The sequence below is a fragment of the Lycorma delicatula genome, chromosome 10 (assembly GCF_047948215.1).
Source record: "Lycorma delicatula isolate Av1 chromosome 10, ASM4794821v1, whole genome shotgun sequence".
Taxonomy (NCBI): domain Eukaryota; kingdom Metazoa; phylum Arthropoda; class Insecta; order Hemiptera; family Fulgoridae; genus Lycorma; species Lycorma delicatula.
Genome location: NC_134464.1, coordinates 52,448,589 through 52,520,677, shown reverse-complemented (window position 1 = coordinate 52,520,677; position 72,089 = coordinate 52,448,589). Strand labels below are relative to the sequence as shown.

The 72,089-nt window shown below is 28.4% G+C and overlaps 1 protein-coding gene across 4 annotated transcripts; it reads left to right on the top strand.

The window, feature by feature from the left end:
• Window positions 1-16,194: 16,194 nt before the first annotated feature.
• Window positions 16,195-71,057, top strand: LOC142331619 (ubiquitin-conjugating enzyme E2 H-like). 4 transcript variants are annotated; one of them, XM_075377648.1, is made up of 5 exons: window positions 16,195-16,325; window positions 51,680-51,748; window positions 55,828-56,495; window positions 61,334-61,471; window positions 65,410-71,057. In XM_075377648.1, the coding sequence occupies exons 3-4, from the start codon at window positions 55,958-55,960 to the stop codon at window positions 61,453-61,455; spliced, it is 660 nt and encodes a 219-aa protein (XP_075233763.1). In that variant the 5' UTR covers window positions 16,195-16,325; window positions 51,680-51,748; window positions 55,828-55,957; the 3' UTR covers window positions 61,456-61,471; window positions 65,410-71,057. The 4 variants fall into 4 exon arrangements, with proteins under 4 accessions (XP_075233763.1, XP_075233764.1, XP_075233765.1 ...); XM_075377649.1 differs by lacking the exon at window positions 61,334-61,471; XM_075377650.1 differs by lacking the exons at window positions 61,334-61,471; window positions 65,410-71,057 and adding an exon at window positions 60,516-60,935.
• Window positions 71,058-72,089: the final 1,032 nt, after the last annotated feature.

The following is a 72,089-nucleotide window of genomic DNA, read 5'->3' as shown; positions in this document are numbered from 1 at the left end:
TTATTTAAAATTTACATTTTAAAATAAATAATAATGAACAATATTTTTTTTTTATAAAAAAAGAATTTACAAATGTCCGAGTCATGTATGGCATTTTTCCAGCTGCTACAAAATTCATTATCATGCATCAGCCTGTTGTTCCTGTATATAGTACATAAATAAAAATGTTATGAATGAAATGTTTTACATAATGCTGATAAAGATCTTAATATTTAATTTAAATAAACAAATCTTTATTTCTTATTTTGTACAATGGTATGTATCTTACAGATACATTAGTAGGATTGAGACAAGATCTCATATTAATCTTATATTAATGGATTTTTTTTGTAAAATCATCATTATATCTCAAACCAAACATTTTTTTTAACTTAAAAAAATTATATTTGTTCAACATTATGTTATAAGATGAAAAGCAAAACAGTCATTCTCTTGTGATTACTACAATAGATCAGTTAACACATAAATGATATTATTTTGACTTGGTGCATAGACTTTTGACAGAAATTACAATTTTCAAAGCATAGTCAACAAACATATTTGTATTTTTTTCAGTTGAAAGTGATAATGCATTAATTGAATATGAGTGTTACTAACAAACCCACCATTTGCGTGTGCAAGTGTATGTGCACTCGCTCGCTCACTCATCTCTCTCCTCTCTCTCTCTCTCTCTCTCTCTCTCTCTCTCTCTCGCTCTCTCTCTGTTTGTTTGTTTGTTTGTTATAAAGCAAGCACAAACAACATTTACTTACTCTTGCTTTTTTTTTTAAATGATGTTAAAAAATGTATTTTATTAATTTATTTTTTTGGTTACTTTATATAGCCATATCTGTCTTCTTTTATTTTTCATAATACAAATGGTATACATTTCTATTTTCTACATCAGATTCCTTAAAACTTTGTCTATTTCTTGCTTTGCAAACTTCAATTTATCATGATTTAAGTTGTCTTCCTTGCATCTATTTTCCATAAGGTATCCAGTTCCATAATTTAATGAATCTGCAATTCTCACTAATCTACCTCATAAGGAAAATAAGACACTTTATCTAACTAATTAACAGTTAACTTTATATACTTAACAGTTTTTTCTCATTTTCATCCATAATATATTTCCTTCTCCATTCTTTCTCTGACAACCTCATCTTTAGTAGAATCACAGTGTGATATCACCCAGGAATTTCATCTCAAGTAATTAGTTTCAGCAACTAACAGACATTTCTTTTAAATTTTTTTTTCATTTCGCGCCCATATTTCATAGCAATATGACCTTCACAATTTGACCCTTAGTGCTCTTTCTCACTTCTTTAAACCATAACAATGAGTTAAAAAATTGTTAACCTTTCTATATAAAGCATCTTCATAATTTCATCATCTATACTTTTTCATTTCCCATTTGATCAAAAAATACCCCTAAATATTAAAAACTTTATATCCTCTTATCCCACACACAGATCACATCTTTCTGTAGTGACTGACATACATCTGTTTGCTTTCAAACCTCATTTTTGATATGTGTCAATCAATTTTTCAAAAATTCATATTATTACATTTTCCCTTTTTGGAGCTTTAATTACTTCATCACCTTTATATAGCAAATGAAAATTTGTGAACAATTAGAAAATATTATCTATAACACTATTTTTTAATAATCTAAAAATAAATATTAAAATAATGTGATTACTAAGAATACAAATGCTTTTTAAACACAATTTAGGTACTGTAACATTTACTTCATATAATTCAAGAAATAATATTTCTATATTTAAAATAATTACAATTAAAAAATATAGTTATTTAGAATGTTATTTATACACAAAATTCTAAATTAAGTATTACTGTAGCTTAATTTTTAATTAATATACAAATTTATTGCTTTATGCCTATTATGAAACAAAAAATAGTTATAAAATTACAAATCAATCCATTTTTAAGACAAATTGATAAAAAAGAATTCTTGAAGTAATTATATATATTTTTAAATCATCTTTTGGATAGAAAATATTGCATGGAAAATTTGTTTGCTACTATCTGGGAATCTGGAAAAATTAGATTTTACTTTCCTTAATAAACTTAATATGGGAAAACTTAATACTTATTGGGAAAGGTAACACCATTTTCAAGAGTGTATTGTTATATGGAAGGTCCTTCATTACATTTTATGGCACCTAATATAACTATTATAGACAGTTATATGTGTACCCATTATTATTCTAGATCATAATATATATAGGCTTGTATGCATCAATAGTAATCTATTATAGATCACTCATAAATAATTATTTATTTAAAAAATTTATTTAAAAGTGCATTTATTTGAGTTGAAACTTTAAAATTTATATACTTTCCCATCTAGCACTATAGCATAGCTACAGTTTTAGAAGGGAAAGTATTGTAATTGGTCCAAGTTGGGCATATGTAGTTTTCACTGAATCCTGATGTTTTGACAGCTAAGGAATCCAAAAACTGGATGGAAATTTTCTGGATATTTGTATGTATGTGTGTATGTTAAGTGTCATCTTCTAAATCAACTTATATCTCCAGAACTAGTGAACCGATTTTGACCAAACTTGATGAGATTACTCTATGGGACATTGATGCCATTCAATTTTTTAATTTAAAAGGTCAAGGAGGTGAGGTTGTAGAGCAAGGTCATCCTCAGTATCTCAAGATTTCAACTAATTAAGGTCTTATTTTTTTTAGGCATATTTGTTTAAAATTAAAAAATAATAGTATCTGCAAAAAAAGTTTTTACAAAATCGTACGCCCACCCCAAAAAAGGCTCTACATAAACTAGTGGCTAAGTGAGTATACTGCGTCAAAAGTACGCCCTCTCACCACAAGGAATGCTAGTGTAGAGCTGATATACAGATTCTATAGTCCTCTACTATGTTGTGATGTCACAGGTGAGTAATAGAATTAAATAAATGAATAGTATTTAAAGTGTAAAAAAGTATTTAAAGTGGCTGCTAGTACTGTCATACCCACACGAATTAAATATGGTATGCGCATGTGCTTAGTTAGAATCATTGAATTAACCAAAAAATATTATATTTAATTAAAATGATAATATTTTACATTAAGTTGTGTTTGTATGAATGTGTAGGCCATGCATCAGAAAAAAGCCATATACAGGAAAGTCCTACAACTATGTTGTCGGCTTTTACATTTATTATTACCATTATTTTTTATTACATGTAACTTTACTAAATTTAGTTATTTAGTGTTTGCTTTCAATTTATTATTTATTCTAATTGCATTACAAGCAATTCTAGTTGCATTGCTAACAAGTAAGCATATTCAATAAATCTGATATAAGTAATAAATATAATCTGTAAATCTATCAATCTATGAAGTGCAAAGTGAATCTCTAAAAGATGGTAATTTAACATTAATGTCTTTGATATTGTCTCTCAGTGACTATTCTATTATTAAGATCTAATTATTACTGACCTCGTCATTCAGAGATAGAATCAGCTAAAGTAAGGTATACTCACTAAATTAGTATATTGGTCAATAGTTATTAGTGAGGCTTTCTCACTCTGTATGATCAATCCCAGCTATATTGTTACACAGATGAACTTGGGTTTAACATCTTCATAAAATGATAAGGAATACTAACAGAATTTTGTCACTAAACCCAGACTCGGCCATAAAAAAAATAAATAGTTTAAAGATTTTTTTATTTATTCACTAAAATGTATCATTCCTGATAGCCTTTTAAACAGAAATTTTTAGGTATAGATTTTTAGTTGAACTAATTTCACCAAACATAACCTGTTCAGTAAACATAATAGAATAAATTTTCTGCAGAAATACTTCTGCTTGGTATTTTATTGAGAGAAGACTTTTAATTACCAATGATAATTATATCTGGGCATTAACATTAATATTTCATCATTAAACCAGATCTTTTTGACAAAATACATCTTATTAAATATATAGATATAATTACTAATATTGCAAACCTAAATCATCTCTATAAATAATTTTACCTTTGATAAATAAATTTAATTGCATAATTATCTAATGTAACAATTCTATAGTTAAATAAATACAGTCATTTTAGACTGTACTTCCTCTTCTTTCTCTTTTTGGTACTGGAAGTATTTTCCAATTGTTGGTTTCCACCAATGATAATCTCCTCTAATTATTCATCTCAAACATAAGTGTGGAACATTTATGGTGTTGGAGAACATAAGTGCTTTCTTTTGATCAAAGCTTATGATCGCATAAGCTTTGGATAAGGTCCAAGAGATTGCTCTTGATCCAGTTTTTCTAGTGCCATGGTCCATTATTTCAACCCACCAATATATGGTCTACTTCTCTCACATTTCCAACTAATACCTACTTTGAGGGCTGCATACTGTCAAGGTGGATAACTTGGCTATTCCACCTTAGATCTCAGTTTTGCGTCAGTCATGACATCTGTGGAACAATATATGTCATAGTCCTTTAATGTATATTTTATACCATCTGTCATCTTTTTCCCATCAAAGGTACATATCAACACATTTCTTTCAAAGTCAAAGTCAGTGAACAGATTTTTTTTTGTCATTGCCCATATTTCATATCCATCCATTTATGTGGTTGCAGCTAATTTTCTTTGTAGTGTTAAGCTTTGTCTTTGGCTTATTCTTATGAGGCTTTTTAACAGGTTAGATCTTCCTAAATAATATTTGTTTTTTTTTTTTTTAATGTTCATTTAAAATAAACTTATTCAGTTTGCCATTAAAAGTTCATAGTGTTGAATGTATCAATAAAAATTGTTAAGTACATTTAACTATTTATAGTATTTTCAATTTTAAAGTTAAAAAACTATTTTTAAAGAACAGAAAGTAAAACATGCTTTCTTGGTACGACTAATTAACTGAGGATTAGTTATATACTGATTCTATAAATATATTTTACTTCTTTTTTGAATGTTTGGAAAAATGAAGAATTATAGGTAATGCAAAATAACAAAGAAATTAGATGTACTGAAGTTATGAAATGTCATTGTAGTAGCTAAATAAGAAAGTAGAATATTTTAGTCACAGAAAGAAGATATTAATCAAAATTGTATTACTGGACTTCATTCACATTTAGTTAGCAAAAACTGGATATGTAACATTGTTAAAGACCTGAGAGATGAAATGCATATAAGGAAATAATAAATGACAGAGGCAAAATGAATTATCAAAGTATAAGTGATGTATTGATATGGTTTACTTTACTTCTCACTTTTTTCTAGGTAAGTTTGGCTTGGGTAAGTTTTGCTTGTCATCTTAAGAATGACTATATCTTTTTCAGAAGTGACAGCAAAATGATTATCAAGCCAACTACAAAATGGTTTACAACACCTAATTTACACACATACTACACATATATAAACCAATTAATTCAAGTACATTAAATTATTAATTACCAGTCAGTACTTTAAGTAATTAATATAAAATCTCAATATAATTTGAATAGGGAATTAGGTTAGGCGAGAAAAAAATCACAGTAATCTTGGTAACATCTAAATGTTCCTGTCAGAACAGTTTTTTTTACAGATTAGGTGTTCCCATCTGTTCCTGTCCTAATTTTGTGGATATGGTCATTTACCCATAATAATCTAATTATCCCAAACAGAGCAATCATGCAGCTTCCATATATATCACCTGATACACACACCCTGGTCAACCAAAATACTACTCTGAAGATCTTAATACAATAAAACATCTGACACTGGTTAGTGGTTTCTTATTCAGATTTATAGATGAAAAATGACATAAAACACAGAACACAATCATAAAAACACTAATGAAAGAAAATGCATACATCAACTAGTATTCAAGATTAACAGAATTTTCAGAAAAAAGTAACTGTAATTTTCAAAATTATAAACAATATAACAAATATTCTAATAAATTATAATACAAATTATTTTGAAGAATAAATGTTATTCTTCATAAGCAAATTAATAAAATTCAGTTACTCAGGAAAATACAGAGTTAATTGCAGTTATTGTGCTATGTACCAACAGACTTGACAAATCTATCTATAAATACAAGCAAAAAATTGAGGTACTACCATGTATTACATATAAAATTTTTCAAATTGTGTTATTGAAATGTGATACAAAATATAAAATTTATAAAAACCAAGGCTCACCTTGCTTGAAAAAATATATTAAATTACAAATGCCTATATTTCATAAAAACAAAATTTTAAATAAATAAACATGAGATAAATTAAATAAATATATTATTCAATTATAAAATTAATGGCCTTCCTAATTTAAGAAAGATATTATTAACCAGTCATGCCACCCATTACTTCATTAAAGAAGGAGCTGCATAATTAATTCTGCAAATACTTTTGGAAGAATAGTATTTATATAACTTGAAAATTAATCACTTATAGTTTGTGATATTTGTAGAAACTTTTCTCACATTTTGCCATGATAGTAAGTAAACTATCACTCAGATGCATTAATTTACAAAACTTTATTTATTTTTTAATAACTAGCAAGCAGGCTGCTTGTTGCTGTACATGCTAATGTAATAACATTTACTATCAGTATAATTACTTCTTCTTATTATTTACATCATAAAGTAATTCTTTTTAAAATTAAAATTATTAATTATGTTGTTAAAATTAAAATTAAAATAATAAACATTTTAACATATACAAAATTACAAAATATTAAGATGCATATAAAAATTATGTTGATATGAAAATATATAAATTTAGTATATTTAACCTTTTTCTTATTTAACAGCTGTTTGGCTTTTCTATTTTCGATAATTAAAGTAATTTACATTTAAAATTTATAATGTAAGAAATATAATCAGTGACAAATGAAAGAATTTTTTATACATCCACCATGAAGATATTAATATGAGGTATGATAGATTCTAAGTAATAGTTTGATTGTAGATGTAATATTAATGCATGGAAGAAATATTTCTTTCTTTTAACTCTTTTGTAATCCTTCATAATAATTTTTATAACTGCTTTTTATCATTCACTTGGCAAAACAAGATATGGTTAGTCTGTAAAAAGAAACAGCTCTTTTAAAATATTTTTTTAATTTTTTTGTAAAAATGTGTTTTATATATTTAGATATCAAAACATTTTCAATATTTTGTCTGTTTTAAAACTTATAAATTTAAACCCATACAAAGTATTCTATAAAAGAAAAATTTAAAAAGAAAATAGAAAGAAGGATGAATGATATATTTTGTTCATTTACTTCTTTTTAAAACAAAACTAATTTTGATAATGAATATTTTGCTTATATAATTACAGGAAAGAAATTAAATATGTACTTGTAATGAAATTATATGAATAGTAAACATATTATAACTTCCATTACTTTGTTTATGAATGTCTCCCAACTAAAAAGCACCAAAATAACTAAATTTCCAAAAATCTAAACAATATAAATTTAATTTAGGCATATTTTAGTTGACATATTTTAAAGCTTTTAATGGCCCAAACATAAAAAGGAAGAATACTCACTTTTAAATAAATAGAGAGAAAAACTCTTTTAAATAATAAAAACAAAAACCAATTAAACAATTAATAGAAGCAATTTTTTTTTTTTTTTTTTTTTTATACAAGCATCTCAAGTATATTATACTTGATTTATTTCATTTTCTTAACCTTTAAATTATTTTCATGAAATGAAAATAATTTAAAGCTTTTGTTGTGAGAATGACTTCTGTAATACCCTGACCTATCAAACTTTTTATCTATAGGTGCATTACAAGTATTTTTGGTTATTTAAGATCAAATAATGTACTGTCTATGCATAAAAGTAAATTTTCATGTAAAAAGGAAAGACTCTGAAAGAACTTTTTCCTCTTTTAAAAATACTTTTGTTGAAATTTGTTGTTTGCTATTCGAAGACTAGCTTGCTTTCAATTGTTATCAACAACTCAACAGAATGAGTGTATGCTTGAATTGTATATTTCATTGTTTGTGTTACTGTAATATTAATATAAAGTTAGTTATAATTAATGGTATGCTGTCAACCTGTAGAAAAGAAGAAATTGTGCGATAATAAAATTTTTCATTCAAAACAAGTGAAACGTAAAGGAATTTTTTGTAGAAAAGGAATATAGCGGCAAATGGGATCCTGTTCAATGCAAATAACTATCACCAAAGTTTTCCATGCGTGTCACAAGTTTCTTAATGGCTACTATAAATAGACTGCAATACTTTCCTCCAGTAGTTAAGAAAGTTAGTTGGAGTTATCCTGCAGGCAGTTGTATACAGTTGCTTCCAATGTTTTGCATAATCTATGATAATCTGATTTGAAAGCATTGTTATTGTCTTACTTTTTCATTTAATAAAATTGAATATTGCTAGTGTTGACATATCTATCTTAAAAGGGATTTTTTTTTCTTATACACATTACATACTTTGTTTGAATTAATTTAGTTTAGTTGACATAAATATAAATCAACATGGATAAGTGGATTATTAGATCAAAAAACAAAACATTATCAATGAAAACCCATTTTTTTCCTGCTAAAATACGAAAAGTTGTAAGAAAACATGATCCTGAGTATATTATTGGATTTATCACAAATATAAACAGTGAGTCACAACCTGCTTTGAAAATTTTTTCAAACTAATATTAAACCCTCATTATTGAAATAGCACCTTAGTACTAAATTCAATGTTGGAAAACAAACCTAGATAAAACACATAAAGAAAATTGTACTATCTTTTGCAGGCAGTATTTAGCAAATTGTGGAAAAGCTCATACAATCTGTGAAGAAAGGTTATCTTCTAGAATTGTTACCTCCTCCTTTTTTTTTTTTTAAAGTCTGTTAAAAACTTTTATTTATTTTAAGTAAAAACAAGGATCTGTTAAAATTTACTGATTCAGCATCTTAAAGAACTAATACAAAAATGTTTCATTAATTAGATTAGCAACATCGAATTCATATGAATCATATTACAGTATTTGATGTGTAAACAGCATGTTATAATAAATGAAATATAAACAGTCAAAACATGAGTTACCAGAAACTAACAGTAATTTTATTATTAATAAACAAGATTAAAGTCTCACTGGTACAACTACATATTTTCTTTTACTAACGTAGATTATTTTTACTAATGTAAAAGTAATCTAGCTTAAAAGTGTAATGGCATATATATATATATATATAAAATTATATTTTCATTTTTATTATATTTTTTATGATTTATATATTAAAGAGTTTAATATTTTTACATTTTAATGATGAATATTTATTTCTCTTTTAGTAAGAACAAAGGACTAGAGAAGGAATGAAAACCAGTGTCCACAATCCCTTATTTTAACCCAACTATTTTTAATGGTGGTTAATGTAATGGGATTTAGCAGCATGTTATCATCTGTTAACTATAATGTCCAGTATTGTAAGTTGATAAATACATTTTTTTTTGTAGATATAAATAATTTTAATGTACTCAATTTTTTCATCTACTAATCCATAGAACTATTACATAACTTACCATTTTCTCTGTTCTATTAGTTAAAATTTGAAATAAGTAAGGAAGATATGATCCACACCAAAAGAAATCAATATGTTTTCATTTTATCAATAAAATTCATTCATGTCTGCAAGTTCATTACACATACTAGACTCATTTTAAAGCAACTTCTTCAAGAATTGCACAGAGTCAAGAATTCAAAAGTCATTGAGCCATTAGTACATTGATGCATTTTTTTTTAATGCAGTTAATTTTCATGGTTACCAGAACCCACTGTCCAGTATTCACATCTCCACTGATACATTATAGACAAACATATCTTGTAAGCTTTCACCTCTTCTAACAATATCAGTTAATCTATTAATCATGAAGTCTCTTATAGACACATACTCATAAGTTTCATCTCTTCCAGCAGTATTTGTTAATCAGTCAGTATCTGTTAGAACTACTTTGTTTTGCTGAGCAGTATTATGAGCTATATAAATAATGTTTAGCTTGTTTAGGCTTCAAATGTACCAATCTTTACCAACCTTTTTTTTATGTAACTTTAACCTTTTTATGTACATTTTTTATGTTGCTTTTTTTACCAACTATCTAGTATCAATACTACACAGAAGGGAAATCAAGGGTAGAAAAGAAAGCCACATTGTAAGTGCTCATACAAGACATATATAACCTTTCTTTCTTTTTCCTGTTTTTCTGGTAACTACCGTTACCGAAGGATAATTCTTCAGAGGATGAATGAGGATGATATGTATGAGTGTAAATGAAGTGTAGTCTTGTACATTCTCAGTTCACTAGTTCAACTAGTAAACAGGTAAATACCACTCATAATTAATATGTAAATTGGCTGTTAGGTCAGGTTATACAGAATGGTGAATAGTTTTCCAGGAATGTTATACATTTATAGGCAAAAAAATGACAAGAAAACATTTTGTTACATTAAGTTTTTATTAGCAAATAGAAATTCCAAGACAGTTTATAATTCTGCAGCATTTTTCTCAATTTTTCAATCTTCCTCAGAGTTTGTAATAGATTATAGTTAATAAAACAGAAATGAATGGAATCTGTAAAAATTTTGTTGATAATGTCTAACTTCTGCAACTTTTAAGTAAGGCTGTTAGTTTTCACTTTTAGGTTTTTCACAATCTGTTCAGTAGTACAGTTTATATTTCTAGAGCTATAATTTTTTTAATTTTTCTTTGTCAGACTTAATATACATAAATGAACAAGGTTGATAGTAGCAGGCTGATATTCAACTTTATATATAAACTAGCAGACCCATCACAGCTTTGCGTGTTTTATATGGTTACTCACATTTCCGATTGTAGTCAGGGGACGTTTAGCCACTCTTCAGTCACTCTTCCCTTCCAGCCAGGGGGCTGTGTCCCCTGCACCTCCTGCTCATTAAACTCATGCATATAAGAACAATTTAATGCCAAAAATACAAATAAGAATATGTATTTTTATAAATTTTATGTATTTTTTTAAAGAATAGTACATGATCTTTTGTATTTGTGAAGGGCCTTGAATTCTGTAGATTCATGCAACTTGAGAAAGAGAGAGCTGAGCTAGAGACAGGGAATGAAAACAGTATGGTAAGAGTGAGATAAAAATTTGTCCATCTGAATTGGTAGATTACTCCATTGCCCATCCACTTGATTCCTCTATGAATTAATGGCAGATTTAAAAAAAAAAATCATCTATATGAATGTAAAATCATAATAGTACAAAAATAAATCTGAATTAATGTATTTTATTCCTTTCCTTACATAGTTCAATAATGATTTTAAGCTGGCATATATTGCAACATCCTTGATTATTGACTTTATTTAATCGCTTATTAAACCTTGTAATTTGTGCTGTAGTTGTAGAACAGGTAATGCAAAACTAAATAACACTGATGGTTTTAATGCATAGCTTTTTTTTTCACCTTTGTTATAAGAATTTGTTACCAATTGTTATTACCTCCAGTTCATCTAAAAATCACTGTTTGCAACTTTCTAATCACCTAATTTTCCTTATTTTACTGTAATACTGTATATTAGTTACTTAAGTATATAATTTAATTTAATTTTTGTTATTTAGCACTTGAAATTTTATTAAGAATATAAAATTAATTGAACATTATTTTATAAAATTTTAAGTTTACAAAATAATGGTATGTTTTAATGAGAACATGATTCAAAGAAATCAGTAATACTTTGTAAAGGAATGATCTGTGTTGTATTTGAACTTTTTATGAAGTTCAAATATAACAGTCTTCTTTTATCTATAAAGATTATATTGAAAAACTTTGTAAGTAATTACAGATTGATAAGCAAAGAGCTTTAGTTTACAATATTAAAAAATTAATCAAAGTATGTATGTTATAAAATTTATTATAATTTAAGATTGTAAACCTCTGTTAAGTATTTTTGGTTCAGCTTTTCTATTAGTTTGACTATATACTTTATTTTTATGAAGTTGAGTTTGAAATTCAAATGTTAAGTGTTAAATGTTGTTAATGTTAAATGTTAAGCCAGATTGCACTGGTAACTGCAATGTTTCATCATACATACCATTAGTGATTAGGTAATTAGAATCTAGTCAATCTTGTGAAGGAACTTACTGATACTAGATTTTCAATTCTTTTCATTTAGCCATTAACACAATTAAAATGAAACTCAAACCTGATTATCGAAAAACTCAACAAAAAAAAATTATCCTCATACTCAAATTATGATGATCAGCAATATTAGAGACAACACAGAAAATGAATTCCTTATTATCAAAGGAAATATGAAATAATTATTGAGCAAGGTATAATTATGTGGTTGTATAATGCAGTTTAACCAACATAAAAAGATTTTACTTGAGTTACATTCTAACCATTTTGGAATTGTAATAATGGAATCAGTTCCAAGATTATTTATTTGATGGATAGTAATAAATTCGGATGTTGAAAACCTTGCAAATAATTGTTTACCTTTTGTTATGGAGAAACAACATCATTCTGAACATAGTGGTACATGTCTGGAAATATTGGGTACCACATACCTAATACCATAGTTACAAATAAAAACTTTTATGATGTGTGGAGTGACTTTATTAAACCAAATCTAATCCATTGTTTAACAGGTTTGCTGAAAATTTGGTTAAGTTCACAAAAACAAACGAGGATTTAGAAAAAAACTTTGTATTAAAATTAAGTAATTTTTTATTTATTTGCAGAAACCCTGTTAATTTAATAACTAATGGAATGCCTATAAAAGATTAATTTTTAATAGCTCGTTAAGGAACAGATTTGATTTGCTAAGATGTACAGTAATGTACAAATTAGTCCAAACACAGGGAATTTTTTGTTTATTATGGCAACACTGTTTGATCTTTAAGACCATTCTTTAAGTTGTCTGTGTAATGTGAGGTATTGTTTTCTGATATATTTCTCTTTCTGAGCATGCCAGTATGACACAATGACAAATAGCTTCTAAGTGTGGCATTGGACTGGGGACGGAGAATGCTATTTTAAAACAAATTAAAGAAATTATTCCTTTTCACCTTAAAGAAAAGGTAAATGAGTCCATAAAATAAATCCTCAACACAGGATCAGTTAAACTTGGTCCAATATAATCTACTGTCGACTTAAATTGAGAATTAGCAGCTAGTGGAACAGATTTACATGTGACGATTGTTAGACGTTGACTTCTTGCAGCTAGATGGAAAGTTCATTGGCCAGCTAAAAAGCAGCTTTGTTCATTACTTCCAGTTGATGGTATTTGAAAACCGATGGATACATTAAGATTTTGAAGTAAAGGAATGTGACACAATTCAAAACAAATTACCACCAGGCAACTGAGTGTTCCAACAAGATTTGGTGCCATGCTATACTACCAAAAAACTGGAAAAATCTTTTGAAGTAAAGTGCTCTTATGGCTAGATAACTCCCCAGATTTAAACCAAATTGACAGTGTTTGGACAATAGTTAAAAAAGACTCTCAAAAATACAACAACAATTGACCTCATTAAAGTAAACATCAGTATGGTGATGAACAAAAAAAAAGTATTATGCCAAATCATGTACGTGAAATGATTAAAGGAAGATATATTAATTACTATATATCACAAATTGTACAGGTATGATCTTTTTTTCTAAATAAAGTTACTTTTTAACATCTGTGTGTGGATTATTTTGCACGCTACAGTAATTTATTGCAAACATTTCAGTTAAAAATAAGAAAAATGGATTATGCTTGAGATATTAAATTATGAATTTACTATAAAAACATGCTATTCAGTTAATTTTAGTAGCTAATTATAAAATTAAAAATAAATGATTGAACAAACAAATTAGCAGTATATTTAATTTTATTAAATTTAAGTTCTGATATGATATGGAAAAGTTGTTAAAATCAAATTTTAGGGATAAATTTTTTAGGATAAACAGTAGATCAGATTGCTGCTGATTGCATAATTTACAAATCAACAGCTGATTAGTGATCCTGAAAGCAAGAAAGAAGGTAACAGATAAATATTCAGCTCTCACCGAACTGGTGTAGAAGTGATTGACAGATTCCTAGAAAACTGAGAAAAGGTAAATTTTGCTGTCCAAAATTTGGTAATCATCCATAATAAATTAAAATATTTTCAAAACACAATTTTGACAAATTAACAAATCATAAATATTATATTTTTATAATAATTATAAAATTTAATAACTGAAGATGTGGATCCTGTGAAAATTGATTCTTGAAATTAATGTAAGTTTAACTTACCTATTGTTTAACTTATCTTTGTTTTGGTGGTTTATATTTCATTTAATATTTAATTTTTTTTTAGCATAGTGGTCAATATGTTAAATGGATTATTTGAATTTTCAAAAAGGAAAAAATACATTTTCATTGTATTTTTGCCTTTGGTGCACCCTAATCATTATAGATTCTTCACAATAGTGATTTTGTACATTATTTCTAGATAACTGTATTTTATTTGATAGGATGTTCTAGGTCAGATGTTATGTTTTTTAAGCTACTAACTGCTTCTTTTTAAATGTATGAGCTGTTTTCACTGAATCTTTTTTCAATGTAACTAAGAACAGAGAAATAGAGGAAATTGTTATAATATTTCCCTTTGTTCTTGACTATAGCTAAGGAAAAAAACTGTTTTTTTACTATGTATTAAGAAGAAAAGTTGAGGTTTGTAATTATTGTGCCTCTCAATAGTTTATAGCATATAAATCTTGCACTCAAGCCAACCAGTTTTGTCTACTAATTGAACTGTGACAATGAAATTGAAGAATTAAATTTAGTTAAGGCTGTCTGACAGTCAGTTAAGGGTCAGTCAGGTATATATTGTTATAAGCTTTAAAAGAGATGACATTTTTATGGATTTGACACTAGTTGAGTATTAGTTTGTCAATAGTTACACAATTTCATTTAACTTCCCCATTTTTTTAAATTAAAATCTACAGAATATGTAGACATTATAGAATTGTGAAACTGGTATGGTAACTTCTTACATTCTCTCTTGGTGCTTTTAAATACAGACCTACATATTAAGTCATTGAATTGATGTTAAATATTTTGCATTGAATGTTAGGGTATATTTTTCAATGGATGTAAATTATTCATTGAATTGATAAATATTTTGCATTGAATGTTAGGGTATATTTTTCAATGGATGTAAATTATTCATCTGCATATCCCCAGTTCCTCTTATCACTTTTCAGTGATTATATATCAGTTTTCTTAAAAAAAAATATTTTGTTAATAATATTTCATACTTTCAGTTAGTCAATCCTGATATAATCACCAAACTAACTTTTCTAAAATCATTATAGCTTTTCTTTCTTTTTCCTGTTTAGCCTCCAGAAATTACCATTCAGGTATTACTTCAGGGGATGATATGCATGAGTGTAAATGAAGTGCAGTATTGCACAGTCTCAGTTCAACCATTCCTGAGATGTGTGGTTAATTGAAACCCAACCACCAAAGAACACTGGTATCCACGATCTGGTATTCAAATCTGTATAAAATTAACACTACAACTTTCGACTTCCAAATCAGCTGATTTGGGAAGACATGTTCACCACTAGACCAACCCAGTGGGTTAAATCATAATTACCTTTCTTTTTCCTGTTTAGCCTCTGGTAATTACTGTTCAGATAATACTTCAGAGGATGAATGAGGATGATTTGAAACCCAACCACCAAATAACACCGATATTCATGATCTAGAATTCAAATCTGTGTAAAAATAACTGACTTTACTAGGACTTTAACGCTGGAACTCTCGACATCCAAATCGGCTGATTTGGAAGAAATCATTATCGCCTAACACACGCTAACTTTACTCCTGGTACTCAGTTACGGTAATTTGAACTGATCATGATTACCGCCCAAACCATAGAGAATACTTTTCCTACTATATATGCAGGTTAAAAAATAAAAAAATATTATAGAAAGAACCATAACTTTCTAATAGCCATAGAAACGAGAAATATTTTTATTTTTCAGTCATAAACACTTGTACGGTTTTACATATTTTTTATATTTTTTTATAATAAATGTCAACGTGCAGTTTGCTTTTACATATATATTATTTACTAGTAAAAATTATATGAAATAATTCTTTATTTGTAAGTAAATATATTCATTTCATGATTTTGTAAATATTATTTTACTTCTTTTTTTTATAAAGTTCTGTTGCCTAGATTTATTTACCAATCATGTAATCATTGAACTCATATGATAGATGATAACCATCGATGTACTACTTTGTTGAATTTGGAATGTCTGTCGTGTTATAATTTGTAGAATCTCAATTGTTATTGATAAGTTGTATTTTATTTATGTTGGTAGATTATTTATCATCCTAAATGAATATCAGGTAACAAGGATTATTGAACAGTAATATTTTAATAAGAACTCTTGACGTTATTCCGAACAAAGAAAATATACTACGTTCAATAGTAGTCGTATGTTTTCTTTATTCAGTTTCGAAATCATAATAATTTGTGTTTGCTCTAGCTTTACTTCGGAGCGTATTGCAGATTTTTTATTTTCATTCCGTGCATGCTGATTAATTAATTTTTTGTTTGGATGCTATATTGATTACATTTTATTACACTTAACAAAAAGATGTGTTTATACAAGTGGAAGTTGAAATGAAAGTATGTTACTGTTATGGAATTTCGTAATTATATTTTAGATATGCTGCTAATTTCTTATTATGTAGACTGAATGATATGTTTTTAAGTATAGAATTGTGTTGTTCGTTTTTAAGTTATTAAAGTTTTGATTGTTTATCAAGAGTACTTTGTGTGAAATAACATTCTAAAATGTTAATGATAATCGTTTTTTGATATTAAAAAAAATTGATTGTAATGTTGTTGGGTTGGTTTTTGGCTATTAAAATAAGAGTATAAATTATGAAACGCATATTGTTTTATTTGTAGTGTAATTATATGAATGGGTTTCACTACATTAAATGACAGTATTCAGTTTTAAAAAACTTGCTTGTAATTAGCATTAAATTTTTTTTTAATGTAAATTAGTAATGACATTTCTATATGATTTCACAAAATGAAATATGATCAGGGATTCAGTTAAAATTGAATTCAGTGTTTACTAAATTTAATATGACATACTTTTAATGCGATTGTTAATTTAATTTCTTAGTGGAAAAATAGTGTGATATTCTTCATGTAATATTTTGGTGAACTTTTGAAAACAATTAGGTTAGGTTGAACAATTACAGTGAAAGAGTATGAATTGCTTGCTAAATTAATCTTTTATTAATTACATGCATGATAAATAAATTGGACCTTTTTTTAACTCTGTTAAGCTTTTACTGTATAACCCTTCAATGGACACTTGTGCTGATTTTGTACTAATATAGATAACTTATTTTGCAGAATTTTAGTGATTATTTTTTAGGACATTAATATATTATCGAATCTTTTGTAAAAACTTAATCATTTTTTTATAAATTAATAGATGTGCATGAAACAAACTGTTAACTGATTTAATAAATGATTTTTAGTAAAAAAAAATTTATGAAGACAATCACATGAAACATGCCCCTTATCATGAGATTAAGCTCATAAATATTAGACTCCTTAACAGTTAAATTTGTTTTCAATTTTCTAACCTTAATTTATAAATTACTATTTGTATATTTTGCCATTTGGTAGGAATAGGGTTTTCCTGTTTGTTATAGTAATAATATGACTATCCTTTGTCACATTGTAGTTTTGAAAATAGGTTAGATTATTCGATTAAATTTATGGATTTAAACTAGTAATTGTCAACTTCTATACAGGCTGGTCTGTTGAATTTGTAGACTGTATTTTGTATTTTATCATTTATTTTGATTATAATTTTCAAGTTAGCAGTATTATATTATTGATCAGTTTTAAAACCAATTTATTGAGTGTTTTTTTCTTTTTTTAATATATTTAAATGCTGTTAGAATTGAGCAGGTTAAGAAAGTTTGAAAATATGCTGAAGAAACATTATTTTTTTAAAAACTAAATTGTTGTAACAACACTCATGATTAGGCAGTAAAAAAAGTAAGATAATAGAGCATTATTTTACTTAAAATATAAATAAAATATTTTTTAGATTAAATTTTTTTACTCTCTTGAGTAAAAAATAAAGATTAGGAGGAAAGGATAGGTGTGTGACATATTATGGATCCCATATTCTAAAATGTATTGATTTCCATGTTCCAAATGCAGGTTTATAGGGCACAAAAACTAATCAGTATATAAATTATTTTTGTTGTGTTAAATTTATCCAAAAATAAATCATAACCAGATATAAATTTTAGTGTTCACTTGTGTCCAGAAAATCTGAATCATCATTTTTACATTACTAAGTTCTTCAAAAATAGTTGTAGTGTTACTTTCCTTTTAAGGATTCAATAAAAAAAAAAAAATTGTTAAATTTGACTAATCTTTTTTTAATAATTATACTCCAATTGAAAACTGGCATAAGGTATTAATTGTAATTGCTTAGTACTTGTATCAAATGTTAGTTTGATTTGTTAAGTAGAATATATTTATTGTAGTAAGAGTTATTGAACTACTAATGATATTAATGACATAAAACTTATAATTGCCTAAATTTTTAAGCTGTGTAAAAAAGTAATTAATTTTTTAAGAATTTTTTTCACACAGCATATGCCATAGTAGATATGCTTAAGATCAGGAAAAAAAATCTAAATTTCATAAAAGTGGTTAGGGGGGTTCTGTTTAGAGCAGTGTTTTCAAACTGGTGTTCTGTGACATCTTAGTTTGCCAGAGTATTGGCAAGGGTGCTGCTAGATATTATGGACAAGCAAAAAATATTAGTCCTTAAAATAAATGAATAATTAATTATTCTCTTGCACAACAGATTGTGACATTGATCAGTTTGTTTTGATGAATTATACTTTAGTTTGGCAGATGACATTACAGCCAGTCTGTCATGAAAATTCCTCATTAGACTTGATCTAGTTCCTCACAAACATTCCTGAGAATTGACAAAAAGGGAACAAGTTCTCCCACTGCTTTGTTTTGTTTTCATAGCATTGATTCATAAGTGTTTTGCTATGGATAAGTTTATTCTTAAACATAAACTTCAGTATAGTGAAAGTGAACAGACAGCCCCTACTGCTTGACGTTTCTTCTGAACGTCAACTGCAAAATATAGTGATGGTAACAAAGACAAAAGAATATATCCACACAGTTATATGAATTTTCGTAGAATAAGAATGATAAACCCTCTACTGTGTGTCTAGTTTGTGGGGAAATACTTAGCAACCAGGCCATGGTACCTAGCAAAGGTGAAAGGCTATCTTCCAACAAAGTATCATTGTCGCAGAAAAGATTTCACATTTCTCACATGTACTAGAAGGGAAGAAGGAAGCAGTTCTGTGATGAATGGTTAAGCGAATCACCGCAGCTGATTCTGCTCTTCTAACAAGTTTAAAGGAGCAGAATTGATAGCCAAAAAAAAAAGAAGAAAACTCATAATCTTTAACAAGAAATAATTGGCCCTGCATGTAAACTGACAGCTGAAACAATACATGGCGAAGAAGCAGCTGATCGAGTTTTTGAAAGTTCCACCCTCTAACAATACAATCAGCCACAGGATATCTGAATTGTCATCCAGTATAAACAAACAATTCATGGAGAAAATAAAATCTCAGAAAATTTTCTTTTCAAGTAGATGAGATTATTGATTTTGGTGACAAACTGCAGCTCTTCAGGTTTATCAGATATATATTGATAAAGATATCAATGAGCAGTTTCTGTTCTGTAGATTGCTGGAGACTACAATCACAGGCTGTGATCATTCATGGAAAGATTAGTAAAGCGTATGTATGGATGATGCATCATCTATGTCTGGGAAATTTAAATGTTTTACTACCCAAGCTCTCAATAAAAATCCATTCATTATTATTACTGGCTGTTTTTGCACAGGGACATTATCTTGGAAGTGTGTGATGAAGTGTTTACTGCAGTTTTTAACAAAGTTGTGGAAATGGTAAACTACATCAAGTCTCAACCTTTTTGACATACAAGATTTTTTAAGTTATGTTGCAAAATGGATGCAGCTCATACCTCTTTATTTAACACAGAAAGTGAGGTGGTTATCACATGGTCATGTATTGAACCAGCTTCTCAAACTCGTTTTTAAGAATGAAAATCAAGACACATTTTATGAACTGTTACGATCTTAATATTCATAAATGTGTCATATATGGCAGTTGCCTTTCAAAAGTTGAATGAACTGACTTTTTCAATGCAAGATTGACAGGAAACAATAGATTTGGCTGTTGGAAGTCTGAAGAAGTTCGGAATGAAATCTGCTAATTTTCCATATCTTCTTAATCTGGCAGGAGATAGACAGGGAGTCAATCCATTTGAAGCGACCCAATGGTGGTTGCTTGACCAATTAAAAAAAAAAATTGAAACTTATCCACTTGATTCCTACATGTCTCAGGAGCTTAAATGTTTTTAATTAAGCAGTTTTCCTGTGGCGTCCATTTTATGGTGGCATACCTATTTTTGTGATTGTAAGGTTTATGGAAAAAACAAAAAACAATTAATTCATATTTTCTCAAGGTAAAATATTGATCCAGTGGTTTATTTACCTACATCTTTTTTTTTCTATGAGAAAATTACCAATAAATTGAACATGAAAAACTGAAAATTTCACTGACTGTAATTTTTTTCAAGAGGCAGGGATGGGCATACAGTTTGAATTATTTTTTTATATGTAGGTATATGTTAGTAGTTTTAACATAAATAACATTAATGGTGATGTATTTACCCCTAAATTTTTATGAATTTTTGAAAACTAATTTTTTTCTAATTAGAATTTTAGCTTCAAATAATGATAGGGCTGATGGTAAACATCTCAAATTTGCACAACTTAGTGCTTTTGCAGATGTTTATGGCAAATAAAAACATTTCTTGTGTATGGCACTAATCTTTCAACACTTTTGCCCTTTTCAACATCGTATCTACGCAAGCAAGCATGTCGAAAATAAAATCCAAATCAAGAAATAGACTGCAAGACCTTGAGAACGACAGCATGTTTTGTTATCAGTTGTAAGACCTTGATATTAAGTAATCTGTGCTGCAAGAATCAATAACAAGTTTCACGTTAAAGAACTGAACAAAACTCTATAGATGTTTGTAATAGATTCATTATATTAAACTGTATTAATGTTATGCCATGTATTAATGTATTAAGGATGCCATGAATTTCAAAACTATGGATTAGAATTTTGTGGTGAGAGGAATAAACCATATACCAACCTTAATAGTCATCGAAGTCTGACTTGGATGAAGCTATTCATAGACTGGTGGTGCTCTTCATAAGATATCAGTCTTACACATGACTAATAGCACGGAACGTATAGTGTAGCCTCTGCCTCTATGTCTCTGTAGTGACTATATTTCTGTTTCAACATAAATTTGGCCAAGTGTTCTGTGAGATGGTGTTAATTATTGTATTAAGTATTGCATACATTAGTAATTTATCCCTAAGCTCTCTCTACAAAAGTCTAACTTTAACACTAACCTTTCTCCACAGAATGGATTAGGATTTGATAGCTCACAAAACTGAGACTTTGAGATTTGACCTTGCACAGATCACCCCCTGACTAAATCTGCTTCCAGCATGATCTTATATGGTTTCCTGATTCTAAGCATAACTACTATGGTGTATTAAAGTATGCAAAATTGAAGTTGATAATTGTTCGGAATTGCCAATCTTATTCACATTTCATAGTTTAGAGCAGATTCATGTTCAATAAATATTGTGTAATTTAGGTTTGTTTTGAAGAGTTTAGCATTACCTTTTAAACAAGCCTTAGATTTATAACGTAACTTTCAAACTAAAACTGATGCAAACTATGCAGAAGGTTTTATGCAAACTATCTGAGGTTTTAGGTATTAATTTTTACTTAACGAAGCAATTGCTGAAATTTTCTTAAGCCCTAACCTTATATAAATTTTATTCAGCTGTGTTGTCTATATAAAAATGATTTAAAGATAGAACCATTTGCTTGAGATTTTTTCATTTTGAATGAATAAGTATCATTTTTATTAAAGTATTAGTATAGATGAAAGTGTGACCAAGTCAAAATAGTATGGGTTTTTGTGAAAGAAATTTTGAAATTGCTGCTATGTAATAGTTGGTAATGTGTATATCATTTGATAACTGAACTTTATGATAATTTGATACATTATAGTGTTTTAATCGCACCATATTCAATAGTTAGTTATATAAATTCTAATTGTATATAATTTTTAAAAATTGTCAGTAAAAAACTCTGCTATACCATTTATCCATTAAATTTCTTATTTGAATCTTAGTTGATATAAGTTTTTCTGTAGCTTGTTCCTTTTGTTCCTGGTGATGTAACAATATAAGGGTTAAATAGAATTTCTTGAGTATACCTGGTGATCATTTGAAAACCTCTTCTCTTTAACTTTTAGACATCACAACAAAACGATTATAATGCCTAATTCATTCTATTTGTAAAATTTGTAAGCATGAATCCTAGATGGATGCAATTGTGTTTTCTTGTGGTGACACATCCAATATTGTCATAAGATCCTTTTCAAACTTTTTTTTTTATTTTTAGGAGTTGCATTTAAAAAGATATATCACAGTTTAGTGTTTTAAATTTATGCAGTAAAATATTTTTCATCATGCTTAATCAGTTTAAGGTGAAAAAGAAATGGTATTTTAAATAACTGTATTTTCTAGTTTAATGAAATTGAAAAGCCAAATTATAATTAACAATAAGTACTAATGTTATGCTTAGTGGTTCATGTACTAAACAACTTTTTTGAATTTTTTAATAAAAATTGTTGCCAAAAAAAAACAGTCATGTGATGATATTAACATTAAAAGTAAGGAAGGTGAATAATTCACCTGAAGTATTGTAAGTAAAATTCATCAGGTATATTCAAATGAGTTATTGGTGAATCATCATCTTATGCAATCATACCACCTTGCAATCCTTGAGCATACCATTTAAAAAGCTAAATGTTTTGTGTTTAAATCCCTTACTCATCCCTTAGCTATGATGTTGGCTCATTGGATCCAAGTGAATTTTGTTTTTAATAATTCATTCATCTTCATTGCTGCTAACAAAATTAACAATTTATAACCTGTAATTTAAGTGTTTAGATAGAATTTCTATACCCTTAATATTTTCTTCTTTAAAATTTGTGGTACAATTTATAATAGAAATGTTGTGATAGCACAGAAAAGAATGGTGCATGGTACAAATGCCTCTCCAAAAAAAATGTAATGAGCATAGGGTGTTTGTGGATATGACGTAATGTTTTTGAGCAAGTGACATTTTTTTGTTTGTTTTTATTACAGTGTTTTATCTCATTAATACATGATTTTCCATGCAATTATGTTTCTGCTGATGGAAATAAGTGATCGGTTAAGTAAGCCAATACCTCACTGCTTACTACTCATTAAATTACTGTACATTGTGTTTACTTATCGTAATTACATAAAATTATTAAAGTAAAAATAATGGTATAGAATTGTTTCTGTTAGTTGTCATTTCTATTTATATCCAAAGAGTTTGACAAGTGCTGTTTTTGACAATTTTAGTGGTATATGATGCAGAAAGTTAAAAGGACTAAGAGAAATTGTGGAGTTGTTTTTTAATGCATTTATGCTTAAGAGTGAAGTGTTAAAAATTTTTTATCTTAAAATTAGACTATGGTATTAATGATTAAATTTAGGAAAAAATTTCATTTATTTTATACATGAGAAGTAATACGTAAACCATCCAGATCCATGAATATTAAACTTTCTGAATGTTAGATTAACTTGAAATCATTTAAAGTTAAAAATTGTTGAAACAAATTTTTTATTTTACAACTGAAAACAAATTAAAGGCAAAAAATACATTTTTTAATACTAAATTCAAAAAGAAACCTCACTTTATGCTTAAAAATAATATAAATATGAGAATGTTATAATTGATAAATCATCACAATGTGGCAACACATGTCTTTGTAGGATTATTGTTAACTGAAAACTAGTTATGTAAAGCAACAAAAGAAGAAAAATGTTTGTGGCCTTCACTGCAGTTGTATAAGCTCTGAAAAGGGGAATTCTGCCAATTCAACTAAAGTTGAATAAAAGAGTGAAAAGGTTTACAGAATTATAATCAATAAGAATGTTAAAATAGGACCTCTTGTCAAGAGACATTGTACTATGCTAAACAACATTATTAAACATTACCTTTGTCAGAAAGGTTTTTATAAATTCCTATAGTAAAGTGCCTGTAGTAGTCAAGTGCATTCTCTCATTTGCCAGACTATAGTCACTTAAGTTAGAACATAATAATTTTTGAATAAACCTTTCTAAAAAACATGCAGTACATATAAAATTAAATAATTATAGTTCCTTTCTACATTGGTGTATGAAAACAGTAAACATGACATTATATTCATGGAAAACAAACATAGTATTTGCTGCCTTTATATACTATTTACAGCCTTAAGAAATAAAATGTTTTAGAATTTTCATATTAATAAACCATTTTACTACAAAAACTCAATTGTATAAGGCTATTTTTAAAGGAAGATTCATATTACAAATCTAGTTCAGTTACAGCCTGGTTAATCAGTTCTTGGGACACTTCAAGTATGTTTTGTTTCCACTGGTCTGACAATTTCAGAACAAATTTAAACGCACATTCAACACATGCTCAAAATTCAGTTAGAATTGACCGAGCCGCATAGAAACCTAAATTCAGTTCATCAGTCATCTTCAATTGTAAGTCTACAGTCAGCACACACTAAATTATGACCTTTCACAATGTTTTTATTGGTTTTTGAAGTGAAAGGCTGGCTGGCTGGACTGGACCATCTTCATATGATGTACAGCCATCTTTGAATCTGTTGAACCAGATAAAACATTTGAATGGCTCAGGTATTTATCCCCGGATATGTCATTAAGTGTTAACTCTTCGTTTTAATCTCTGAGAACTGAAAACATGTTTTTACTCACCAGGATGCCATTCTTGTAAATCTTCAAGGACAAAATAAACTTCTTGGTGATCTTTTAAGGACAAAATAAACTTTTTCAACCATGAGAGCAAACTCTAACCCTTTCTAATGAGGAGAGGCAGCACTTGTCTTTAAAACATCCCAATCACACTCTGTATTATTGATTTTCAACATTTACATATACATGTATATAAGTTATACATACATACATTACTGATGAATTTTCACCAAAAAAATTGAAATGCATTGTTGAAAAATCAAAATGTAATTAACATATTGTAAAAGTGTATTAACAAATATTGTGCCAAAAAGGTTGTGTATTCATAGAAAACAGCTGCACCTGAATGAATGAACTATTTTTCATTGAGGTTTGACTGAGATTTAAATAACTCTGTTACTTTATAAATAATAAAGATTAAATTATAAATGTGGTGTATATTGCAGCATCCTTTTCTGTGCAGTGACATTTGAGTATCCCAACTAAATTTTTATGGACAGCTGCAGGTTCTCATGATTTAAATTTCTAAAAGAGGAAATTTTATTTACTTATTTATGATAAATTGTGAGTTAACTCAGAATTTTTTAGTTATCTTATCCAGTAGAAACTTTTTTTGTACTGTGATTTCTTTTAGATATGCTAAGTAATCTTTTAGATATCGTTTTATAGTAAGCACTGTATATGTACTCAACGTATAAAGTTGTCAATAAAGAAGTACATTTTGTTGTGATCTGTTATATATCTGACCATCACCTTGATTTGTGTATTTTAATATTTGTATATGATTATGAAAAACATAACTTAATGTAACTTTTAGAGAATAAAGTATCATAAACAGCAGTTGAATACTTAAGAACATCTGCTAATTTCTTCACTTGAAATATTCACCAGACAGACTGATCATTAAAAAATCATATTTTTAATGGTAATTTCAAGGTACTTTTGTTGAGAACAAAGATTTGTAAATAAATCTAAATTAATAGACCCAAAAATTTTAATTACTTTTAAATGATCAATTGAACTTTAATAGTTCACTATCATTAAACTTACTAGCTGCAGGGTGTGCCTACAACATGCTCAGACAGCTAGGCCCTCCGGGTGGGTTGCCCTGGCAGGCAGCATCCTGGAATGGGGTTATTTATTAGGTGTCCAAAATCTTGTATTAAATTTTTTTTTAAATGATGAAAATTGATAAGTTAAATTAGAAATTGATACTAATGAATCTGGATTTTCCACTACTGAGTGGGGTTACACTTCGGTGCCTACTTTTTGGTTATAGTTCATTATTTTATGAAGAAAAACAATCATACAAATAAATACAAAATATGTAAAAAAAGATTTTAAAACACCTCTTAAACACACTAAAAGACAAAAAATAACTGTAGGATGGTATCTGAGAATGGATTTGACAAGCTTTGATGGTGAGGTAAGATTATGTGAAAGTCATAACTTCAAATTAAAAGTTTGATGTTTTTGCCGATTTTCACTTAATCATGTTTGCATTCCATTCATTAGGCCATTCATCATGCATAAGAAAAATTGGCAAAAACATCAAATTTTTAATTTGAAACTATGACTTTCACATAATCTTTCATATCACCATCAAAGCTTGTTGTCAAATCAATTCTGAAATATCGTCCTAAAATTTTTTTACATTTTAGTCTGTTTAATTTAAGAATGATCTTCATAAGTTTATACAACTCAAACCTAAAATTTTTTTACATTTTAGTCTGTTTAATTTAAGAATGATCTTCATAAGTTTATACAACTCAAACCTGTGCGCTAGCGCAGCTGTATTTATTTAACGAAGGATTGGATCAGTACGTTTTACAATGGGCAAGTGCAATCAAAACATAGGGCTAAACGATAAAATTAACAGATAGATCCAGTTGATCAAGAGTGTTTTACCCATTGTGTTAAACAGCTAGCGCTCGACCTGCTGATACATATGCCGTTTGAATTATAAAAATTGTAATAGTGGTTACCAAGATGTTACGTTGTCACCCATCACATCACCTTCCCAATTTCCAAATGGCATCGCAGGGGCACTTAAAAATATTATCATCTGACTGGTACCTCTGGGAGTGGATGGGATATTTTGTTGGGTGGTTGAGAAAAGTTTTCAGAGCACTAGGACAGACCATTTTTGAGATTTGCCATTTTCATCCGAAAATTCGGATCTGGTTAAAAAATACTGAATTTCCACACACACAAACGGTATATCGATACATGATATAATAACAAGAATACAGCTGACCACCACGAGATATGTACTAACAAATCGGGATTTTCCACTAGTGATCGGTACATTCTGGTGCCAAGCTAAGGGGGTTGCACATGCGCACACACACACACACACACAAAAAATGCCGTTTAATAGGGTAGGATAAATATGGGATGGTTTCATATCTTATTGTGAGTACTGCCACCCCCATTTTTTCTTTATTCACAAAAGTATTATTAACTTTATATGTGTACCTCCCTATTGTTGCTCTTATCTTTATGCATTTTATATTTTTTTGGTTTCATGTAACATCTGAGGAAGGTACTGTGTGCTGAAACATCTGTCATTTTTCAAGTAAATTTTGTGAAAATCAAAAAACATTTTGTTTTCATTTTCTTTTTAAGTTAACAAGTACTCATTTGGTATTTAGCCAGACTATCAAACAAGTCCATTCAGAGAAAACTAGTGGTAGAGATTAACTACTGAGAAAATGCTTAGTAACTTCTGACAGTTTTCTTTGTTTTATTGTTTTTGCAATATTTGCTTTGAGAGAAGAGCCATGTTACACCGGTTTAGAGAATGGAGTGGCAAAGTGTAAAATTCATGTGTTTAGCTTAACTTATTTCCTGCTTTACTAAAATTAGTATATTTACTTACAGTATGTTTATATTTTACAGATTTTTATATTAAAATAAGAAAATTTCTGAACTTGAGTTTTGTGTAAAATTCTTTGTCTGGTGAACTAAATTTAATCTGTTTTCTTTTAATAGCATTTGGTATTTAATATTGTTGTAATGCCTAAAGCATTTATTTCTTTTTAATTTTGTATTTTATATGTTTCAGCATATTTTATATGAACTCTCTCTTTTGTATTTTAATGCCCTAATAGTATATTAACTGTTCAATAACAATGCACCATAATTTTTTCATGTAAAGAAAAAATTGTTTACCATATAAAAAAAGAATATGAGGCGTTTATTTGTTAAAATATCTCATGATTAAGTATAAAGTATTGATTTAAGGCTAGAATCAAAGAACAAAAAGTGGCGCTCAGGGCTGTAGATTGATTCCCTATTTTTCCACTGTCTGTGCTACTAGCAAATATGGTGACTCCTAAACAGAAAGCCTTTTGTGTTTTGCACTTTGCTGTTTGTGAATCTATCAGGTGTTCTGTAAAGATTTTAATTTTGAACCTCCAATTGGCAACATTCATCGAAGGCATAAGTTTGCAGTAACTGGATGTCTGTATAAAGGAAGAATACAGGATGACAGAGGGTGTATGAAAAAAATATTGGACATGTCAGGAAATTTTTCCTTCATAGTCTTAATCTGTTAGGAAGGCCAGCTATGAACTTACTGATGACAGTATGCAATGTTTTAAGGAGACACTTACATATGTATCAATCCCAGTAAAAGCTATTGCTGGCTTTGAAACCTTTTTTCTGTGCATGCAAATTTCACAATTGAAATGCTGCAGCCTGATTTTCTTAATTATATTGTATTTAGTGACAGGTCAACATTTCAAGTTGGTAGAAAAATTAACTCAATGTCTGTGCTAGAGGTAAGAAAATCCCATAAACTCCTATAATGTGAAAGGGACTCTCCAGAATTAATGTTTTCTGTGCAATATCCTGACGGTCAGTTTACAAGCCGTTCTTCTCTGAAGTAAATGTAACAGGAGTTGCTTATTTGTGGTTATTGGCGCATGGTTGTTTCCTCTACTGCAACATGTATTAGAGAATTTTACTTGTCCACTAGATGGTGTAGCCTTTCACTGGCAGTACTCTGTACATAATTGATTGAGTGCTTTCCCCAACTGCAGGATTGGTCGACATAGATCCAATGAGAGCTTTTTGCGGTAGCCTCCAAAGTCACCTGATCAAATCCCATGTAATTTTTCCTGTAGTTTTAAAGTATTTGTGTATGTCTCTGCTACCTACTGATCCATCATCTGATTTGAGGCCTACATGTTTTCTCCTATTTAGAATACCATGTTCATGAAAAGGTGTGAGTTAAAATAGAAGACTTGGGTGCTTTCCTATATAAATTCCTTACCTGTAAAGTCATGATGTATACTGCCACTACAATATAATATTTTTGACATTATAGTGAGCTCTAGGTATCTGCATGATCCCTTAGTGGCATACTATTTGAGCAGGGTAAAATAATTTATTATCATCTATATGTCCTCTCTTGTTGACCCCTGACATTGAAGCTCAACAGTAGATTTTGGTGCTAGCTTTGTTGGATTTCTTATTTCATACGTGGAAAATTGGTGTGAGAGTTGTTTATAAAATTGTTTTGGTTAGTGGCATTTTTTTGAATGTATAAAAAAATTAGTACATCATTGAATCTGCATATCCTCCACCTGTTTGGTTTATATACATGATTGTCTCAGGCTCATCCCATTTTCATGACATTCTCTATCCAGTATTATTTATTTTTCATGGTTAAAATGAAATGTTTTCTCATCACTTCATAGATAAACCAAATCCACATAGTTTCTTTCTTCATAAGCACCTCGGCCATTACTTACTATTCAGCCACAGATGTTCTTTCCTAATCTGTCCTCAGGTAGCCCACAGCTAGATGCACTGGCTTATCATAAGTTCTAACATCTCAGCATAGTTGATTTAAAAGATTTAAATCTAAACCACAAAGCAAGTGTAACAGGGAAGAAGGTATGTATTATAGGAAAAAGGGATTAGGTGATGATTTCAAGTTGATTTTATTGTTTAGCCCTGGGCCCGAACAAAATTTGAGGTGGTTTATGCGGTGTGGCTATTAAATAACAAGACTAATGCTGTAAAATATTTTATTCTAAATTTATACATATTTAGTTATTATCTCCTTAAATATACACCCCTCCTCTATCCTTAAAGTTCTCCAGGTGAATTTTCTGTTGTGGAATAGTGCTGTAAGTTCTTCTGTGAGCTCTTTCATGACATGTGCCGCTTTTTCTTTCATAGCTTCAGTCTGAAATCTTGTTTCTTTTAGTACAGATTTAACCTTTGGTAACAAATAAGTATGGTGCCAGGTCAGGTGAATAAGGCTTAACATTAGTTCTAACATGGGATGTTAGACTTGGGTAGAAGCATCTTGACAGACAATGAAGTGCGAGCTGGTACATTGCCCTGATGAAGAAACCGTGACTTTTTCTTCCACAATTTGGGTTGTTTTTTTTATTATTTCACGGAGTTGAGCAAGAATCTCAAGGTAGTATGTTGATTAATAGTTTGACCTTCAGGAACTCAGTGAAGGTACACAATCCTCTGAATATCGAAATAATCATGATTGCTTTGAATTTTGATTTGCTCATTCGAGCTTTTTTATAGCTCTCTGTGAAGTTGGGGCCTTCCAATGCTTGGATAGATTCATAGTTTCTGGATCGTAAGTGAAAAACCAACATTCATCACATGTTGTTATTTTCCTAGAAGTTTGGGTCATTCTCAATGGCATTCAAAGTGTCAGAACAAAATTTTTATGAGCTTTTTTTTGTTGAGAATTCTAGGCGCAATTTTCACACACTATTTGCATGTTAAAAATTATGTAAAATTTGCCTTACACTTTCTTAGTCACTCTTACAGTTTCAGCAATCGCATGAATAGTTAACCACCAACAGTCAAATTGGATCAGATTACCAATTTTTTTAAATAATTTTATCCATCTTTGATGTGGAAGGACAACCCAAATGAACATCTTTTTTTATAAAAGATAAGTTTCAGTAGCAGTTTTTACAAGTTTCATTTGAAATTTCACGACAATTCTTTGCTCTAATAAAACATTATCATTTTTTTCCCAAAACAAAAAAACAGATGTTATCTAAATGAAAGCCACGGCCAGACTAATATGACTACAGAAACTGGAGTGGCAACAATCGAAAAAGAAGGCTTCACGCTACACAGCTGTTGGTTATACAAATTTGGCATGCAATTCTTCTGTAGCAGCATTTGTCTTGTTATTTAATAACCACACCTTGTAGAACAAACATTTAATTTTCTGGTGGTTTTACATAAAATATCTATTGAATATGTGTGTTTATTTTTGTGGTTAATTTATATAGATTATTCCTTATGTGAAATGTTGATGGTTAAGTGGAAAGTGAAGGTCTCTCTTATTTTGATATTTTTAGTTATGTTTCAAGATTGTTCAATGTGCCATGTATGCATATATCAGTATTTAACTATGCGCGCGCACACACACACACACACACATATATATATAGCATAAAATATGTTAAATTATCTTAATTCATCAGTTATTGTTATTTTTCATTTGAATATTTAAGTTTGAGGTTTCTAATTTTAATCTGTACTTAAGTGGATAGTTAAAAGTAAAGTGAAGCCATGAAATTTGTATTTGAAAAAACATTACAATGTATCAGTACTGTTGCTAATGAATTTATTGTCTAATTGCAACAGATGTTAAATAAATAAAAAGCAATTTTTTTGTTTACATACCAATCATATGAAAGTGTAAGTATGCTCACTCGGCATAAAATAACTTATGCTGTTATTGTACATAAAAGATAAGCTCATCCCTACAAGAACAGAAATTTTGATGAAACCATATAACAAATACTATAAATTTTATGAAAAATGTTTATGAAACGCAATTATAAAACAACTATTTTGTTGAAAATTTTGTTATTGATTGGGTTTCTATATTTCACATGCCAGCAGATCCTCTGATAGTTGCTTTGACACTATATTAATGAATTTTGGAATATTATTTCATTAACAAAATAATATTCATACACTAATTGATCTTAAACATGTTTTAATTTCTTTCTGATTTAATTAATTTAAAGTTATTTTTGCTGTTACCTATTATAATCATGATATTTATTTTTACTATTCTTGTTTTTTCTATTTAATTTTTTGCTTTTAATTATGTCTGATTTGTTAAGCCTTTATTTTTTCAGTTAATAATTTGTACATAGAACATTTTATTAAATTTACTTAAATTAGATAAGGGTTTACATATTTGCAATAGATACAATACAGTATAAATTATGCTTATTTAAAATACAGTACATTTCAAGTAGTTATATGAAAATTTCATTTGTTACATGAAAATAAAAGACGTAGTAGTCAAATGCAAAATACTGCAAGTTTTAGTGTAATCTCAAAACCAAAAATGTAGTAAAAAATAATTCAGACTTCTAGTAAATTAAAATGTCCAAACATTTGTTAGTTATTGTAATAAATAAAAGTAATTTAATTGTGAATAATTATTTTATTAAAACAAAAATTAAAAAAGCTGAATGATGAAATCTAGTGGTTTTACTGGGAAAGAGATAACCAATGTAATTTAAAGAGATGATCAAATGATTTAGCTGCTAGATAGCGCATAATTTGCAATACCCACTTATTCAGTTTGTTTTGAACAAATAATTAAGACTTCTAAGACTGCCTAGACTGCTAAGTAACTATAAATATTTATTAATTTAAGAATAGATCAAATTTTTAGATGTACGTCGTCACTATTCATATTATTTACAATTTTTTTTTTAATAAGCATGTGTTAATATTTTGAGTGGGTATTTGTCATAACAATAATTACATTTATATTACTCACATTGGCCAGTTTTTAAATTTTACTTTAAATTAAGTCTTTCTGATGTACAATAATAAATAAAAAGAAATTAAATTTATGTTATAAAGATTTAATAAGCATTGTGTATAATCATGTAAAATTGTTTAAAAATTTTTTTTAAATTATTTACAACCTTGCAGTAGAAATTGTTTTACCTATTTGGCCTTCTGTTTTCAATTTTTCTAGTGTACTGTAATAAATCGCATTACCACAACCAAAGTTATTTTTGCCCTATAATTTTCTATTAGCTTTTAAATTAACTATTTCTGTTACTGATATGTTCTATAGGTCTGTTCAAAAAAATAACCAAACGTTTTTAATTACGCACCAATGGAGATATTTTGTGATGTGTGGTTGGTTATTCCGCATAACCTCCTGTAACCACATGTTCTTTGATTGTTGATATCTCATTTTGTTTGTTATTATTGTTTGAGTACATGTTTAAGTGTTAGTAGTGATTTTTGTAATGTATGATTTTTTGATAGTTGTATAACCTTTTTCTCAATGTTGTAGCCGAAAACCTAGCTTTCATCTTCTGTTTCAATCCTTTGGATGAATGTTTCATCATCATCGGCTTGTTCAAGGAGTTGCTGGCAATTGTCCACTTGATGTTCTTTCTGCTGTTCAGTCATCAAACAAGGAACAGACTTTGCTGCAACTAGATGCATGTTCAGTTTTTCAATCAACTTGTCATGGCATGATCCAATTGAGTTGTAACACTTTCTGCAAGTTCTCTGACAATCAATGATTTGCATGCACCAGATTGTTGATTTTCTGAACGTGTGTGTCGTCAGTTGAAATCTAAGGCCTTGGTCGAGGGTCTTCAACTGACTGACGACCACTTCTAAATCGTGAATCATCTCTGTAAGCTTGTTTCAAAACTTGAAAAGTTTCTGTGAAAGTTTTCCCCAGTTTTACGTAAAAATTTACGTTGTATCACTACTAACACTTAACACGTTGCACTCAAATAACAATAACAAAAAAACTAAATGAGATATCAAGAATCCAAGAACATGTAGTTTTACAGAAGAGGTTAGGCGGAACACAATGCTGTCAATCGCATGTCACTAAACATATCCGTTGGCGCATTATTAAAAAAATTGTTATTTTTTGAACAGACCTCGTATTTTACAAATATCAATGTATATGGGATACAACTACTTTCCACTTTTATTTCTGTGTGAATGGTTTGGTTAGTTCAAATAAACGAGCTGGATGATGGATAAGTTACCATGAAAGATTGAAATAAGAGAATGTCCGTATTCTCTGGTGAATGTAGACACATACCAAACATGTGAAAGACCAAAATATTTGCTTATATTATTACACATTTGGACCTTCACCTGTCGTATGTCAACAAACACGGACAAACTCTGGTGGGAATCATCCAACATCTAGACACTCGAACACTCTGCTGTTGCATTTTTTTATCCTATACCGTAATTTATAACTCTGTAGGGGTCATCCTAGTATCTACTCTTCAGCAGTGCTGTTAATGAAGGCCATGGAGAAAGAACACGTATGCTCAAAGAATTGAGTTTTTATAAAAATATTGCATATGAAATTGTAATGTTATATTTAAATTTATGTACACAATGTCAAATGAAACATTAATGCACCTAAAAAAGGTATTGTTGTGACACTATTGGTCAGTTCGGAGTTATTCAATATGCTAAGTCGATCTGATAGACCTGCAATTATACACGGATGGTGATTACAAGTTTATAATGGTATATCAAGACCATTTAATGAAGTTTGTTCAGTTATGACCTTTAAAAACAAAGATAGCTGAAGAAGTATTGTATATCACCTTAATCAAATATTTTTAACATTTGGCACCCCAGCTATATTTGCATTCATATAATGTTAGAGAATTCAGTAATACCGTCATATCCAAGATTTTTAGATAGTTCACTGAAAGTCTCATCGTAGTCAAACATAGGGCTTAGTTGAAAGGGCCAATCAGGATATACAGAATGCGTTAACTGCTTGCATGAAAGTCAGATGGCTTGCCCTTTTGTTAAATTTGCCAAGAAATACAACATATCACAAAGGAATACACCAAAGACATTGTGAAGCCCTGTTTGAAATTAAACCAAAAAGAGCCATAGGATTGTCCATCATCTCTGAAAATGTTATAAACGTTAAAAAGAAGATTTCCTTTTGCTCAAATTGTGATACTATATGAATAAAAGTCCCTGATGTCGACTGTGATTGTACAGATGTCTAAAACGTGGTTGTTGTTGGAATAGAAGACTGACTTTTATTGTCATACAAAATGGTATCCTCAAACAGCTTTATATCTGTATTTGTTTGTAATTTGTAAAGAGAAGTTACTTGTACTTTACATAGATGAAGATTTCTTCTCAGAAATGTTGCTGCCAGAAGAAGCTGCTATTAATTTGAGAAGGGGGGAGGGCAAGGCTATACACACACACTGTAATTGCAAAAAGTGTCCCACAACTAAATGCAGATGTAGGGACCGTTGTGCAATTTAAAAGTGTTATAACAGTTTAAGTTATTGCAATAAATAAGATTTTACAATGTTAATCACGTGAATTTTTTAAAATATTTTACATTAAAATTTTGTGTAAGTTTATTATTGATATTATTTTCTTTTCTGATTAAGGTAGTAAATTATGATTAATAATTAATTAATATTAAATTATGATTTTAAAAGTTGCATCTTTGTCTAACATAATAAAATTTTTTTTCTACTTTCACAATCAGTGCATGCTGAATGTTGATATTTGCCATGATGTAATGAGAAATTTTATTTAGCAAATGGTACATGTTGACATTCATCGAAGAATATTGACATTTGCAAGATATCGGTCCTTCATGAATTCTGAAACAAATTTCTTTTCAACACCAATACTCAAACAATCTACTTAAAAAAAAAAACATTGGTCTACCAAAAAAAAGGGGAAAAATCCCTTGCACCTATAACTTGAAAATTTGTTTTGTATGTTCCACACTTTATAAAAGGATACTACTGAAAAGGTTAAAATGACCATAAAAGGTCTCATCAGTATTTTGCAAATATCATCCTAGCAAAGATTTTTGTAAATCTATGAAAAAAAGTGCATAAATTCTTTGTTCAACATAATTTCATGACCAATTTGGTCATGTTTAAAAACATGACCAAATTTTTTAAATTTTGATTTTCTTTTTTTAATGAAAATTGAGAATGCGAATTACCTATTATGAATTTTGATGTAGTTTATTTGCATTCATTTTCTTAGTAAAATGAAATATATATAATATTTCTTGCATATCTCTATGTTAAGCATTAGGATGTACATAATTTTTAAGAATATCTGTGCTACTTTTTAAGAATGAATGTGTCTTGTCAGTTGTACATTTTAAATTAAAACTTTATTAAATGTAACTTGGAAAAACAGTCAGTATATTACTCCATTTTCTAAGGTGATAAACTCCTCTGCTTGCTTCAAGCAGGTGTTTCATTACATCACATTTTTTTCTTTTCTCTGTTTAGCTTATGGTAATTACCTTTCGGATAATAATTCAGAAGACGAATGAAGATGATATGTATATGAGTGTAAATGACTGTATAATTGTAGTCTTGTACAGTCTCAGTTTGACCATTCCTGAGATGTGTGGTTAATTGAAACCCAACCACCTAAGAACACCGGTATCCCACGGTTCTAGTATTTAAATCCATGTAAAAATAACTGACTTTACTGGTGATTACAACACCTAGAAGACAATAACTTGACAAATTCTTTTTCTTGTAAGAGGCTTGCTTATTTTTACACAACTGCCTAAAAAGAATTGTAATATTTAGGGTGTAGGCATATTTTTTCCACTAGCAGCTCAACAGCTGAACCGATTTAGATTTAGATCTATGACCCTGCATTGGAATCTTTACACATACCAGGAGTGCCATAGGATATACAAATTTTTTTGTGTGTGTAACTATAGTTTAAAAAATCTATAGAATTAGTTGTTTTTGAATAACTTGCATCTCAACACTTCATTCTGAACGTTTAGGAAAACTCGTATCTCATACGTGTGCAGTTATTGTTTCCCTAGTGTTATTACATGACTGTCCAAAAGGTATTTGTGTATGTATGTTTGGTCCACCATAGCAGGTCAATGGCAGAACCGATTGTCAGTCGCATGCTCTATAATTGTATCATATATTAGTAATTATGTTGTATTAAAGAACATTGTTTTTTTTCATATTTTTTTAATTTGTAATGTATGTCTCTAATTATGACATTCATTTTCCAAATTATGTATCATCTGTAAAATATAAGGTTCTACCAATTTGTTTACCAATTTTTATTGGTAGAGATTAAATTGTTATATTTGTTTATTTAAGCAGCAATGGTTTTTTATGCTATGAATGTAAATACAGTACTATGCTTTTGAATGAATTTAGGTTTTTTATTTTTTATGGGTTATATTCTTTTTCTTATTGTCATTGAAATAACAAAAATATTTTGAATTTCTGTTTTATTTACTATAAAAGTTGTTAAATATCTTGTAAATTATGTTTTAATGTATATATTTAACTGATCTTAACAGTAAATTATTGTTCATTCTACCATCTATTTACAGTTGAAAATTTTAAATGTAATCATTTTTTTAATTGAAGCAAACTTATCATTGTTATTATATTTGTATCTTTAATTCTTCAGATTTTAAAATTAATGTAAATGCATATCTTCCATCATTTAAAAACAATTAACTGTTTGCCTATTAAATAAATGTTTACAATATGTATATTACATTTTTTTTCTATTTCCTGTTTACTATAGCTATTCCTTTAATAATTCTCTTAGATTAATGTAAAACGAACTATAAAAAGCTATTATATTCAATTGATTTTAAAGGAGTATTGTGTCAGTATCAGAATTGTTTAAAATGTTTTCTTTTAATGCCTTTTTTACCTCTGTATTTATTTACATAAAAAAACAGTTCAGATTTTTTTTAATAAGGGATTATTTACATAAAAAACAGTTCAGATTTTTTTTGATAAGGGATGTTTAATAAAAACATCTTAGATAAAAAAAAATAAAAAAGGTGATGTTAGGTGTTCTGTGATCTAAACAAAAAACTCTTTTAAATTGTTCGTCCTGATTCATTATCCTTTCTTCTCAATAACTTATTTATCCTTATTCTTAATCCCTTTGTTTCCATTGTTTTCTCTATGTAGGTTTGAATGCTAGATTCTTTATGCTGAAATCTTGATTATGGATTCAGTTCATCATTGGTGTTATTTGATAAATCTCTGTGGTAGAGTAGAAGCGTTATTACAGCCATTCATCCAGGTTCAAATCCTGGTCAGGTCATTTTTCCACTACATTTCATTTCATTTCCCCCACAATCATTTTTACATCAAAAATGGTTCTCAACAACTGTTAAGTTTTGGATACTAGAATTATAAAAATTGTCTATGTTTAAGAAGAATTTTTTTGTTCCTGAACTTAATTATTTTCTATTAGAGTGCATAGCAATTCTTTGGCAGATTATAAATTTATGGATTGTTCTTTCCTGAAGTTGACAAATTAATTCAGAATATGTCTGAAATGCTTCTGTTGCTATCATAGAATTAACTTCCAATTTCAGAACTACATTATTAAATAACTGTTGAGTTACTTAACAGTTCACTTTCTAGATTTTCAAAAAATCAATATTGGGCATTTTTTACAAGATAAGACTTTAAATTTTAGGCCATCAAAAATGGAAAGAATTCTTTCAATTGCAGGTAATGAATTAAGGAACCTTGTGCTGCTATGAGATAATCCTTTTTTGTAATCTGTTTCCACAAATTCACAACACACTTTAAGTTTGTGAAAATGTTTATAACAATAAATTCTATATCCAGGGATAGAGAATTACATGCTGTTTGTACTGAATTGTGTGCGTGCAATGTGGGCTAAACACTCAATTCCAGGCCAGGAAATTGGTCCATCATGGCCAATCCAACCTTGAGGAAATTGTTCATGTAGGTTAACTAAGGTGTGGTGGTCTGCCATCTTGTTGGTATTAAAAGTTGGGTTGCCGATGTTCAATTTGCTTACTCCCATAACATGTCTAGATAACTAGCACTAGTAACCATTGGCTTGGCAAAGAAGAATGGTACATTTGCTTCATAAGCAGTCAATGTACACTAAACGTTAATTTTCAGGTTATATTGATATATGATGGGTTAAATAAAGTAATGAGACTGGATCACCTTCAAAATAGTTCCCTCGAGAAGCCACAAAATGCTTCAAACTGTTTTTTCACTCTTCATAGCAGTGTTGGAACCCAGAAACCGGAATATCCTTCAGATGGTTGGTTACATTTTTTATGTTTTCTAATGTTCCAAAATGGAGGTGTTTTAAAAGTCAGGAACAGGAAAAAGTCGCAGAGACTAAAGTCAGTTGAATAAGGTGGTTGAGGAACTACAGGAATGTTTTTCTTCGCCAAAAATTCATTAATTGAGAGTGCAGTGTGACAAGGTGCATTGTCATGTTGCAGCATCTAGTTGTCTTTGATGGCGGTTTCATGCTGGCAACTCTTTTCCGCAGTCTTTCAAGAATTTCTTGGTAAACATTGATTTACGGTCTGTCCTGTAGGCAAAAATTCCTTATAAACAATGTCATTACTATCAAAGAAACAAATTAGCATGGTTTTGATTTTTGATTTGCTCATTTACTTTTTTGGGACGTGGTGAGTTTGAAGTGTGCCACTCCTTGCTCTGGTGTTATGTTTCTGGGTATTACTCAGATATCCAAGATTCATCACCAGTAATAGCATTTTTTTGAAAATCAGGATCAGTTTCAATTCACCCTAGAAAATCGCAGCACACTTCCACCTTGTTTTTCTGTTCAATAGTGAGTTTTTTGGGACCAATTTTGCACAAACTTTTCTCATGTCCAATTCGTTGTCAAAATTTGATGGAATGTGTTGTGGTTCAAATTGTACTGTTCTGCAATCATTCTGACAGTTACTGCCAGTCGTACCATATCAAGTCTCTGATTCGCTCAACATTGTCATCACTTTTTGATGTTAATGGTCTTCCAGAGCATGGATCGTCTGCAAGTGATTCCTGGCCATCTGAAAATGCTTTAGACCACTTAATATTTTTTAATTAATAACCTAATTTTATTAGTAACTTCACATTGTTGCCACTTTGGCTGCTTACAGACCGCACGCGCACGTGTGTGTGTACACACTCACAGAGTAGATTAACAGTAATTACACATAAACACACACACATATGTTACTTAATGAAAAGTAACTGTATTAGGAAAGAAAATCATACCTCTGTATAATTGGTGAATATCTAATTATGTCCTTTACTCTTAAATCACTTCACTTACATAATTTGGCATTGATTCAACAAGTGTATTACACTTTTTTTTTTATTTCTTCCTGAAACCATATTACTTCATTGTTGAAAATATTTTTTGATTATTGCCCAAAGATTCTCAATTGGGTTTAAGATTTGGTACAACGTACCAAATCTTGTTGGAACACTCCATTGGGGATTTTTTTTGAAGTTATCAACCCTTTCCTTTAGGATATATCACTTTACAACATACCATCTACTGGAAGTAAAGAACAAGGTCTTCAAATTGGAGCAATCCTAAAACCTTTTTTCTGCGGATTCAACAGATTGTTGAGTGTGAGCCAGTGATGTTTGTTCATCAGATGCTTTTCTAACATATGGAAATTTTTGCCCCAGCACATAAAAATGTTTTCAGAAAACGTGAACATTTTTCCAGTCTTTTTTGGTCCAGTTAGCATGTGGATTGGCCCACAAGAGCCTTTTTTTACACATTGCTAGTATTAAAAGCTGCTTTTTATCTAGCCAACAGTTTCCATCCAGCTGCAACAGTTGTCACATGTAAATCTGTTTTTCTGGAGCAGATAATTTTGGATTAGTTTACCTTTCCTCACTAACAACAAACCTATCCTGTGCCAAGCAGTGTAACCACAACATAGTTAAATAAAACATTCTCTGTGTTCTGATTAATTTGCACCCTACTGTATATATTGCAATAGTAGTTTAAAGAATTACTGCCAAAAAAAAATTCAATGTAAGAATTAGTATTAAAAAAGTTAACTTTTAATTTATTAATTTACAATGACTGTTAAAAAATTTTTATCAATGACATTAATGCATTTTCAACTCGTTTACTCACATTTTTTGTCACTAATTTAATGATATCTTCATGTTCCTGGATGAGAGAAGCAGCATTTAAAACACAAGCGATCAGTTCATCACATGCATCTGTTATTTTCTTTCATACATACACATAAATGTGTGTATGGGCATGGATTTCATCCATCCATAAACAGTAATTTAATCTAAGGGAGTAAGGTTTGGTTATATAGGTGGCCAATTTACCAGCCCTTGACAACAAATCCATTTACCAGTAAATGTTTTGTTGAAGAATTGTCTTACTTCATTCATGGAATGCATTGGTACTCCTTAAAGTTAATAGTAAGTTTCAATTTCTCAACATGACATGTTATTCTAGTATGAAAAGGCCTATAAATAAGTTGTTGATTGTGCCACACCAAATGTTCTCTGAAAATCATTGCTGGAGATTAATGTTGCCCACCTAATTTTTCAAAGGTCTGCATTTATTGTACTAAAATAGCTGGTTCTAATTTTTATAAATTCATATCATTTTTCTGTTAATAAAAGTTAATTTCTTTTTCCATAGGCTTATTACATCATTTTCTCAAAATGAAATTCCCTACTAGTTTTGATAATAAAATTTATTAATTTATTAGTTATTTAACAGTAATTGTACCTCAAACCCCCAAAAAACATGTTTTCATCACCTAATTTTTTTTTGTATTAGGTTATATATCATGAAAATTACGGATGATAAGAGTTCTATGACCTGTTATTTGATTTTTGAAAACTCAAATAACAGCCTCATTTCACCAGAGAGCTAAAATCTAGGTTAAAGTTTTTATTCACTGTAACTCTGTAACAAAGCGTTTTCAGACATATAAACACTTTTCTTATTTAAAGCAAAATCAGTTACCAAATTGTTTCCCTTTCCTCCTAAATTACTCTATATTTTGAGGAAGATGAGATAGATTCACCAGACAGACTCAACCCAAGATCAGCTAAGTAAATTAAATCTGATCTGTTAAGCATTTTACCAATTGGTTAGTTAAATTGTGGTTGGTTGGTTGTTTAATGTTGAGATTATGGAAGTATATGAAATAGAGGAAAATTACTTGGCTCTGCTTTAATTCAGCGATAGTGTGTTTTGAAATATGTTCAGAAGTCACACAGGAAAAAGTGATCAGTAATGTATCTGATTCATTGTGTTTTACTGCATCATAAGTCAGTTCAATATAGTAGTGAATGAATAGTATAAAGAGATAATTATGAAAAAAATAAAGCTGATCTAATTTAAATAATGCCTAAGTTTTCATAAATTTTTGAAATATAGCCAACATGTTAACTAGTAAGGGATTCAAATTTAGTAAGAAAGATTTGGAATTAGTCTATAGGAAAGCATACAATATTATCAGAACAAATGAAAGCTTTTTTTTAGTATAACAAAAAAAAGAACACCAGAACTAGAAAAAACACATCAAATCACATCAGGGAGAACTATTACTATTTATTGATCTGTTTTTATCAAAACATGCCTTTCCCTCATGTTTTAAAAAATAAACTTATTTATTACAAGAAATTTACTCATATCTATAAAATTTAAAAATTTTATTTTATATTTAACAATCTGTGATAAGTGGTAATATTTAAATAATTGTTTCTTATGGCAGTTGTTTTTTTTTATTTACAGTTTTGACATGTTCTTCTTACTTTAATTCAGAAAATAATTATTTGTTTGGCATTTAACTAATTGCTGCACTTAGATTAATGAAGCTTATTCGCCTCCACATCCAGTTTAATCGATTTTCTATTTTATTACTGGAAGATTTTAATGAATTTCATGATTGATGTGTTTACTCACAGCATCCAGAGATTATTTTATCATATCCTAATTTTCATGATTTTGTGATACTGAACAAATAATGATTACATTTTATTTATATGAAAAATAGACTGAAACTTTATTATTGATGTTATTGAGAATTAATTCATTTAAAATTCCATTTATTTTGCTGGTTTTCTTTCACAGAAAATTAATCCAGATGTCAGAAGATTTTACCTAATTGCATGAATATTTAATGATGTGTTCAGAATTTTTATTTACCATAAACTTACTATCATCTGGAGGATAAAAGAGATTTTTTGTGAATAATTGCGTTGTTTTAAGTTAAAGCAGCAGTTGCATGGATAACTGATTTTGTAAAACTAATATTGTACATATCTAATAACTCATGATTAGTAATTATTAAGGCTGGTTAATATTTAATGAGTAAGCAAGCCTAAATAAACACCTGTTATATTGATGCATGCTCCAAGTAGAATTTTCAAATCCAGTTTCAAGGTTTCCATTTGTTTGCATTTGTCATCTAAAGAAAATTAATCGACGTTATTCTGTCTTATTAATATTATTTTTGATTTTATAGTTATAGTATATCTAAATATTTTAATGAGATGTGGTATAAAACTTATAAAACACGATTTTAATTATTTAAAATAACAAGTTTTTACTTTTTGGGTGCTACCTTTGGATATGAAACAATATGTTAGAAAATGAAAAGTGGAAGGAGATATCAACCCAAAAGGGACGATCTGTTTTTGGTAGTTTATCATGTTGCTTGAAATTCTTTCATCATTGTTAAATTTTGGCTTACTAACATAACAATATAAACTGATGTCATTCTGATTTCCAAAGCATTCTTTCACAAAAATTCAATGAACTTGCGTAAGGATATTTGGGGAAAATTAATTAAAAATATTTACTCCTTTTAAAAGTTTTTTATGAGCCCTTTTTTATATGGGTAAAAATTTTTGTAGGTCTGTTTTTAATCTCTAACTCAAAATTAAATATAAAAATGTATACTTTCCCACTTAGTGCTTTAGCAGAGCTATAATTTTAGAATGTAAAGTATTGTAATTGGTCCAATTTGGGCATATGTGGTTTTCACCAAATTTTTATGTTTGACACCTAAGGAACCCAAAAACTGGATGGAAATGTTCACATGTACTTGTGTGTTCGGTAGTTCAGTACATGTAGTTCTGGAGATATAAGGTGTGAAACACCAAACTACTTATTGATTTTGACCAAATAAATGCCATTAAATTTTTAACTAAAAGGTTAAGGGGGTGAGGCTGTGAAGCAAGTTCACCTTCCCAAAATGTGTTGAACAATTAAAAATATTTCCAAAGAAAAAATTTTTGCAATTGCGCACCCCCACCCCAAAAAGTGCTCTAAATAAACTATTGGGTATAGTGCATCATTAGTACACTTTTCACCACAATGAGCACTAATGTAGAACTGATGTACAGCTGCTGTAGTCGTTTATATTGTAATGTCACAGTGGCTGCCAGTACCTACCGCCACACCCACGCAAATGAAATGTGGTATGTGCATGTGCTTTAGTTAGAATCATTGAATTAAAAAATATCATATTTAAATAAAATGATAAATATTTTAAATTAAGTTGTGTGTGTAAGCCATGCACCAGAAAAGTCATGTTACAGGAAAATCCTACAACTGTGTTTTCAGTTTTTAAAATTATTTTTTTTTTAAGGATTAGTAATTTCACATAATTCTTATCAAAGACTGAATCTGAAATATATAAACATAAGTTTTGCCATGTTTGTGTAATTTAGAGCTGCTGTAAACATATATACAGCTATAAAAGATTAATTTTTTTTGTGTTTGATAAAAGTATCTTTAGCTTTTATGATTCAATTGTATTACATTAATTTGTTGTATTGTCTTTTTCTTATTTAATTTTATCACATTGTTAAAAAAGTATTAAAATTTATTTTTCATTGAGTTTATAGGAACTGATTGTGTTTTATGTACAAATTATATTATATCTAACTTTATAATTCTTATCTGCAGTTTATTTTCTTTTATTAGTATTTCCTGTAATTCGAGTTCTGTTATGTTATTTCAGATTAGTTTAGTTAATACTTTACAACTGTATTGTTATTGGTATTGCCCAACATTAATGATAAGTAATAGTCTATTTTATATGCATCTAATGTAATTGATTTGTGTGTTAAATTGATTTCTTGATAAAAAATTATAATCTTTCAATGATATTTATTTAGGAATTATTTGTATTTGTACAAAGGTATTATTATTTTTAACTCTTGGCATTATTGCTCTGAATTAAGATTTTTGGGGGATCATACCATTGTGGTTTGCTTTTAATTGGGTTTTGTATGAGAAACAAATTAATTTGTTGCCAGACAACAAACATTCTAATTCCTTAACAGTTTTTTTTTAAATTGACCTTGGATAATCTTTATTGCTACTTTTTTTATTACCTCATATTTTAGTTTTATTTTGATAGAGGAAGTATAAATTTATCATTCTTTTGTTGTGAAGTTGATCATATTGTGTGTGTCTAGTATTTACCACCAGCTGTATCATAGATTATTCAAAGAAATTTACCCCCTATATTAGGTTATTACAGTTTAGTCTAAAACTGTTGTGATATTTAAATTGTTCTCAACTGAAATTTTAAGAATATTAGTTACTTTGAAAACTTTGGTTAAGATGATTTATATTGTATTTAAAATTTAACTAAAAATATATTAAGTTAATTATTAACTTCAAATAACGTAATAAAAAATAAAAATTATTATTGAAAAAGTTTAAAAAATACTTTTTAAACATTTACCTTTAAAATTCATTTTTTTAAAAAGTAGTATTACTTTAATTTTTTAAAGAGTATGTTTATTGGTTCTGATTTTGTAATGTACATTTACAAGTAAATTTCCAGTCATACAATTTTATTTCCGTGTACTGTTGATTTAAAATGAATATAAAACCAATTCAAATCTATTTTGAACTTATATTTGTTTATTTTTTAGCTGCGGTGAATATTTCTGTAATTAATTACTAATATTTTCAAAACCTACAAAAATTTTTTTTTTTTTGTAATTGAGATTATGTAGAAAGAATATAACTATGTGTATATTTTACACGTATGTGTAAAATGTCCAAATATGTGGACGTAAATGTCCAAATATGGTATTGTACTTAATCCTGAGATGACAACTTTACAGTTTTGTTTCCACTTGTGACATATTACAAGAGAATTTTTAATTAAATTTATCTCAGTTTTTTTATATTTTTGTTCCCATAAAACTACTAAAATTAAAATTAGTAGTTTTATGTATTTGTATGGATTTGCTTTAAAAATTAAAGCCAGTATATAAGAAAAAGTTGTAGCAGGTTAATTTTTTCATAGCCAGTTTTGCAATCTAATGTACATCATAATATTTAAAAGAGGGTTGGTATCTGTAATTGGAAATCAGTCACTAGTTGCTATAAAGAATAAATAGGTAAATAGTGAAACAAAAAGTGCTATTGTTTGGCAGCAATTAATGTTAACTATGCAGTGAGGCATCATACCAAAGCAAGTGGACTATTGCTTAGTCCACTTGTGACTTAGTCCACTAATAGTCACTAATATAGTGACTATTACTTTGAGTGGGTTTCAAACAAGAGATATGAGGTTTTTATAGGCGGCAAGTCCATTTGTAAGTTTTTTTTTTTTTTGTGAAACCTCTATAGTTCTTTTAGCTTTGTGGAACATTTGTTTATAAGCTGAACCTATACAGATAGGTGAAAAAAGTGTTTTCTTTACAAAAATTTTATATGGATTCGAATACTAGATGGTGGATATCAGTATATTTTTGTAGTTGGGATTCAATTAACCATATATCTCAGGAATGGTTGACCTGAGTGTGTACAAGACCACCTCATCTACATGTGTCATTACATACAATCCTATCTCACTGAGCCATGAAGGGTTGCTTACTGTTCACTAGTTGAACAGATTGCAGCATACACATAGGAAAATAAAATAAATATTTAAATTGCTATAGTTCAAAACAAATAACAATATATGCAAAATGCTGTTGTTGCTTTAAGAATAAATAAACTATAAAGAAATGCAGAAATTATTTAGCATAAATTGCATGTAAATAGAAGATAAAAATAAATGTATGAGAATTTGATGTAACACTGAAAACAGTTGGTAGGTTAACAGGGATAATTTTCAAGGTCAGAGTTGGATTTTTAGAAATTATGTAATCTTTCTGTTTATAATTTAGAATTACATCTTGCTGTTAATTTTATCATGTTTTGTGAACATTTCTTATATGGTAATAAGACTGTGTAATTTTACATAACACTGTGTTTAGGTTCTATGAATACTTTATTATGTTTTAGTTTGTTATATATTTTTTTTTTAATTAGTTCTTATTTATGGTAAAGATTGTCCTTTATATGTTCCATACTGACCAGACTTGTTGAAAATTATTGGATAAGTTATAAATATCCGAGATAGATTAAAATTAAAATGCACCTTCAAAATCACAGCACAGAAAAATGTTGGTGATATTTATCACAATGACAAAAAGGAATTAAATTGCTTTTTTTTATAGATTTAACTTGTAAATCATATGTCCTTGATTATAGCAGTAGAATTTGGCCATTGACAACCCTTTTTTATATTTAACTTGCTTCTTAATTGTAAAAGGTTTTTCCACTAAGATAAAAATACTTTTTATTTGTTCCTAGGACAAAATAACATGGATACCAGTGTTAGTATTCTTTTGTGGTTGGGTTTCAATTAACCACACATCTCAGGAATGGTCAACCTGAGACTGTACAAGACCACTTCATTTACATTCATACATATCCTCTGAAGTAATATCTTACTGTCTGGAGGCTAAACAGAAAAAAAAAGACAAAAAATGTTAGCAGGCCTTACAATTAGTACTTTATTAAAGGAATGTCCTTGGAGTAGTAGTGGTAGTAATAGTTGTACATTACTAGATTTAAGTGAAATCATTGTTTGATTTAGCAGCCAACTATGATTTTATCTATTTAAGATACTTTTAAAACTATTTAAAAACTATTTCTTCCTCTGAGATTTCCAAAATTTAAAGATTATTGAAAATTTTAAGAATATAATTATTATGGAGTTAGTTTATTGTAAAAAATTATAACTTTCATAGAATTGAGTTACTGAAGAAAAAGAAAAATTAGTTTAATACTTTTTTTTAAATATTTGGTAATCTCTTGATTAAGCATCAGACGAATGTTATTTAAAAACTGTAAAATAAGTTTTAGAAACGTCGGGGGGGGGAAAAACCTAATGTTCTCTTTACTTTTAGGTCTTCTTTGAAGGTAATTCTTTATCCTGTTAAGGTGGTTTTTGTTAGTATTTTTTTTTTTTAATATCATTATTGGATAGGCTGGAATGGAAGTAAATATTGCTTAATTGTAAGTTTTGTAGCAATTGCAGTTTTTACATTCTCTAGAAATTTGTGTATTGAAGTACACTATAGCATTTATACATCCATCAGCCTTTGTTCATATGATTAGCTGATTGGTTACAGTTTTCTATATATCAATATATCTCTATTATAATAATAAACAGAATTATCAATTTCTGATAAATATTTATACATATTACATATTTGTCTCTGTGATAATAATCATCTTTATTAGTTGCTTCCAAAACCTTGATATAATTTTTGAAAGAAATTACAGATTAGCCATCACATAAAAGAAGCAAGAGTAGATTTCCTAATAGCCAAGCAGTCTGCTGAAGCACAGTTTGTGGGATATTGCTTCAATGTCCAGAGCGCACCAACTTTTTGTTAAAATGAAATATTTCCATTATTTTGAGATTACACATATACTAAACCTTGAAAAGAATTTATTCTGAAGAAAAAAAGTTTTCTTATTTTAGTTATTGCCAAGAAAATGAGAAGAGTATAATTTTTTTTGTTTTTGGTGCTTTTGATATATTCAATTGTGATCAATCCTGATCAGAGGCAATCTCTCTTGTTTATTGATTGTCCCCTTCCTTTTTTTCCTGTTTGTTTATACTTTATTTCTTGTGAGATTTGGGTAAGCCACATTGATAAGATTGGTAGCATCTTGCTGACATCTGGAATCTACCACAATAATCACTTCTTCACTAGATCGTCAAGACGTGGTAGCCCTTATGCTTATAAAACTGTCGGACAGTTAATATCCAGGAATAAAATAAAGCCATTCTAGTAGCAGAGTTAAACCAGTCAATAAAAGGGATGTACAGGCTGCAGTCTCATAATTTTTAATGTATTAAAAGGAAATTTTTTAAAGTTTTTTTTAAAAATAAATAATTTAATTCTATTTCAGAATAAATAAAAAATTATCTAATTAAGATCCTGAAATATGTAGGTGAAGAATAAGAATAAAAGATGTAACACCTCTGTATAACAAAATACTAACTTAATATTTTTTTTTAAATCTTGTTTTATATATACTCCAGGATTTCACGATCCCCAATGTTTAAAATATTTGTCTTTTTGAATGTAACTACAGAAAAATTATTAGGGATTTGAAAATAAATTTTTATTTTGAATTTGAAAATAGACTTATACTGTTAATAAATAAGTAAAAATGCATAAGAAGAGGTATAAGAAGTATCTAGTAGAAGTTGATAAAAAGTTTAATAGCAATGCAGATATAAAAATGTAGCATGTTTTCTCAGTTCACAAATTACTCCAAAGGAAAATGGCATTTTCATTTTTCAGAAACGGAAAGAAACTCGTGTCTAACTTGAGGAGGAAAAGTTGTGAAGTTGTTTTTTTATCTGCTTTTTCCAAATCACATAATATGTTTGCATATCAGAACACCAAGCCCATGTAATGAGATGCAGTTTATACTCAGCTCTACAAGTGTCCCTTTAATTCTGTTCACCTCAGGAATTGGTATTGTTACTCAGATAAAACAACCCCTTTGATTTAATTGTCCAAGATCTCAGAAAAACTTCAGATAGATAATGTAAAACAAATGGATAAAAAAATGTGTGACTTTAATAAAATAAAAAAAATCTGGAATCTACCACAATAACATGGAGAGAATGGTTGGGATAGAAACATGAACCAACACCATTATTGAACGAGAACAATGCGTAAATTGGTTGTTTCTTGTGGTTCCCTCTCCAAAAAAAATCCTGGTAATATCCGAATCCCTGCAAAAAAGTGGTAATTTGTACTTGACTATTAATTCTTAAAATGCAAATTTTTCATGTAATTGGTTCATGCATCAGTATTTCGTATAACCCTGTTATCATGGTCTTGTACATACCACTGTAAGAAACAAATGTTTTGCTTTGCCGCAGGCAATTTTTTTTCAGCACTGCATTCACATGTTTTTTTAAAAACATCACAGTCTAATAAAAATAAATATGCCTAATGTTTCTTACCTCATTTTATCTATACCTTGCTCAATTTAGAAGATATTAAAGTATTGAAAAGATAAAATTTCAACCATATAACATTGTTTTTAAAGTTGAAATAGCAGTCATTGCAGTAAGATTACTTTAATCACCGTAAACAAATTATAATGATAGTAAAAACAACAGTAATAATAATTAGTTATATATGACTAATAATAATATACTAATAAATATATTACTAATCATATACATATATAATAGGAATAATTTCATAGTTAATTTGTAGTAATTAAAATGCAATCTTATTGCATTAACTACTATAAAGACAGTAAATAGTTATTAATTAGTTTATAGTGATTAAATTATCTTATTACCGTGATTAACTTAATTTTATATAGTTGAGATTTATTTCTTTGCAGCATTTTAATTATTACTTGAGAGGTTGAGCAGGGTATATTGATAAAATTAGGTAAGAAATATATTAGGCATGTTTTTAAAACATAGAAGATATATATAATTTTTATTTTATTTTATTAATTGATGTTTGTCTCCTTGGGCCACAACAAATAGTGTCACTTAATAGAATTTCTTCTTTTTTCTTTCCAGTACTTTTCATTTTGCATCGTGTTTTCACATTTGCTAGGTCAATTCTCTTCTTGTTCCCTTATTTTGGAATCCTTCACAATTTTTGAGTTTATCTGAACGTGTCTCTAGCTGTGACTTTGTTTCTATTAATGCTTCTCTTAGATTTTCTTTGGTCTGTTTGAACCACTTGGTAATTGTACTCCTGTTGTTTCTATAGGAATTTCTATAGATTTTCTGGATTAATTAGGTTTCGGTCATTTTCATCAGATGTCTTAAGAAGGGAAATCAAAGTCCAATTCCATCTGATAGTTGATTTATAAATAAAATAATAAACCAACTAATAGTTAAATGAGAGTTAAACGAAATAGCTGGTTTAATTAATTTATAAATGCTGTGTCTGTAATTTCATGATAAAATTTGTAAAACAAACAACTAAAAAAAAGAAGCAGATGCATCTTCAAATCAGAGTTTTGAATGCTCCTCTGTGAAATTTCAATTTGAAAAACTTATGTTTTCAAACTTAAAATTTTTAAAACATTTACAGTCTGAATTTTGTAGTCACATGCTTATTATAATTTTGTTTTGTAATTGTTTTTTCTCTTTTATTCGGACTTTTAATCCCACCAAAATAATGTAATTTTATCTTATCCTCTGTTGTTCTTTATATTCGCTTTGCTTACTGCTACTTAACAAAAATGTTTCTACATTTATATGGTGTTGGGGCTGGTAATAATTATATTCTGTTAATTTTTCCATTTAATTTAAGAATTGACCCTTCAGTTTCCAGGATAATTTTAAAGTGTTGTATTAAACCGCAACAGAATTATAATCAATAAAACAAAAATTAATTTTTAAACAAATAAATTTGTTTATAAAGTTTAATAAAGAATAATAGCAATTATTGTTAAAATAAATTTATTAAATCTTGTAACAATTTTACTTTAATCATTTTTTAGGTTTTTTATTGGAAAGATTGTAAAGCTGTACTGCAGTATTTTCTTCAGCTAGAGGAAAACCTACAGAAAGTGAGTTGTAATTTTTTTTCTAACATTATATACATATCCCTTTGTTGTAAACAACATAAAATTATTTGTATGTTTGTACATACATTATTAGTATTTCAGAGAATTCATTCTACAGTACACTATGGTATAGTTGTTTTATTTGTATGAATTGTTTACTAAATTCATCAGTTAAATGCAATTAATAAAAATGTCTTTATTTAACACTTTACAAATAGTGTATGTAAAAAGAGAAGTGTGATAACAATTATAAGGTAGTTGTAAAAATGTTAAAAATAAATTGTGTAATAAAAGCTATTAATATACTAATAAAATTAAAAATTAAAATAAATTTTTAGCTTATAAAAGAACAACCAATATATAATATAAATTGGTTTTTTTCATTATCTCTCAAATTTATCACAGACAGTAAAATTTATATGTGGTTAATTAATTAGCCATAATATTTATTCTTTATTGTTAATTTTTTTATGCCCTGATATTGTTTTGCTGTAATCCTTTATATTTAATTTAAATATGAGGCTGACTTTTATGAAATGTCAGTTTTGATATAAAAACTAAAGTGAGCGGCTTAGAAGAAATTTACTAACTTAGATTTTTGTAACATTTTTCTACTTGAGTCAAAATTGATAACACACTTTTCATATAATTTCATTAGCTTTATTATTCTATCATCAGAAAATGTTTCTGCCAATGGTTTTACAGATAATTACTTTATACTTTGTGACAAACTGCTTTAATGGGTTATAATCACTACGTGTGAGGATGGGACTGTACAAGATTGTAGCTTGATGATTTCAAGTTGATTGATTCTTCAACCATTTTTGTTGTATGTGTGGTCAAGCATTGTTGTGCAGAAACAAAATCTTATTTTAAGAGTTTCTCAGTTATCACAATTTACAGTTTTCCATGATTTTAGCTGAATTGAAGAAACTGAATTTAATAAAAAATATGTGGTTGAATTTTTCATTTATCGACTATAAACTATAATCTGAAGGATTGATTGTTTTTTGGTACAGAAATTGCTTATGCAAGACAGTTGTCATGATTAGGTGTTAGTACTTTTTCATTTACATTTGGACACTAGATTAATGCATGGATTCTAGTTTCATTGAATGTGCTCTTTATAACTCCTGCATATAAGTTTCACACACTTCTCGACTGTAACATAGCATTGTGTTAATATTTATGATGTTAATGTTTATTTTTTTTTTGTTAATTGATTTTTATTGTTTATTTTTTTTCTGGAACCTTTTACCCTCTTATAGCAATTAATTGTAACTTCCAAATACATAGGTTTGTATGCATACACAACATTTTAAATAAATAATTTAGGAATAACTATAAAGTGAATGCATGTGTATTTTATATATGTTAGTATACCTTAAGTGGGATTTTTACAATTGCTGTTAGTTTTTTCTGGTGTGTGTGTGTGTATGTATATATATATATATATATATATATGTGTGTGTGTGTGTGTGTGTGTGTGTGTGTGTGTGTGTGTGTGTGTGTGTGTGTGTGTGTGTGTGTGTGTGTGTGTGTGTGTGTGTGTGTGTGTGTGTGTAGAGTCTTATCAACCACTTGTTTCTAATTTTCTTTTTTATCTTATGGCCACAAGTTTATAATATGACATTTTAAAAACAATAAGAGTACAGTATAGCTTGTCCAAGCCGAATTGGCACAGATCTGATGAACAGCATAGCTGTATGTCATGCTGCCTAATGAGTACGGGTTTATAATTCTACTTGATAAGATAACATGTATATGGTATGACTATTGTTTATTCCAATCAATGAACAAATTCACATCTTATATTTGTTACGTCAAGCACAAGATTGATGTCTACTGTTCATGCTACACTCTTCGCCCTTTGTTCTGGGAGTGGTGAACAACCTAAGAGCCTCCTGATTCATTCAGAGACTAACTTGTTTTTGTAAATGATTCCATTCTAATTTATACTGTATTTGCAGTTAAAACTTGTCCAGTTAATTGTGTGTATCCAAAGAATAGAAGGTTATCATTCGATTATAGTGTTCTTTGAGCTTCAATTTTTGAAAGTAGTTGTCTAAGTGGAAAGATCGGTTCAGTAGATTTTGCATGCAGTTATTTGAAACAAATAAAACTACATTCTCTTTATATAGTTGATGACATTGCTTGTTATTGTAACAAGTGTTTTCAGCCTGGGTGTCATTATAATCTTGTAGATTAGGATAAACACTTGTAGAACAGTTCTTTATAGCTATAATTAACAAGTAAGCATAGGATGAAAATCTGTAATGAACTTCAAATAAAAATGGATGAACCCATAATGAACATTAAATTGAACCCATAACGTTGCCACTGCATAATCAGTAGGTTACATTAGAATTAAATTTATGAATGATACGAATAAATTAAATAAGAAAAACATAAAACATAATTTAAATGTTGCATTTATTTGCCTTATTGTTACAAAAGATGTTCAAAATGACCATCGACAGACTTTTGTGCTCAACTGATCATATTGAGAGTTGTCCGAGGCAAGACATTGTTGTCAATTGTGTTGATTTCTTGTTGAATGTTGACCTTCATTCAGTTCATCAATATTGTGGGAATTAGATGCATAAACTTTTTCCTTTAAGTAGCCCAAAGGAAAAAATCGCAACTTTGTTTTTGGTGGGTCTGTCTGTCCACCAACAATGTTTTCGAGAAGCCAATTGCAATAATCAAGTCATTTCAGTTTGTCTCCTTCAGTTATTGCACAGTTGTAATGCGGTATGGTTTCAATTTTAATTCATGAAGAATTTTATGACTAGATGTGTAATTTAATACCAGATTGTTGGGATAACTTGCATGTGATTTTTTTGGACTGGCAGTAATTCTCCTTTCAATATCGTTGGCAATGGCCTATGGAGTCCATTTCATTTTGCATTTGAAACCGAACCTGTTGTATACCATTCTTCTACTAAATTGTGTATGGTACTCTTCACTGGGATACAGACATTTGGAAATTTTCTATGAATACTTGACGTGATTCTTTAAACAATCCAGAATGAATGTAGGCCTGAACTATAGCTATCCTCTCGTAGATTGAATAAGGCATTTTACACAAACATAACTGCAACTCACATTATTGCACTGCAACAAAATGTTTACATTTTGACAAACTGCAGCAACAATCAGTACTAAGATAGACCTCCACTGTTCGCGCTAGTTGTGTTGTGAGTCTTTCATAAATAGTGTTGGGTAGCAGTTTCATTATGGGTTGAGTTTTATGTTGCTCACCCTGTGCATATCAAATAGCAGAAATTAAAAACAGAATATATGATGGTTCATTTTGTATGTAAATGTGTAGGGGGCTCTCTCATACAAACTTGTATACGATAAAGTATACAAGTATACAATAAATACTCAAAAAATAAGTATACACATTCAGTATGTTAGATCATAAAGCTTGTTGTATATGTCTAAAGATGAAGTGTTAAATTTTGGAAATTTATAAAAATGGGTAGCAACCATCATTATCATTTTATGATATAACATTATTTCTATCAAATTCTTAAAATTAAGTACTAATAAAAAAAAAGTAATGTAAATGCTTTCAGTTTTTAGAAGAATTCCTAATTATTTTTTTGCTTAAGATCTAATAAATGCTTTCCTGATGAGCATTGAAGTTATCAGTGATGAGCAAACTTGTTCGGCATACATCAGTTCAAACATACTTGTGGCCGCCATGTGTTGCGAATAAGCACCATAACTAATCCAAAAAGAGTATTCATTTTATAACCAAAACAGATATTCACTTGACATCAGTATAGTTGCAAGTCAGCTTTTTTTCATCAGTAAAGTGTACCATGATTATTTACACTAAAATTAAAGAAATAACTTATTCCTGTCATTCTTTTTATTTATTCATAAATTTGTTAGTGCCAGACCTGATTTGAATAAACTGGTTTTTAGTACAGGTTTTATATTAACAGGGTTTAAGTTGAAGTTTGAGAAGCATTAGTTTGATTTTATTTTATTCTACATTATATCGTAATATGCATTTCATATTAGAATGTTTCTATTTAAAAGTATATAATTTCCTGTTTTATTTTCAGATGCTGATGACTGTGTTGTACAAATTTATTTCTGAAATTCAGTTATGATGAAACGAACTGCTGTTTAGTGCAATTAATTTTTAATTAACTAATTTAGTTGAAGAAGTTTGTAAAGAAGATTTTTTCAACTATGTCCTCCCCAAGTGTTGGTAAAAGACGTATGGACACGGATGTGATTAAGTTAATCGAAAGTAAACATGAAGTGACTATTATAAGTGGTATTAATGAATTTTATGTTAAGTTTTATGGTCCACGTGGTACACCATATGAAGGCGGCATTTGGAAAGTTCGTGTATATCTTCCAGAACATTATCCGTTTAAGTCTCCGTCCATCGGTTTTATGAATAAAGTATATCATCCAAATATTGATGAAGTATCTGGTACTGTCTGTCTTGATGTAATCAATCAAGCTTGGACAGCTCTGTATGATTTATCAAATATATTTGATTCATTTTTACCTCAATTATTGACTTATCCGAATCCAATCGATCCATTAAACGGAGATGCTGCTGCTATGTACCTACATAAACCTGATGAATATAAGAAAAAGGTAGTCGAATATGTTAATAAATATGCTACGGAAGAAGTACTTTGGAAACAAACACCACAACCTGTATCCTCGGACAGCGAATCATCTATGTCTGAATTTAGCGAAGACGAAGCTGAAGGTATGGAATTATAACATTACATATATAAAACGGTTATTATTAACGAGCACAAAGAATTAACAACAAAATAAATTTTTTTAAATCTAAAGTGGGAACATTTATAATGTTGTGGTATGGTTATTATTATTATTATTATTAACATATAATTGAGATGATTACATGTATGATAGTAATGGTGTGCAGAAAAGAGACGTTTCATTATGTATAGATAATATTAACAATTATATAAATGTGTAGCGGACCATTTTTATTGTAATTTAATTGATTTAATTAATTGTATGTTATTATTATAATGATTATATTATATAATTATGATAATTGGTGTTAGAACCATTTATTAAGTATATTATTCGTTTTAATAATAAATATTTTATAATTATTATTGTTTAATTTTAAGAAGAGAAATATTTAAGTGAACATACATATATATTTAAAAGTAATTGAGTATAAGTTTTTCTTTATTGTTCAGAGAAATATTTTAACACGTTGACTGTGAATTGTAATTACTAAATTATGTATTCCTAGAATTCTGTGAATTTTTCACATTCTTCCTGTTGTAGTATCATTTAATTGAGTCTTGTAGTAAATAGTTCATACCAGTTTTTTCAAGTGAATATCAAGAGGAAACATTGTTGCCAGATTTTGCAGCTTGTAGTCAGTTAGAATTAAACATGGATAGAGCTGTCCAGAAACATACATGCAAAGTTTAAAAATGATGGAAATCCTGCAATATACTTTTTTTATTACTCATATCATGTTGAGTCCTCTAAGAAGAGTTGTGGATGCATTACTATTGATAGAATTTTTCCTTTAAATCATCAGTTCGCATGAATTGCAATTGTACTTCTACTAATTATTTTGTTACCTTTATGTTTTTTTATCCATAAAAATAAATAAAATAGATTTACATAAATACATTTCAATAAAATAGATTTGCCACATTGTAGGGGATTTGTGTAAACAACATTCATTAGAAGCCTTTTTTTTTTTTATTTAAAAATTATACACCAATGACCATGATGCATGTAATGAAATTATACATCGATGACCTTTTCTTGCTTTAATGTAAGAAATAAACCCATTTATTTTTTTTTATTTTAATGCACTTGTGAAGTTGGTGGTAAATAAAATAAAATATTATAAAAGATTCTGGGTGGTTTAGCTTTTATTCTACGTAACATTTAAATATGAAACTAGGGTTGTGTAATGCAGTCAACGTGTTAGTAAGTATATATTACAAATACTAATTATAAATGTATATGATTTATAATTATAATTACTGTACATGTTAATTGTAATTAACTAATAAAAGTAATATCATGTGATAAAGTGAAAGTCTTCATCAGTGAGTTCATTTTTACATTAAATCTGAATATTATTATAGAATTATGTATTATCTGGTTATAAAATCGAATTTCTTTTTATTATTTTCTTCTGTACTTGCTTATTTTCTTGTTCACCTGTATTAGTAATAATAATAATAATAATAATAAAATAAATTTTGAGCCAGTCAAATCTTTATTAAACAAATTGAGGCATATTCATAAAATAAGGGCCATTTGGTCATTAAAGAAATTATCTCGTGAGAAAAGGTTTTTACTTAGTTTTAGATTACTACATATCTACTTCACTTTTCTGCATAATCACCATTTAGTTCTAACAATTTTCATAATGCTGCACCACTTTCTTTAACTCCTCTGAAAAGAAGTTTGCTGCCTGGGAATTGAACCAGTTTATAACAGCAGCCTTGAATTCCTCATTTTCAAACCATTGTCCACCAAGCCACTTTTTGTAAATGCAAGAAGAGGAAGTAGTAGTCGCTAGGAGCAAGGTCAGGACTGTATGGAGGGTAGTCAAAAAGTTCCCAACCAAAATCTTGAATCTTGGTTAAGGCAGCAGTGTGAGGACATGTTGTTATGATGGAGGATTACACCAGATGACACTCCCATGTCGTCAATTTTGGATCGCACGTCTCAGTTTGGTGAGCATTTCGCAGTACATGTCCACGTGTACTGCGAAATGGTCACGTGATGATCCACGTTCCATGAAATCAACCAAAATGATGCACTTTTCATCCCAACAAAACGGTAGCCAATATTTTTTTACTCTAGTACGAAGATTGCTTAAACTTTTTCAGTTTTGGAGAACTTGAATGGTGCCACTGCATTGACTATTTTGATTCTGTGATTGTGTAGGATATCCACGTCTTGTCATCCATAACAATTTGGAAAATAAAAATCATCTCCATCTTGACAATAGCGACCCAAAAATGCTTGCCCACTGCACATTCTTTGCTCTTTGTGTTGGTTGGTGAGCATTTTCGGTATCCACCTTGCACACAATTTGTGACATCCAAGCTTTTCTGCGACATTTGTGTAGATAGAAGTGCATCCCAACATATGGAAATTCATCAGGCAGAGCACTAGATGTCGATCGCATCGCAGTTTTCAGTTCACTTGTTCAATGCTTTTGTTGAACAGTCTGAATACTGGACCTGCCACTCCACTTTTTGTTATGCACATTTGTGTGGCCATTTTTAAAGTCGTTTGTGTAACCTTGATGAATTTTAGCAGTTGAAAATCCTTTTGCACACAAAAATCAAATTACAGCACGCACTTCACAACTGGCAAGAGAAATAATTGTCATGGACTTTGTGATCTACATTTACCAGCAGGCAAACAAATACTGAATCAAAACAACTGCAGTGGCTTTGTAAATAGCTGATACATGGCCCTGCATGTGTGAAACTGTGTTCAGACCTTCTAATATTTAAGTATAAGCTGACGGCCCTTACTTTATGAATATTCCTCGTATAATTATTAAGAAAAAGAGCAATAAAACAAAAATTGTTTATTATATACATGAACAATCACACTTAGTTATAATGCCTAGTTATCAGATAAAAAAAACCAAACATTATGGTTCTTCCACACAGTATTGTTTATTTCTGTAGTTTTAATAAACAATGAAAGTATCAAGACTAGTTTGGAGTTATCAGTTAATTAAATTAAGCATTATTAAACTAATAAAATACTTTGTTTTAATGTATTATAATTTTAACAGTTAATATTTATAATTAATTTAAACCAAAAAATTAATAAATTGAACACATTAACTTAGTGTGTATTAAGTGACTGTTAGAAAAATGGCTAGAGTTATACATTTTCTTAGTTTATATAAAAGCCTCAACATGAAGAATTAATTTTGTACATTTATCTTTATTTTCTTTTTTTTTGTTTATTCCACATTTAAGTAAAAATAATTACTCTATTAACCCTAAAATAAAACTTAAAAAATAATTATTACATTTTAATATTTTTCATTGTGCCTTGTAGAAATTAAAAAAGTGTAAACAAAATACTACTTCAATTTCTAGTAACAGACTTTCTGTTACAGAGAATCTTGTTTTCAGATGTGCGATTTCTAACAATATTAACTATTATTTTAAATAAATTAACGTGCATACAGTATATTAATTTGTCACATGATGTGACAAATGATCATATCACATAATAATATTTACAGTATGTCTCTGTGAATTCAGTTAAGATTGAATTCATACGATCACTGCCTCAAGACTTGACATCTTGTTTAATATATACCTAATAAAATGAAATATTACAAAATGTATATATACACAGAGTGTATGTATTAAAATAATACGGTATTGTTTGCCATTAGAAAAGAATAGTTTTCAAATTGCAGTACTCTGAAAGTTAACATGTAGTTCATAACATTTAAGCCATGTGCACATTAAAAAGTGCATTTTTAGTTAGTCTTTGTTTATTGATTACACATAACACAAACTAATGTAGCAGCTCAATTATATTGATATTTAGTAAAATAGCACAAGTTTGTCATATTCTTGAGGTTTTGAACACACACAATAAAGAATAAAACTGAAAATTAAGACAATTTTATATATTAACTCATCAAAATTAATTTATAAAACATAGTTTTTAATTTTTTTTAATCTTATTCATAAATTGTATAAAAGTAATTTCTCAGGTTATGTTGCAGGAATCAAAATGAACAAGTGTAAAAAAATTCGGTTGCAATGATAGTATGAAAAAATAACTTATTTTATATTGTATTAAAGAAAAGATTTTATATTATTTTTCTTTTGTTAATAAAATAATTATTTTTATTAAGTGTAAAAAACATCTTTTTATAATAAGAAATAAAAATATTTTTTTTTATATGAAATTTGAAATTTTTTTAATCTGTTGATAATATTGGAATGGTTTTTTTTTAAATAAGTGAAAATAATATTTAGATATCGTTATTAATGTTAACAACTAATCTTAATAATTTATTAAGTCATTGATAACTTAATAGCAACCGCAACCCAATTCATTCTGCCTTCAAGACCCCATATTGTTAAAATCAGTTTAATGTTTTTGGTTTTGTTAAAATGTTTTAATTTTTCCAAAAACAAGTACTCGTATAATTTTTAAAAAAATTAGTATAATTTTTAAAAAAATTAGTATAATTTTTTATTAGAAAATCGTATATTTGTTATATATTAAAAAGCTTAAAAAAATTGCTTGTGTTCTTTTGTTAGAATTAAGATTTTTTTATGTGAATGAAACTGTTACATCCACTTTCCAGCGAGTTTTTATATTGATATAAAATATGCAATATTGCTCTTATTACATAAAAGCAAACATATGAGTGTGTTAACTTTTTGTATTTCTTTTTTCTTTTCTACTCAGTAAATTCTTTTGTGCCTGATATGTATCAAAGGGTCTGAGTTCATAAGTTAAGTGCAGTTAATGTTTATTTATTTTCAAATTTGTCCACTGCAATAAAATCTGTAATTTTTTGTCTGTTATAAGCACTAAACAGAAATAACATCCAGATTGTCACCAATTCAAACAGGAACATGAGTAGATGGAAGAATATTTTATCATCTTCACAACTGCCTAAAGTTGATGTGGAAGATCATCAAAACCTATGACCCAAGTAGTTTTGAGGTATGTTCTTGAAAAGCATCTCTAGTAGTTTATTTTCTCTTCTGTTTCACTGTCAGAAAAATGTTTTATTGTTGTACTGAGAATCATTATTACTTAAAAGAAACAGTTTTCATTAATATTTAAATCAATATTGCCTCCAAACTGTATCTTCGTATCACTTTACTCAACAGACTGTAAATTATCATCAGAAACATGAACACTACAAAAACATCCATGACTTGGCAAACGTAATCTGATCTGTGATACACGTGAGAAATAATATTCACTATGTACTATGTAACAGTCGCTTTTAAACACTGATTTGTGTAACAGACTGTTTAGGCATAAGGAAAAACTGTTACATGCTTATTTTATGTTCTAATTCATGGTTTTCTCAACCTTTCTACTATGGGGTAATGCATATATCTTACATAATGTAAAAGATTTATTAAGAATTGAATAAATTCACATATTTTTCATATGTGCATTGAATTCACATACATTTTTAACAGTAAGTCATTGTAGGTTTTTAACTGTCATCATCAATCCTTCTGATAAAAATTTTTGAATAATTGCCATTAAAACACATATCTCAATTTTTTACAATTACAGAATTAGTTATTTTTGATCATCATTAATTAATATTTAATATTATTCTATTACAAAATTGTGGAATTTACTTTTAATAAAATATCTCATTGGTGAACCTTAATAAAATTTTTAATTGAACTTATAGAGAGAGGGGAATGAGGGGGGGAAGATATTATTGGTTTATTATTTATCTTAACTTTTATAACTATTCAGCAACAAAAAATAAATTGAAAATTATTTTGTATTCTGATTTTGCATTAGGATTCATTTCTAATTGTATATTTAAATCATTTCCCCCCCCTCCAAAAAACAGACAATTTGAGATTTCATTTTTTGCTAGTTTACATGTATATTTCATTTTTACATAGTAATATTAATGTAAGTGTATGAAAGTTATACAAATTAGTTAAAAGATGATGAAAAATTATGCTGTAGATCAATTTTATCAATTAGTATGAATTGTTATGGAAAAACATATTTTAGCCCTTCCCAAGTGAATTTAAAATTTTTTGCAGGCTGAATCTCTGGCAGTGTTTCTTCCTCCAGCAATTCTGAAGTAGTGTTGAGGATAGCATAAACAATGTTTTACGTATACATAACTTTACGAGTATGCAAATGTGCTTTAAATCTTAACTGTTTTTTTAATCAACACAGTTTGCCCCCCTGTATTCAGATACCATTGGATGGAAAAGGAAAAGTCTTGCCTATGTAATATGTAAATACCACTTGGGAAGGGTTAATAATTTATTATTTAAACTGTTTTATTTTTTTATTTATAAATATCACTAAGATTATATATTGTTAATAATGTTGTGTTACATTAATGTGCGTGGATTTAGTGTAATGAATAAATAAAATGAAACAGTATTGTTAAAAGATTTATATTAAAAAAAAAAAAAAAATATTGCAACGATATATTTGAAGCCTCATAGTCTTCCAAAAACACAGTATATAAGTAAAGTACTACATAAGTAATCAGTACAAAAGACACTTGACAAGTGATCATTAATGATAATGATTCTATATGAGTGACAAAAATATACAAATAAGTAAAACAGAGTTATTGGATTTTTATGAGAATGGTAAAATGTTTTTTTTTGTAATTAGGATATGTCATAAAATTGTGGCTAAAACAATTAATATGATATGGAAACTAAGAACTTAGTATTAAAACGTTCAGTACAGAATTCGGTATTAAAAAGTAGTTGATTAATGAAAGATACTACTGAAAATATTTTTTAAAAGATTATTATTATAATAAAACTAATCCCAAAATAGTCCATAGAGTTCTGGTGTTTTTCAGATAGGTAAATCTATATAATTGAATTTAAAAAAAATTAAGAAATCAAAATATTTGGTATTTCTTTGTTAACTGTGGGGTGTATTATATTACCCAGATGTTGTAAAATTTATCATTCCATCAATGAAATAATTTCATAAAAAGATATATGAAATGTATTTAAAAAAATTAGTATAGTATTTGTATCTCTTGGCAGGGTTAATTATTTGCAATGAAGAGCTGGGAGAAAAAGAACAACCTGCACCTTTTTTTTTTTTTACTCAAATTCTATAAAAATATGATTTCTAATTTTGTTTTGCCATGCCAACATTACTTACTTCATAGATCTCCACATATAATTTTCTATATTTATATATATATATATATATAAAGCAGAATCTAACTCTACAAAATTGTTAAACCCAGCAGTTCAAGTTGTCAAGGCCTTGTGTCCATTGTGATTATCATCTAATGGAATAAATAATGCTTATTCTATTCCTAAAGGCAAAAAATACTAATTTGAAACAAATTATTTAATTAAAATAGTCTACTGTTAACATAGAACTACCAAACTTTATACCTTTTCCAGGTTTGGAAATGGCAGAACTTATTTTGACAGTTCATCAAAAGAAACTTTCTTTTTATATATTACAGTACAGCAATAACTGCATTTTTATGGTGTGATAATGAATAAAGCCCACTCTTGTGTATGAAAACATGTATAGAATAGGTTAATTGGTAAACACTTAGTTTGTGCTACTTATGACCAAAAGAAAGTACTAACAACATTAGCTGATAATAATAATCATATTTAAAATATGTTTTCAACATGTTCATTTTATATGAATTACTTTTAGATTTCTTCTCAGGTAAAAGTTTAGAAATTTTAGTTTAAGGTGTAATATACTAGTAGTTAGCAGTTGTTTCATTTTTTAATTATTGAGAAATGTATAGGATAGGTGTTTTTTTTTTTATAATACCACTTGCTGTAAGGTTTTGAAAACATATCACTTCCTGATTATGTTAAGTGGGTTGGAACATTTAATCACAAAAGCTGAAATGTAGATTTGTCACTTATCATGTTAAATAACGTGAAAAATAAAATTGGCATGTTATATATATATATATATATATATATATATATATATATATCGATGCTCTCTCATTACTCAGAGCTATTTCAACTTGAAATTATAAAATAACAATAAATGTCTCGTGCTGCTATGTCTTTAATTTATTGGGCAGGTAATTATTTATTTTGGTGGCAGTTTTAATTACTCTGTTTTATTATTTGTTCCAATCCTTTAGACCGGGGAGAAATTTTTGACTGGAGTTGGCCTTAGGGAGACTAGCATGTATGAGCTTTGTTCTCCTACTGTGATATCAATTCGGCTCGTCCCCTGAAGTCCTTTCGGCGCTAGAGCCTTCCGCCCTAGTGGAATGCACCTTTCTAGGGGCCCTATTAGAAGATGTATAATGCGCTCCCCATTCTGGAGTGAGTCGCATGTGCTGATGGTGACATAATTGTAAGAATTAGGGAAGGATGGTGGATGATAACAGAGATGAAATTAGGGAACTTTCTTCACTTGGGCTGTCTTCATTACTGCATCTCCGCTGAATTTAATCTGGTCAAATTAACTCCCTCTTAAGAACTCAATTATTCGCTGCCTTTTTAGTATACTGATCTATTTTTATCAGGTTAACAGAACAGTTTTAACACAACCAAGACTCCATGAGCAAGTATAGGTTAATACAATTGTAAACATATAAAACTGCTCTTTTGTTTGTTTTTTCTTCAGTTTTTGCATTATTTTTAATTTTATTTGAAATAATAAAAAAAGAAAAGAAATCCACTCAGAAAAAATATAACTCTTTTTGTTTAATGTACAACATTTTTTGTTAAATTTACATAAACAAAGCATTAAAGTTGTCATTAACATTTGTATACTCCATTTTGTTGTTTACAAGATGAAATTAATTGCAACAATTTTAAGTAAGTGGATCATTCTTTTTATTTTAATAACATTTTGTTTAAATTGATATTTATTATATGCAATATTTATTATTCTATATTAATTTGTCGTTGCAGTTTTTGTTGCTGAAGAAGCTTGGAGAAAAATATCCCTGTTTATATAATAAACAATCGACCATTGAAAAAGATGAAAATGAATTTATCAGAAGAAAAACAGTTTTCAAAGTTTTATATTTTAATATCTTTTTGAAGAAATGTTTGTTTTTTTTTTATGGAAAAAATATTATAGTGAAGTAGATGTCTTTGTGCAAACAGATTGTCAGGCTCCTCTTTCTTTTAATTATTTTTATTTCTCAATAACCCCAAGCTTTCTCAGCCTGAATGAACTTTTTGTATTACTAAAATGCATAGACAGTATAATTTTTTTATTAATAACATACAGTTAGCTGTTTAGCAATGCCAGTCTTAAATTGTCTTTTACTACAGAAATCAGTTACTGTAAATTAAATTGGTTGATGGGTATTGTAATTGTGGAAGTACATGGAGTTAACCATAATTATTTTTTTTTTCAAAGATGACCATGCAAATATTACAATTACTTCTATTCTAATTTTTTATCCAGATTTCTTTCACGATTCTGTGTTTTTAGTTCTTCTGTCCAGCACATGCACTCTTTCTTCTTTTTTGCATTCACAAGAATCTGTATTCTGCAGATTTTTTCTCTGAATCTTTTTTATCTTTAAAACTTTTACGTCTATATTTGCTTTGTTTAGGACTTTTCTTTACTTGTTTTATATATGAGGAGAGTTTTATGTTTTCAAAATTAAAATTTTTTTTTGTTCAATCTATCTGAATCCATTCAAATTCTGTCACACAAAAATTTAGTCTTCTTTTTCAGATTGTGATTTCTAAATTTTCAAAAGTTAACTTTTTTGCTTATTTATAAATTATACTTTTTTTAATTTAATTAAAAGGACTCTAAATAACAAATTACTATCTTTTATTTTTGTTGACATAAGATGTAAAAAAGATGTACATTTAATCTTAAAAGATTAAATGTACATCTTTAAAGTAGTATGTTTTTAGACCCAGAAAATTAAAATAATGATTTTCTTTTTTTACAACAAAGGAGTAGCTTGTTTGGCTGCATAATACTCGCGCATCTAATTTCTAGCTGGTCTACTGCTTAACTTACAACTTAAGAGATAATTATAATTTGTTTTATATGTGTCTTAACTTTTAACCCTTTCAGTCATACTTTTTTATTTCTTAAACTAAAATTTTGAAACCTGTACACTAAATTAAGCTAATTTTTTGAAGTAATAAAATTTAAATTATCCAAGTTTCAAATTGGTCTACTTCAGTGTACACCATAACTCAAAGGAACCATATGAATGGAATATTTAACTTTTTTTTTGAAATAGGGACGTATTTAAAAAGTTTTATAATATATAATACATTTACGTTAAATGAAAAATAAAAAAAAATATAGAAAATAAAAAATTATAGAAATATTTAATAAAAAATGTTCTATAAATTTAAATTCAAAACGCACGTATTCTCCTAACTTGTATAAAAACTAATTGCCTATAATTTAATTTAAAGTCTTACATGTCTATTATATGATAAATTTTTTTCTGGCTATGCACAGATGTATTTTACATTTTATAAAATGCATATGTGTTTTCTTTACTCCAGTTAATGTTCTTGCATCATGACGCATTTTTTGTTTATCAAAATCAGGGAGGTGATTCTTACCATCATACCTAACATCTACAACTGATTGAGTCTCCTTTCTACTTTTTGAAGGTTTAGAACTTCTTTATTTATTTTTAATTCCTATCCCTGTAACTTATATTGTTTCCATGCATTAGTGACATCTAAATCAATAGCATGTATGAACATTCTTAAAGTCCACTTTCAATAATGAATGAATGTTTTGTGTATGGAGATCAAAAAGTCACATTTATCAACAACCCCTCCCATACTTATATATCTTTTTACAACATATATGTTTGAACAGTAACATAGGCTTTTTTTACTTTATCCCACTGACAACAAATATCAGCATTACTAGAACCAATGTAATTTGATGGTTATAACTACCGATGAATTATCCTGCCACTTACTTAAAATGATGCCATCATCACTGACAACTACTTCAAATTACCCTTGCCCTTTTTTCTTCATATCAGCATCTTAAATTAGTAGTGGCTTACTAAATCTAAATCAATTTACTCTAGCAGTACCAATTGCATAAATTTGTTTATTTTTTAAAAGTTGAATAACCAGTATGTACTGAAGTAATCAGAATATAAATAATTATTTTTCCCTGTAATTCTTTTAGATAACTGCATTACTATTGCTGCCCCCATGTCGTAACTGAATATTATTATTTATTTCTGTAGTTGAACATTGATAAGAATAAAATTATAAGTTAGTGTGCTTTGACCACCTAACAAATACAGTTTTATTCCCCATTTGCAAGGCTTATTTTGTATGCGTCAGAATTTTCTTCAATTTCTGCAAAAAACAGATGAAGATTTTGCATACATTAAAACATAAGCATGACTGAAAGGGCATTTGATCCGAATCATTGGTCATATTTGTAAAGTAAGGTTAACAATATTACTAATGCTATAAGACACAGTGGTTGAATCACAGCGTCCACTGTCATGGACACACATTTAGAAAGAGTTTTATACCAATTATTAAATTTATAATTGATTGAACATCCCAACCCCCCATAGGGGAAGACACCTGCCTTGTGACGATTCCGGTTGCCACACACCCCTGTTCCTAGCCCTATGGGCTCGACAGCGATACTTTACTCATTAAAATGGTGCTACACCTCTCAGCAATCAATTGAACATTAAAATTAATTCTTTTTTAACTGTAAATTATTCTTAATTTAACTATAAATTGTTCTCTATGAATCAAATAGAGTTCAGGAGCATACAGTTGCACATTAGAAGGTTTGTTACTGGGATTTGTATTTCTAAAACAGTCTTCAAACAAAATCAATTTAAATTATAAACTGTAAAACATGACATCCACTGGTAGTGGACACAGTGACTGAAAGGGTTAAATAAAGATATAAAACCTTAAAATTTTTCCAAGTGATTGATTCAACATTTAAAAAAAATGTTTTTTTGATATAGTCTTGTTTGCAATTTTCCAATTCTACGTTGTGTACATTTGACACTAAAGAATATACTAATCAAATCATTTTATGAATGAATGACATGCAGTGTTTGGAGTATTGACATCCCTCTTGCAGTTTACAGGCGTCATAAACAAATTTGCATTGTCTTTCATCACTCATTTCTTTTAATGACAAACTTAAAAAATAAAAAAAAAAAAACCACTTAACCCAATTTGCTCATTGCAATGTGAGCACAAAAAGAGACTGATTAGTGAATGCACTAAATTAGAAAACAACAGCATTTCAGTGAGAAATGTACATACAAGCAAAATACATGTGTTTTAAACAGTGTTAATAAATAAAAAGTGAAATTTTTTTGTAGAACCAATGTTTACCATCTAATTGCTTTTGTCTTTTTGAAATCTTCCCCACAAGTAGTATAGTTACACTTTTAAATGCTGGACACGTACATTTACAAAAGCAGATGATTCATTTTAAGTAGAAATTAACAAAAAAGACAGTTTTAAAGTCTGTTGAACAGAATGAATTTGTTTACTGGGCTTCATGAAACACAACATGTTATGTACAAAGAACAGTATATTTCTAGAATATTTAATGCTTAATAATTGGTATTATTATATGATAGCAAAATTAATTATTTAATTAGAAACAGAATTATTAAACAGTTCAAACATATTATTACGAGAAAGAATTCATTTTGAAACGTACTAGAAAGTGTTTTAACTATTAAAAACCTGTTTGTTTTATATATATGTTTAGACTATTATGTTATATAATGAGAATTTCCCTTAATTCTTAACCCTTATTTTTTATTTCTAATATTACATTAAAAAAAATTGATATGTTATTATTATGAATCAATTGCATGTAAAATTTTTATTTACATAGATGTAATTTACTTCTCATGTTTTAAGTACATGTTTCAGAAATTGTTGAGAGTATTTTAGTGTCCATAAACTTCCTCAGCAGCTCATTGTTGCATCAGTGACAAACTGAAGTTTGCAACACCAATTCAGTCTTCTTAAATACTTTTTTTAAACAGAATTAGGGCATTTATTTTGTTTCAGTTCACTACTTTTACTCTAAATTAGTTGTGGTGTCATGTAAACTTTTCACATTTAATCAGATTTCAAGTCATCAGTTTTCATTTACTTTAGTAATCTGATAATATGTATTAGATAAATACACATATGAATGTGTTTTCATCTAAGTACATCATTTTAGTAATTATCAGCATGATGGTTAATGTCAGTTTATATCTGAAAGAAAAAGCAGTGACCATTATCTTAAACTAAGACAACTACTATTACGCTTCTCAAGTGCCACCTAGGCTTTGTGTAAACGCTGAAGGTTGCATTGAAATAGTCAAACCAGGCCTTTGGGTTTATTGGCAAATGTACAATCAGATGAATAGAATCCAGGTAAACTGGGGTTTTTCAGCAACGTGAAAAATATATGTAAACTATGTTATAAATAATTGTTAATTCTTAATCTTTATAGTTTATATTTTAATTTAAGTATGTATCAAGTTAAAAGTACAATAATAAATTAATAGCTTAACTTTATAATGTGTGTATATGTGATATGATACATATATTTTATTTAATCTTTTTAGTGCCAGGATACATGAAAAAAGTTAATCAAAAAATTCTAAGGTTATGAATTTATAATGTTTGTCATCAATTCTTGAAAATTATTATCCTGTAATTTCAGTTGTATTGGTATCATTTTTTTAGGAATTTAGTTCGTTAAGAAAAATATTATAAATAATTGTATTTTGTTCTTTTTACTATTGAACATTAAACATCAAAACCCAGTATAACATTTCACGAGTCAAAATCTTTACAATCGCTGTTGTTGTAACTATGTTTACCTATCTAAATAAATTATCATACACTTAAAACAAGCAGTAAAACACACACTCATTTTGGTAATGTATTTAACAAATGCCAAAATTTTGAGTATTGAGTGTGACTGTATGACATTAAAAATATTGCTATTGAAATCATAAACAATTAAAATATTGAAAAAATCTAAAAAAAAAACAGATTCTATTACTTATTAAATAGGCTGAATAACAGTGTCTAATAAGGTTTTTGGCACTAAGAAGGTTAATAAATATTAATGGATTAATAATAGGAAAGCTAACCTCTATTTTATAGTATTGTATTATTTTTTTTTCAAAAGAGTTTTTATTATATATATATATATCAATTACAATAGAAAAATCTATTGTAATAGAATGTGATAAATAAGATTCAATAATTGTGGAATAACCTCATTCATCAGTAATATATGTAACTTTTAATTAATCAAAATTAATTGCAATTTTTTTTTAACAAAAGAAAATGTAAATAATATATTAAAACAAAAAAAAATCTAAAAAAGTTAACAAGTTTTAGTGTTTTGTATAATTTTTTATAGTTTAAATATATAATGGATAGTAAAAATAAGTTTATATTAATATATGTTCTATTCTTGTTGTGTAGTTTTTAATAATTATCATAATAATTATTGAGAAATATGTAGTTTTTGTTAATTATAAGAAATGTACAATGATTTAAAAAGAAGTATTAATAAATTTTGTCTTTAAAAGTGAGTTATTAAAAGTATGACAATTTCAGTAAAAATTCAAAGTCTATCAACCTTATAGTTTTATAAATATGAAAATAAATTTTAGTACAGTGACTGTGGTTTTGTTTATTTAAGCTTAAGAAAGGTACACAGTCCATTTGCAGAAAAATTAAAGAACAATTAGGAACTGCATCATAATTTTTACTTCCTAGTATGAAGTAACAAAAGTATTGTGATGGTGAAAAATTTCAGATTTCATCGACTGGACCAAAAGTATCCAAAAAAGCCCAAAATCTTTTTTCTTAACTGCAATAATCAGGCCTCATTGAGAGCTTTTTAACAATGTTTCATAATTGGTGGTACATTTTTTTATTGGTTTCAGAGTTAGAGCCAAATAAAATTTGAATTAATTAAATATTTTGATCGTACAAGGGGAAGGCACATCAGTTCAAATCCAACTTCATTTGCTTTTTTTTAACTTTTAATTTGATAAATTGATAAATATATTGATTTATTAATTGTTACTAACCTCTTGATTGTAAACAAATGTGTGTGTATATATATATATATATATATATATATATATATATATATATATATATATATATATATATATATATATATATATATATATATATATACAGGGTGTCCCATATAAAACGCAACCCAACCTTATATTGGTAGTTATTGAAATAATAAAAAGGCATGTGTAAATGTAAATGTAATTTTTATTATTACCATCCATTACCTTACATTTAGAGTAAATGTTGGAAGTGGCCGCCATCTTCTTGAATACAAGCTTCAATTATTTTTACAGCGTTTCTTGCAACTTTTCTCAAAGTTTGTGGGTGGATATTTAATACAGCTTGTTCAATATTGACTTTCAAGTGTTCGTGGTTTGTTGCTGTAGGCTTTTTCTTTGAGGTAATCCCATAGAAAAAAATCCGCCGCAGTCAAATCTGAAGGTCTTGGTGGCCACAACCCTCGACCAATAAAACGATTACCAAAGAATTCCTCAACGAAATCAGAAGTTGAACCTGCGTAGTGCGATGTCGCA

Excerpts from the sequence above, each read along its gene's own strand:
- LOC142331619 (XM_075377648.1), top strand. The coding sequence starts at position 55,958 with ATGTCCTCCCCAAGTGTTGGTAAAAGACGTATGGACACGGATGTGATT. Across the intron at positions 56,496-61,333 it reads TAGCGAAGACGAAGCTGAAG|CACTAAACAGAAATAACATC; the intron begins GTATGGAATTAT and ends GTCTGTTATAAG.